The 70,297-nt window shown below is 53.5% G+C and overlaps 1 protein-coding gene across 2 annotated transcripts; it reads left to right on the plus strand.

Moving 5' to 3' along the window:
* Nucleotides 1-16,870: 16,870 nt before the first annotated feature.
* On the plus strand, nt 16,871-35,823 carry FGR (FGR proto-oncogene, Src family tyrosine kinase). 2 transcript variants are annotated; one of them, XM_068967201.1, is made up of 13 exons: nt 16,871-16,983; nt 24,655-24,724; nt 25,716-25,948; nt 26,414-26,516; nt 27,283-27,381; nt 31,038-31,141; nt 31,582-31,731; nt 32,413-32,568; nt 32,695-32,874; nt 33,640-33,716; nt 33,951-34,104; nt 34,879-35,010; nt 35,119-35,823. In XM_068967201.1, the coding sequence occupies exons 3-13, from the start codon at nt 25,729-25,731 to the stop codon at nt 35,325-35,327; spliced, it is 1,584 nt and encodes a 527-aa protein (XP_068823302.1). In that variant the 5' UTR covers nt 16,871-16,983; nt 24,655-24,724; nt 25,716-25,728; the 3' UTR covers nt 35,328-35,823. The 2 variants fall into 2 exon arrangements, with proteins under 2 accessions (XP_068823302.1, XP_068823303.1); XM_068967202.1 differs by lacking the exon at nt 16,871-16,983 and adding an exon at nt 23,960-24,046.
* The last annotated feature ends 34,474 nt before the right edge of the window (nt 35,824-70,297 follow it).

Here is a 70,297-nt window from a genome sequence, read left to right on the forward strand (position 1 = left end):
GAACCGCTCCCCGCAGAGGGCGGGGCAGAGAACTGGCGACCAGACCAGACCAGACCTCTACGCGCTCGCCGGAGCGCCACTATTTCGGGCCTCTGACCTCAGCCAGGAAAGTCCCAGAAACACAGCCCCACACACCACCACCACCACCACCCCAACTCTTCTGGACACTCTTCATCTCTTCCCGAAACCCCCACCCCAAACTCAGACCCCAAAGAGCTGGATGAGGAGTAGCACTGGATTCCTATTGCCTCCGCCAGACTCCATGCCCGCCTTGTAAGGCGGGAGATGCTGTCCCCATTTTACAGACGCGTGAGCTGGGGTTTCTGGTTGGATGCTGTTTATCTAAGGTCGCACAAATGAGATAGTGGCCAAGCCAGGGTAGACTTGAAAGCCCAGCCTCTTTCTTCTACCTCTCAGCTTGTTGCCTCTTACCTACTGACCCTGCTACCAGAGCATCATGAGGTCCTGAGGGTCCACGGCTCCTGGATCCAGCTGGATCCTACCCGGACTGGGGCCTCGGGCCCCAGCTAAGAGCTGACTGTATGCCAGGAGTCGCCCCTTCTGTACTTGATCACCACTCCCCCAAACCACGGAGGGACCTAGACTAAAATTAGGCAGTGGCCAAGCAGCATTCTGGTAACCATCAAGTCTCTGAAACTAGACTGGGCCAGTTATTTCCTGCGTGACCTTCAGTGGTTTCCTTTCTTGGAGCCTCTGTTTATCATTTGTAAAGGGGGAATATTATCCCTCCCCGGGGTCTCTGTGTGCTGGTCTTCAGGAAAACTGCTCTTCTCTCTCCCAGCTCTCCATACTACTATAGATAATAATGTTTAAATCCTCAATAATTAAAACACCCTTGAACCCTCTCAAAGAGCATGGCCTCCTCTTCAGGGTCCCTGTGATGGCAAAACGCCAGTATAAACTGCATATAACCTGGTCCTTGATGGAAGTCACAGATCCTGGGTGGGGCAGGCAGCAGGTGAGGGGAGGGGGCATAGCTTCCCCAGCTTCAGCCCCTCTTGGCCTCCATCTCTGCTGAGGAACTGGCTCTCTCATCGCTTCGGCTCACTCTCGGTTCTGTGGCCTTTGCAGAGCCGTTCCCCAGGGGAACCCTGCCTCTCCTGCCTCCTCCTGTTATCCTCTCTCCCTTCCCCCCGCCAATTGTTTATCCATGCCTACTCTGTGCATCCGTCACTTGATAAGCTCAGTGCCAGTCCTTGCAAAGGAGGAGACTGACAAGGAAACCGAGTTATAATTCATTCACCCATCCCCAATGTTGTTGCCCTCTCCAGTTCTGCCCTCAGCAGTGCAGTCTGCTCTCTACTCAGCAGCTTGAGCCACCCTGATAAAAGGGAGGTCAGAACATGTCACTCCTCTGCTCAACTCCCTCCCACGGCTCCCCAGCCCAGAGGAAAAGCCAGCGTCCTTGCTGTGACCTGGACGGCCTGCCTGAGCTACCTCATCGCCTCCCACTCTCCCCTCTGAGAGCTCCATTGCAGCTGCACGGGCTGCCTTGCTGTTTTTCAACATGCCAGGCATGCTCCCGCCTCAAGCCTTTGCATTTGCCCTTGGTGCCGCTGGAATCGCTTCCCCAGATATTCAGGTGACCTCCTCCCTTCACTCAGGTGTCACCAACTCATTCAAGGGCTTCCTTGAAATACTGAATACTACGTCCTACTTGCCTTCTGTCCTTTTATCTGCTTTATTGATGTTTTCTTGGCATTATCAAGTGACAGATAATTATTTGGTTATTGTATGTTCCCCTACTTGCAAGAGTGTAAGTCCCATGAAGTCTCCTACGGTTCCTTACCCCTCAGGAAAAAAAAAAGGGGGGGAGGGTGACGAAAGAGTATCAGGAAACTATAAAAAAAGAAAGGCAACATTCACCATACTACTATAGATAATAATGTTTAAATCCTCAGTAATTAAAACAACTTGCTTTTGGTGCAGGAAGAGACAAAGGAATGGGCTGGACTAGAATGTCCAGAAATAGACCCAACTGTACAGAAGAATTTAGTACTTGATGAAAGTGACATCTCAAAGTGAAGAATGAACTCTCTAATAAATAGTGTTGGGACAGCTAGGTAGCCAGTTGGGAGGGAAAATGAGATCTCTACCTCACATAAGAGCACTAGGATAAGCTCCAAAGGGGTCAAAGTTTTAAATGTTAAAAAATTAAAATAAAAGCACTAAAGGAAAACGAGGGAATCTGTAATCTCAAAGTGGGAAATGTCTAATTGACGACTCAAAAACCAAAATGTCATTAGAAAAGATTGATAAAGTCAATTATATAAAAATAAACTTTTGCATGGAAAAAAATCATGTAAATAAAAAAATCACATAAATCAAGTCATAAGATGAATGACAAAATAGAGGAAAAGATTCATATCTCAGATCATAGACAAAGGGTCATCTCTCTAATTTATAAAGAATTCCTGGAAGGCCACTAAAAGGATCAACAATCTAGTAGAAATAGGCAAAGATATGAATTGACAGTTTGCAGAAAAGTAAATACAAATGGCTTTTAAACATATGGAAAGAAGATCAAACACAATTGAAAAAAAATGAAAATCAGGAAAAACATGGTGGGATACCACGTCTTATCTGCCTGGTGAAAAATCCAAAAGTTTAATAATATACTCTGTGGGCCTTTCTGTAAGGAAACCATACTCTCACACCTGCAAATATAAATTGGTACAAGTCCCCAGAAGGGCATTTTGGCAAAATCTATCAAAATTACAAATGCATCCAGATATCCTACTTCTGGGAATTTATACTTCGGATATACTTGCAGAAGTGAGAAATGATGTATGGACATGATTATTCTCGGCAGCGCTGTTTGCAATAGCGACAGACTGAAAACAACTCAACTGTCTGTCAGTGAGTGCTGAGTTAGGCAGAGTACAATCCATCCATAAAATGAGATACTATTTAACTATGAAAGAGAATAAGGGAGATCCATGCATCCTGACAGGGAAAGGATATCTGTAAGGATAGTAAGTTTTAAAAGCAAGGTACAGGTACTTGCCTGGTGGTCAATGGCTAAGACTCCATGCTCCCAAGGCTGGTCAGGGAACTAGATCCCACATGTCACAACTAAGACCCAACACAGTCAAATAACAAATTTTTAAAATAAAATAAACAAATAAAATTTTAAAAAATATATGTTTAATTTTAAAAAGCATGGTGCAGAGCAGCATATATGATATTCCACCTTTTGTAGGAAAAAGGGGGAGAATTATATATACAGCTGACCCTCTAACAATTCAGGGTTACAAGCTCTGAATCCCTGCACAGTCGAAGATCTGTGTATTGCTATGTCCACCTCAAAAAAGAAGGAATTGATAAATGACTCACACAAAAGCAGGAAGTGGGGAATTCGGGCTAGTGGTCCAGTGGCTAAGACTCTGTGTTCCCAATACAGGGGTGCTGGGTTCGATCCCTGGTCAGGGAACTAGATCCCACGTGCCACAACTAAGAATCTATACCGCCAAATAAATAAAAAATAAATATTTGAAAGAAAAGAAAAAGCAGGAAGTGGGAACAGTTCAGATAGAATCAGGATTCAAACTTCAGTTCTTTTGATTCCAGGTACCGGGATCTCTAATCAAACACAAACTTTCCCCCACACAATTAATTTAAAGATCTGTAAAATGAAATCCCTTGAAATCTCCTACAGATCTTAATATACCCATTTTACAGCTGGGGTTTGTCCAGGTACCATATTTATTGGGAAAAAATCCATGTATAAGTGGACCCACACATCTCAAACCCATGCTATTCAAATGCCGACTGTATATTAATAATCTTACTGAAAGGCAGTATAACCAGTGATTAACAGCACAGGCTCAGAAGCCAGACTGCCTGAGTGTAAATGTACTTTTGGGTGCCAGGCTGGGTTCAAAAATTGATGTCCATCTGGAACCTGGGAATGAATGTGACCTTATTTGGAAATAAGGTCTCGTTTGCAGATGTCATCAAGGTAAGACAAGGTCATCCCTACATTCAGTATGACTGGTATTCTTATAAGACGAAGAAAATTTGGACACAGAGACAGGCACACAGATATGAAGACAGAGGCAGAGACCGGAGTGGTGCCTCTGCAAGCCACAGAATTCCGAGAATTGCTGGCAGCCACCTGAAACAAGGAGATGAGAGGCTTGGGACAGATTCTCCCCAGAGCCTCCAAGAAGGACTGAACCTTGCTGACCCCTCAGTTTTGGACTTTTAGCCTCCAGAATTGTGAGAGAATAGATTTCTATTGTTTTAAGCTACCCCGTTTTTGATAATTTCTTCTAGCAACCCTTGAAGCTGTAGTGGTAATACAGCTACTTAGAAGATGTGTCAACTTGGGCAATTTATTTAGCCAGCCTCTCTGTGCTCCAGTTTTCTCATTGGTTCTGGAACCAATCCCCCCAGATACCGAGGGACAACAGTCACCAAGTCTCTATATTCTTGGACAAGTAATTCAGCCTATCTGGGCCTCAGTTTCCCCATATGTAAAACAGGAACAATGAGATTGACCTTTCTGTACATTTACTGTGCACAGTAACCCAACAGGCACCTCACATGCATCATTTCACTTCATCACATAGCAGATTTTATTAATATACCCATTTTACAGATGAGGAGGTTTAAGGAGTTTAAGCAGCTTGTTCAAGGTCACATGGTCAGTAAATCAAGGAGTCAGGATTTGTCTAGAGGCCAGTGTCAGGGCTATGGAGAGAAGGCAAGTGTTAATCAGTTCAAGCAGACCCTGGGTCAGACCCCAGCTTGTTCACTCATTCACTAGTTTTGTGACCGTGGATAAGTCTCTGGAGCTTTTTGGCCTCCAACCTTATTAACTGGAAGAATGACTCTACTTTCCAGGGAGATAATCCAGGTAGAATGTCTAGAAGAGGGCCTGGCACACAGTAGGTGCTCAATAAAAGAGGGTCCCTGCCCGCTTCCTTCTTTGCCTTCTCCCTTCCTTCTTCCCCTCGTCTGGTAGGGATTTCAGGCCTGTGGGCTAACCTGGCTGAATTGAGACACTGTTGGTGTTCCCTCCTCCCATACTGATGAAGATCGGAGGACTTCTGGGTCATCCCCACTCCCAGGGTCTCTCCATTCCCAGGGAGCCTCAGCCTGCGGCCACCCGGGGGATGGTTTCCAGTCTGAGGTACACACAGCCCAAGCGGAAAGGGGCGATCCCAGCTCCAGGCCTGACACGGAAACCACAGCACTGTGCCACCTCATTGCACAGTGTGTGTGTGGCTGTGGTGTGCACACAAGAGATAGAAGCATTGGCACTCTAGCAGGGGGTGGGTGCGGGGAAGTGTCTGACCCTCTGCTCTATGTTGAGTGACCTGCTGGGGCCACAACCTGTTGGGAGGAGAGCGCGTTGTGTGGACGTCTGTTGGCACGGTCCAGCTGGTACTTGTCAAAGTGACAGCCCAGTAGGTTGCTAAAGCTATGCGTGGGGGAGCAAACAGGAATTGTACCCCGAGGGCCTGAGTCACCCATACTGGCCCACTCTCTTCCGCCCACCGCCCATTGACACTGCCTCAGTTAGCACCCTGGCCCCCAAGGGCCTCGGGTCTCACAGGCTACAGGAAATACCAGGGAGCACTGGGGCAGAGTAACCTCCCCAACCCCAGCAGGGCTCCTATACTAAGGAAATAAGCAAGCCCCCCATAAAACAGGAGGGGCTGCAGGTAGACTGCAGAAACATCCTTGGAAGCAAGGGTCTGTACTCAGCAACGCTCCCCACTTCAACCGGGAGTCCCACACTTGAGAAAGGGTTGCTGAGGAAAGGAAAGGAGTCCTGCCCAGAGGCAGAGGGATGGCCAAGTTAACCTGACCCTTATCTGGAAGCTCCAGGGTGCCAATGGGATGCCACATCAGGACTGGCTTCTTCTAGGTGCCACTGACTTGGAGGCAACATTGGATATTGGACCCCAAGGCCCTGGCCACCAGCATCACCTTGGAGGCCATACTGAATGACTGTGTGTGGCTGAACTGGAGTCCGATAACCAGCCCTGAGGGGCGGGAGAGAGCGTGAGACTGGACTTCCAGGGACTCCAGAATCGCTGGGCTGCAGATCAGAGATGAAGGGGTTCTCGGGCAGCCTCCAAGGCCATACCCCATTTCCACCACCACTCCCACTGAAATATCCCAGTCCACCCCATGAAGAGACTTCAGCTGCCTCTGAAGGACTCCTGATCCCTCTGAAATAATCCAGCCTCCCCCAGAAGACTTCAACCTTCTCTCTAACATTCCAGCTTCTCTCCGAAATACTGTAGATCCTCCTCACTCCCCATAATACTCTAGCACAGAGGTCCCCGACCTTTTTGGCACCAGGAACTGGTTTCATGGAAGACGATTTTTCCACAGACCAGGGGTGGGAGGATGGTTTCACAGTGATTCAAGCACATTACACTTACTGTGCACTTTATTTCTATGATTATTTCTATAATTAGTTCATATTATTTCTATGACATTAGCTCAACCCTCAGATCATCAGGCATTAGATCCTAGAGGTTGGGGACCCCTGATCTAGCATCTTCTGAAATAACCCGGCCCTTGATGAAGTCCTATAGCTCACCCACCCTGCATCAGACAATATTCCAGTCATCTCTGGAGTACTCCAGCCCTTGCTTTGATACTGCACTCCACTTTTAAACTGCAGCTCAACTTTAAATGTGTGCTCCAAGTTCAGCACTCTTGTTTTCTGTCTGCAACATGCCAACGTCCTTAATACTCCTCACCCAACTAGAGTACTCTAGTCCTCACTCTCATTATAATCTCCATCCCCAGTGAAGATCTTCCAGCCCCTTCAGTAACACTCCAAGCCCACGCTATAGCCCAAAACCTCTGGAATGTTCTGCCTGGCCCCAAAGATAGACTCCCAGGCCTGCCTAGGACACACTGCAAGGTAGTTCTTACCCTGGCACTCAGTCTGCTGGTTCCGATGCCCTCCTAGGCCTCATATGGCTGCTGGACGTCAGCATAGCGCACAGCGTCAGTATCCCTTCTGGGAGGAGGCCCCCACCAGCTTCCTCACAGTCCTCCAGCCAAACAGACTCTCCTTCTAGAAATCTTCCCCCAGCTCTGCCCAAGTTAAGAGCCCCACTGACCAAACATGATTGTAGTCCCCAAAGGTTAAAGGCACCCAGGGTCTGGGGGACAGTACACTGCTGACCTGCCTGGTTGACTGGTCAGGAGCTCCCTGCCTGGGTTAGCCACCCAGGGTAATCCTACAGGTTCATTCAGCCCCAGCACCTGGCCGGTTTCCCCCTTGCGCCGCTCTGAGACACCTGTCCTGTGGCTCTATAGGTCTAAGATAATAAGGCAGTTAGGCCCAGGCCAAGTTGCCTCTGTTCAAAGAACACAGTGACCCACTATGGCCCCTGAGTTACCAGGGAGCAGAACTGGGCCCATGAGGAAGGTCTGGGGGGCCACCGGCCCTTTTCTGTGCTTATTTAAGTGTCACCCGCTGGGTCACCCTTATGTGAATGTAGCGAGAATCTAGCAAGCCCCTGACCACAAGGTGGCTCCATGGAAGGGGTATTAATTATGGGTTAGCAGATGGAAGGAACTAGGTTCCAAGCCCAGCTCTGTTGTGTTACTTTAGGTAAATCACTTACCTTCTCTGAGCTTCAGTGGCTTAGTGGAACAGGCAATAATCCCTTTTAAAAAAATATTTAGTTATTTGGCTGCATTGGGTCTTAATTGTGGCACTAGGGCTCAGTAGCTCCACGGCATATGGGATATTAGTTCCCTGGCCAGGAATTAAACCGTATCCTCTGCACTGAAAGGTAGATCCTTTTTTATTTTTTTTAATATTTATTTATTTATTTGGTTGTGATGGCTCTTAGAGCATGTGGGATCTATTCCCATGGCCAGGGATCGAACTCGGGCCCCCTGCATTGAAAGCACAGTCTTAGCCACTGGACCACCACAGAAGTCCCTGGAAGGCAGATTCTTAACCACTGGACTGCCAGGAGAGTCTCCAGATGATAACCCTTATCTTGCCCTGTACCAGTTTGCTTCAAGGCTCAAGTGAACTAGTATAGAATGAATCTTTCATTTAATAAACATTTATTGAGTGCCTACTATGTACCAGATCTGAATCAGACATAGACATAATATATTTATTATTTCTCCCTGCACCAACCAGTTTATGAGCATGAAGAAGGTAGAGTAAAGAGTGGTAGAGGAGAGATTCCAAAACTCCAGTTCAGACATCCCTCCCTGGCTCCTAACAGCTTGTTGTACGCCTGCTATGTACAAGGTACTTTCAAAGGCATCATATCCTTTACTCCTCATCCTGGGAGATAAGGAGTTCTGGTTTTACTGATGTAGAACTAAAGCTTAGAGTTGTTAAGCCATGGTCTACGATAACATAGTAACTTATGGGGCCTAAACTTTGGGCCATCCTGCCTTTGACAAAGAAGAGGTCAGAGCAGCACCACACCCCGCTGCCCTCCATGAACCAGGTCTATTCCTGGAGCCATGACCACTTCTGTCCTCCGAGAGTCCCTGGTCCATACAAGACAAGGAGACTAGACTCCAAGCCAGACATCTGGAGGTTGAATAGCCCTCATAGGGCATCTTGTCCCACCCTGTCCTTGTACAGATCAGGAAACAGAGGCCCAGAGGTGGGTAGACACTTGTTCAAGGTCACACAGCCCATGAGCGGCCCTGCCTCTTACCCCAGTGAAGACTTGCTGCGTACTGGAGTGGGTTGCCATTGCCTTCTCCGCTGTAAAAGACAGAGCATGCCAATAGCCCTCCTTCCCAGGTGGTGCTCGTGGTAAAGAACCTGCCTGCCAATGTAGGAGACATAAGAGATATGGGTTCGATCCCTGGGTCGGGAAGATCCCCTGGAGGAGGGATGGCAACCCACTCCAGTATTCTTGCCTGGAGAATCCCATGAACAGAAGAGCCTGGCAGGCTTGGCAACCCACTCCAGGATCCTTGCCTGAGAAATCCCATGGACAGAGGAGCCTGGCTACAGTCCATAGGGTTGCAAAGAGTTGGATAGGACTGAAGCGACTTAGCACAGTACAGACCAGAAGTGATCAACAGCCAGAGAAAGGGGGAAAAAAAAAATGCTGCCTGCCTAGAAGACTGAGCCTGGACAAGAAAAGAGGAGAGAGAGGCTGCCGGTCAGGGGGACCGCTGGGCCAAGGGTTGGCAATCGGACTCATGTGCATCACCAGGGGGTCCATCCCCTGCCCATACACGAGGCCAGTCCACCAGGATGCCCTCTGTGGTCACCCTGGTGCCTCCTGAGACCAACCATTCTGCTGCTGAGCTATTCTGAGAACGTGGTTCTTCCTGTTCCTGAACTGAAACTCGGCCGCCCGAGGCTGCGCCCGCTGGTCAGAATTCTGTTGTCTGGGTCTCCAGAAGGAGCATCAACCCAGAGCCACTGGGGTAGGGGAGCGGCTCTATCAAAGTTCTCGCCAGTGAGCCATCTCCTACTTCTCCTTGAGAACCCATCAGACACTCCCTCCTCTGGGGAGTCATCCTTCTCCCTCAAGCAAGGCTCATTCCTTCCTTTATTCAACTTATTTTTATTTTTGGCTGTGCTGGGTCTTTGTTGCTTTGCCTAGATGCAGTAAGTGGGGTCTACTCTTCGTTGCAGTGTGCAGTGGCTTCTCCTGTTGCAGAGTATGGTCTTTAGGGCACGTGGGCTTCAACAGTTGCAGCTACTAGCTCAGCAGTAGTTATGGTCCATGGGCTCTAGACCGAGAGTTCAACAGTTGTGGCACAGAGGCTTAGTACTCCAAGGCATGTGGGATCTTCCCAGACCAGGGATCAAACCTGTGTCTCCTGCATTAGCAGGCAGATTCCTATCCATTGCACCACCAGGGACATTCCTTTCATTCTTATTTTCAACCAGCGTCTATCTACTGATGTGCTGGGAACTATTGATATGCTGGGAAGATCTAGGGACAAAACCCCTGCCCTAGTGGAGCCAAAAGCCTGAGAGGGAGAGAGGAAAACACATTGACCAATACACACCATGATAGCTGTGTTTTTCCCAAGAACTCTCTAGCCAACTTTTATATGTTACATTTGGCAATGATGTTGTCTCTTTGGTCTCTTTTCATATAGCACAGTGACCCCCATCTTGCCTTTAAAAAAAAAAGACAAGTTTTTCAAATGACCAAGTCAGTGGTCTTCTAGAATGTTCCACATTATAGGTGAGTGTGAAGGTTCCCTCTAGTGTTGTTTATCTTCTTCCTCTAAATTCGGTATCGCTTGTAAGTGGAAGTTAGGTGGAGAGCACAGATTGGCAAACATTTTCTGTAAAGGAGCAGAAAGTAAATATTTGGGGCTTTGGAGCACATACAGTCTCTATTGCAAGCATTCAGCACCGCCATTGTAGCATGTACACAGCACACAAATGGAGCATGGCTACGTTCCAGTACGACTTTATTTAAGGATGTTGAAACTGAGATTCAATGTAATTTTCATATGTCACGCAATATTATTATTTGATTTGGGGGGAACCATTTAAAAATGTAAAAACTGGGACTTCCCTGGTAGTCCAGTGGTTAAGAATCTGCTTGCAATGCAGGGGACACCAGTTTGATCCCTGGTCCGGGAAGATCCCACAAGCTACAGGACAACTAAGCCCACGTACCACAACTACTGAAGCCCCCACGCCTAAGAGCCTGTGCTCCTCAACAAGGGGCACCGCTGTAGAGTGCCTCTGAGAAGTCAGAGCACAGCAATAAAAAGGAGCCCCGCTCGCCGCAACTAGAAAAAAGCTGGATGTAGCAACGAAGACCCAGCACAACCAAAAAAAAATTTTTTTTAATGTAAAAACCATTCACAGTTCATGGGCTGCACAAAAACAGGCAGAGACCATCTTTGACCCATGGTTTGCTAAGCCCTAATTGGATTTAGGTTAAGCATCTGTAACAAGAATTCTTCACAGTGCTGGTGATTATCTAACAGTTATCGAAAGAGGAGGCACAAGGGCCAACTTACACCAGTTATGGGTGAGTTACGGGATGTCCACTAAATCTCTCCATTGAAAAGAGAGAGCCTCTTTGCAAAAGCCCGGTCAGCTGTGCAGGACTCCTGCACCCTGTGAACACTGTATTCTTTACAACCTTTCACCTACGGACTTCCCCGTGGTCAAGTGGTTAGAAATCTGCCTGGCAATGCAAGGGACACGGGTTCAATCCCTGGGTGGGGACGCTCCCACATGCTGCAGAGCAACTAAGCCCCGTGCACCACAACTCCTGAAGCCCACATACCTTAGAGCCCGTGCTCCAAGACAAGAGAAGCCACCACAACCAGATGCCCGAATACCGCCAGCTAGAGAGCAGACCTTACTCTCTCCAACTGGAGAAAGCCCACATGCAGCTATGAAGACCCAGCACAGCCAAAAAAAAAAAATTGTTTTTAATTCATAAGAAATCCCTTTACCTAGTGTCTTTGGCACCTTCAATGCACTGAACTGTGGCCTCCGTTTAAATTCATAAGTCAAAGCCAGAACCCCAATATAGCTAACTTTGAAGATAGGGCCCTTATGGAAATAATTAAGCTTAAATAAGCCATAAGGGGCTTCCCAGGTGGAAATCCACTTGCCAATGTAAGAGACACAGGAGACATGGGTTCGACCCCTGGGTTGGGAAGATCCCCTGGAGGAGGAAATGGCAACCCACTCCAGTATTCTTGCCTGGAGAATCCCATGGACAGAGAAACCTGGTGGGCTACAGTCCATGGGGTCGCAAAGAGTCATACACTGAGCATGCATTCATATACCCAAAGCTGTAAGGATGGGGCTGTAATCCAATGTGTATCCTTATAAGAAGAGACAGTGGAGAGTACCTTCTCTCTCTGCCAGGTGAGGACACAGAGACGGTGGCCATCTGCAAGCCAGGAAGAGAGTTCTTACCTTGATCTGGAACTGCTAGCTTCCAGAACCGTGACAAATAAATGCTTGCTGTTGGAGCCACACAATCTATGGCTTTGGTATGGCAGACCGAGGTGACTAATGCAACATCATTGAGAGTTCTTGCCTAAATCGATTATCAGTTGAGGCTACAAGATGGAGTTTTTCTAGTTCTCACATTCCTTCTAGTATATTAGGTGACATTTTTCTACAAAGAAAAGCTTTCCTTCAAGTAGCAATGAACAGCAGCCTCTCCAAAGAAAGGCAGGATAAATGCTACATTTTCTAAGGGAAAGTTTTGAGGTTTTTGTGTTTTCTGAGGGAGTGGGAACTTCTAGAACCTGTTTGTATGCTGAGAGGTTAATTCTTTGGAGAGGGAGAGACATGGTGCAAGAGAGGAGGTCACAGAAGGTGTGAAGTCCTAAAAAGGTGGGAGGATGTGGAGTGCAAGTGGAGGAAGGAAGGGGAGGGCAGAAGAAACTATGTGAACTGGCCTTTTGGGTGGACGTACAGGGCCAGCTTACTAAGAAATGTGCCGGAGGATTGCTGGGCTTGGTTGCATGCATGCTAAGTCGCTTCAGTCATGTCTGACTCTATGCGATCCTGTGGACTGTAGCCCGCCAGGCCCCTCTGTCCAGAATTCAGAATTCCTCTGAATTCTCCAGGCCAGAATACTGGGGTGGGTTGCTATGCCCTCCTCCAGGAGATCTGCCTGACTCAAGGACTGACCCCACATCTTTTATGTCAGCAGCATGGGCCTGCAGGTTCTTTACCACGAGCACCACCCGGGAAGCCCACTGGGCCTTGTTAGTGTTCTTGGAATCTGGGAGCTGTCACCCTGTCTGGCAGGTGCTTTTCTCTTCCACACCCAGAGAAGGTAGACAGTTAGATTGCTGCAGGTCTGGGGCTTTCCAGGCAAGCACCCTGGAGGGTGAAGGGTGTGGCACAGGGGCACCAGCACAACTGAGCACGGAATCCAATATGGCTGAAAACAGAAGTGAGAGCAAGAGCGATGGCTGGATGGGAAATGGATAGGAGTGCTCAGCTGCTTGCTGGCCCTTGGTGTTTAGTTTTGATTTCAGTTTTCAGAATTTATTTAAAGGAACATGCAAACATGGGAACTGCAAGCACTGATGACAGTGGGAGAAGGTGTTCAACAGGCCCTTCCTATGGCCTCCTTGTCCTGTGCCCATCGTGGGGAGCAAGGGCCACATGGAGGGCAAGGACTGGACCTGACTCCTGTTCGAGCCTCCACCACCCAGCCTGGCACAGGCTAGTGACAGGGAAAGTTGAGTTTGATTGACTGAATGAAAGAATGACAGCAAACACTTGATATAGCGCTTACTATGTACAGGTCACTAGTACATATGTACAAGTCACTTACTGTGTATGAGCACACTGATTTCTCCCAAGCCTCCTGTAAGGTAGACTCCCCCATTTTACAGATGAAGACACAGAAGCACAGAAAGCTACAATAATTTGTCCAAAGTCATGGAGCTAGAAAGAGGCAGAGCTGATCTACAGACCAGGCAGTCTGGGCCCAGACAGTCCATATTCCTCATCACCAGGATATTCTGAATGGATGAATGAGAGTCCTAGAATCGGCTTATCTCTGTCCTGGGTGAAGCCAGGTATCTCTTGAGGTCAGAGCCCAGATCTGGTCAAGAGAGAGCCAAGTCAACCAACAATGAACTGAGAACTACTCTGTTCTAGATTGGGACACCTGCCATGAAGGAGACAAACTCAGCGCTAAGGGCAAGAATAAAGGGACCTCCTTAGCTGACGTGGTCAGGGAAGGCTTCTCTGAAGAGGCGGCACTTAAGGTAAAGGACAGAAAGGAGCCAGTGCTGTGAAAAACAAGGGAAAGAGTGTTCTAGGAAGAGGAAACTGCATATGAGAAGATCTTGAGGCAAAAAGTTAATGTATTCTAGGAACTGAAAAAGATTGCAATGTGGCTGAAGAGGAAGATGGCCCAAAAGGAACTTAAGAGGTGGGTAGGGGCCACGACTCTTCCGAAGCCACGAAAAGGGTTTGGATTTAGTTATTTTTCACTATTATTGAATTGTATTTTTGTTATTCCAAGCAGAATGGGAAGTAAGCCATTAGAGTTGGGTTTTTTAGGGTTTGTTTTTTTTTTTTGTCATTAGCGTTTTAAGCAAGGAACTTATGTGGTCTGATCTGTATTTTATTTTTATTTTTATTTTTTTTATTTTTATTTTTTTTAATTTTATTTTTTATTTTTTTTTTAATTTTAAAATCTTTAATTCTTACATGTGTTCCCAAACATGAAACCCCCTCCCACCTCCCTCCCCATAACATCTCTGTGGGTGATCCCCATGCACCAGCCCCAAGCATGCTGTATCCTGCGTCAGACATAGACTGGCGGTTCAATTCTTACATGATAGTATACATGATAGAATGCCATTCTCCCAAATCATCCCGCCCTCTCCCTCTCTCTCTGAGTCCAAAAGTCTGTTATACACAGCTGTGTCTTTTTTCCTGTCTTGCATACAGGGTCGTCATTGCCATCTTTCTAAATTCCATATATATGTGTTAGTATACTGTATTGGTGTTTTTCTTTCTGGCTTACTTCACTCTGTATAATCGGCTCCAGTTTCATCCATCTCATCAGAACTGATTCAAATGAATTCTTTTTAACGGCTGAGTAATACTCCATTGTGTACATGTACCACAGCTTTCTTATCCATTCATCTGTTGATGGACATCTAGGTTGTTTCCATGTCCTGGCTATTATAAACAGTGCTGCGATGAACATTGGGGTACATGTGTCTCTTTCAATTCTGGTTTCCTCGGTGTGTATACCCAGCAGTGGGATTGCTGGGTCATAAGGTAGTTCTATTTGCAATTTTTTAAGGAATCTCCACACTGTTCTCCATAGTGGCTGTACTAGTTTGCATTCCCACCAACAGTGTAGGAGGGTTCCCTTTTCTCCACACCCTCTCCAGCATTTATTGCTTGCAGATTTTTGGATCGCAGCCATTCTGACTGGTGTGAAGTGGTACCTCATTGTGGTTTTGATTTGCATTTCTCTGATAATGAGTGATGTAGAGCATCTTTTCATGTGTTTGTTAGCCATCCGTATGTCTTCTTTGGAGAAATGTCTATTTAGTTCTTTGGCCCATTTTTTGATTGGGTCGTTTATTTTTCTGGAATTGAGCTGCATAAGTTGCTTGTGTATTTTTGAGATTAGTTGTTTGTCAGTTGCTTCATTTGCTATTATTTTCTCCCATTCAGAAGGCTGTCTTTTCACCTTGCGTATATTTTAAAAGCAGAAACAGTTCTGTTCTTCCATTCATTTGGATAGTCAGTCATTGATTCTTTGATATTTTCGTTCTTTAATTCTTACATCCATTTATTTTTTCACTGGACTTTCATCTGTTTGCCCGCTAGTTCCTTTGCTTCTTGATTGACTCATGCACTCCTGTACTCAGAGAACCTGCCTCTCTGTGCCAAACCTTGCCCAGACTCCAGGGGCCTTGCCAACAGCCAGACACAGTCCTTGCCCTTGAGGAAAACATATTCCACACCCCACACCCCAGGAACCAGTGGTCACCAAGCAAATGATGCCGAGTGCTCTGCGGGAAATCAGAAGCCAGCCCTTGAAGGATGACAGAGCCTGATATATTGGGGTGGGGGGTCCCCAGGGGCAGGGACCAGTGTCCTTCACGTCTGTGGTCCCTAAGCCTGACACCTGACCGGCAATGATAAATATCTGTTTGTTAATTGAACAGGTGGAACAATGGTCAGGCAGGAAGTACTTGATGGTGGGAGGTGATAGGGTCCAGCCAAGGTGAAGCCACCCTCCCCAAGTCCCTGCACCTCCAGCTCCTCCCCTGTGCCTTCCTCCCCACTCTTCCTCCAATATGAAAGGCATTCTTACCTGTACCCGACTGTTCTCTGCTGCCCCGCAATCATATTGAGACAATTCACAGGCATCCCTGCTCACACACAGAAACACACATGCCTACATAATGCGTCCCTGTTGTTGATTCCAAAATTGCAGTCATCGTGTTCATTGCCTACAACCACACACTCACACATCTGTGCTTACGCCCCCTCCTGACCTCCCCACCATATCCCAACACATATACTTCTCCACCAAACAGCCCTCCCACACACATCTCATCCTCCCCTGACAAGAGAGATTCTGGTGGTCCTGGCTGAAGGCTGAAGAAGTAACAGTGGAGGAAACTGAACCCCAGGTTGAGGGGAGGGGCATCGAACCCTACTAGTTGGAAAGGCTAGAACTGTTGTGATAGAAATCGCTATACTTAGTTTTTCTAAAAGTTGGGGGTGGGGTGGGGGAGGCTGACGCCTTCCTGCTTGCTCAGTGTAGCGGAATGACTGATTCCTCTGAAAAGCAGAGAAGGGTCTTCTGCTGCTCCTTGCTGTCCCAGAACCTTTCCAGTGCCCAGTCTCCAAGGATGGCAGAGCATGGTGACTGGAGACCAAGTGGCTCTGATAACAGCAGCCTTGGGTCAACTGGCTGTGAGAACTCGGGTTAAGGCCTGTCCCGGTATGGTCCTCGAGTTTTCTCAGTTGCAAAGGCCAGAGAGCAGAGCAGTGGTGGAGAAATGCCCCCTTTTAACCTCAAATGCAATAATTCTAAATGAGCAGGTGCTTCTGGGTGTGAGGAATCTGCCCCTTTGAAGGGGGTCTCGGGAAGTCTGTGCTAAGGGTTCAGATCTGGGGAGAGGAGCCGGGGTGGGGTCGGGGTTGCGGGGGGAGGCCTGGGAAAACCGAGCAGCGGTAACTCGGGGGAGGTGGGAAGCGGGGGCGGGAGGGCCTGGGATGTGAGGGCCCCTCCCCGCTGCCGCCGGGCAGCTGGCTTGGGGCTGGGGCGTGACTGCAAATTCTCCCCGTCGCCACCGCCACCGCGCGCCGCCGCGGCTGCAATAAGAGAAGTCCGAGGCGGCTTCCTCCTCCCTGACCAGAGGGGCCCGCGGTCAGAGGCGGGCAGCACCCCCGTTTGCTCGCCCCCACCCCTGTCGGCACTCGTGGCTGCTGGGAGCCCCGGCCGGCTAGCCCCGGGGTCAGTCAGAAGCGGTCTCGCCTGGGACCAGGTAGGAGCCGTCGGGGGAGCTGGAAGGGCCGGCGGTGCCCCGCCCCCAGTCCCTTCGTGGCTGGGAAGAAAGGGGGACGTGGGGTGCGGAGAGGAAGCCCTAAACCTGGGGAGGGGAGCTGAGGGCGTTGAAGGCCAAAGGGTCCTCACCCCGCAAAGGACATAAGAAGGAAAACGGAGGAACTCTGGAAAGTGAAAAACTGATACAGTCTGGGGAGAGGGCTGAGGGAAGGCCGGGAAAGTAGACTTAAAAGACGCCCCCAAAAAAGATCTGGCGGGAACCTGCAAAGACGAAGCTGGGAAGGGGCTGAGTCGGAAGAGGAAAACTGAGGGGATCCTCAAAAGGGTCTGGGTTGAGAAACTAAAAGAGACCTTGAAAGTGAGAATCTGGGGAGAAGCTGAGGGGTCTGGAAGAGAGGGACGACTTTTTAGGTGGGCGGGGAGGGGGTCTGCCAAAAAGGAGTCAAGGAAAACCGTTTCTGGAGGACGCGGAATGTGGGTCGCAATCCCGAGGGTCCAGGAAGCCCCTCTATCCGGAATCGGCAGAAGTCGGAGGTGGGGTGAGGCCAGCGGCCGGGAGGGGAGGGGAGGCTGTCGCAAGCGCCCCCCTAGACGCTCCAGCCCCGCACAGGTGGGCGGGTCCGGGCTGGCGAGGGGACTCCTGCAACGCGCCGGAGGCGTGGGTCCTGGTTTCCTGGGGAAGTCCCCGCCCTCGGCAGGGATGGGCCTCTCTGGGTGCCCCCTCCCCTCCCGCAGCGGTGATCTCGGTCCACGTTCCTCTCGGGATCCGGGAATTGCTGGCCGCCCCGACGGAAATCCTGCCTTTGACCGCGATTGCCGGGAGGGGCTGTCTCCATGGTAACAAGAGGGCGGAGGGACCTAGCCCAGCGCTGGGCTGCCTCGGGGCTCAACGCCCGCGCTGCCCTCTGTGGTCTCCTCCCCGACCCCCATTTTGAGTCCTTAGTTCCGGGCGAGCTGCGGGGCCGAGGAGTAAAGCGAGGATGTGCAAGTGTTCAGGGATCGGGGCGGTGGGGGATCTGCAGTCTCGGGGTCTTAGCCAGACTGGAACCTGGATTGCTGTGTGACTTTAGGCAAATTATGGGGCCTCTCTGGGCCTTAATTTCCTCATTTGCATTGTGTAGGAAATTATCCCTACCCAGCTTCCATCCCCCAGCTTATCCCCAGTCGTGGGATTCGGGTGGACTAAGCTGTTTCCCCCACCCCCTACCCCCCCACCCCACCCGGTGTCCTGGGGGTAGCCTCTTCAGTTTCTCATAAGCATAGAGCTGGACCAGAAAGCCTGACAGGGCCTCCAGGGACCAAAACACAGGTGACTTCTGATAAAATAAATATTTGTGGGTCTGTTGAGGCCCCCATACTGGGAAAGTCAGCCAGTTGGAGACTGTCCTTGACCCTTCCCCGTATTTATTTTTATTTTTTTGGTGATTCGTGTGTGTGTGTGTGTGTGTGTGTGTGTGTGTGTTTATGATATAAACACTGGTTTGTCAGCAAGTTTTGCTCTTCTCAGTTCCAAACAATGCAAAGTTCAAGAATATGCATTTTATGGAAACTTCATTTTCTTTTTTAAAATTGTTTTATTAAAAAAAAAAAATGTTTGGTCATGCTGCGTGGCACATGGGATCTTAGTTCCCCAACCAAGGATCGAACCCATGCCTCCTGCATTGGAAGCGTGGAGTCTTAACCTCCAGACTGCCAGGGAAGTCCTGAAACTTCATTTTATTGAAACCAGTGATCCCTGAGTCTTTTGATATCCTCCCATCTGTGAGTGTGGTGGTGGGAGAGCGAGGCTCTGTTCCCACTTCTCAGATGGGAAGATGGAGGTTCGGGAGTGAATAACTGACAGGTCAGCAGTAGGGACCCAGAAGCCGGGCATCCTGTCCCTGATGTGGTGAAGGATGTAGACAGAACTGAAGCCTACATTCTCTCCTCATCCCTACCAAATTCCGTTGCCCTCTGGAGAGGAGAGGGAAGCCGGGTTGGTGGCGGCGGCGGGGGGGGGGGGGGGGGGGGGGGCGGTCAGTGGTGAAAGAACATATGGGTTTTCTAGGCTGTGTGGCTGGTTCTTGCTTTCCAGTGGGTGTGAAGCTGTGAGTGAGGGTGGAGAGTGTTTGTGAGTATGGTTTGGGCTTTGAGTGAATGAGCTTGAGCATGTGAGCATGTGTGTGGGTGTTTGGGTGTTCTCTGCAGCCACCTGGGGCTGATGTGGCAAAGGAAGTGGCCAGACCTTGGGAGGATGGGTAGGGGGACCCCAGGGCTGGGGAAAGAGGACCCAGAGCCCTTCCTGCACAGAGTCAACCAGGATGGCTTCTGACTGGACCTGGGGAAGGGGACTTCCTGTCTGGGCGCGCTGTGAAATTCAGACTCCTACTCCTTCAGTTCCCCTTGGACCAGCTCATGGCTTTCCATCCCCCAAGAATCTCAAGTCTCTCAAGATCTCTGTTTTAGAGGCTAGCGGGTAGGTTTTCAGCAACCGATGAGAAAACACTTACACCCACAAGAAGTGGAGAAAATTCAGCTGACACGGTGAGGACCCTGTGGAGGGGAAAGCTAGTGTGGCCCCTCCCTCACCCCCACACACTGGCTTTACCAAAGTGATAGAATCAGAGCCGGCTATGTCTTCTTAGCCCCTGGGTGTTAGGGGTGGGGGTGATAGGCCTGAGTGATGTGAGATGGTTGGAGGTTCTATGAGAGGTGAAGGCCTCAGTGAGGGAGATGGAGGCTCAGGAAGGGCCACCCCAGGGAGGGGTGGAAGGTCTCAGTGAGGAATGGAAGCCTTCATCAGAGGGTCAGGCCTTGGTGAGGGATGGGGTGCGGCGAGCCTGAGACTCGGGCCTGCCCACCAGGCCAGCCTGAAGCCCTGAGGAGAAGCCGGAACTCTTGCTGGATGGTGGTTTCCTGCCCCTGTTCAGTCCCAGTTCCCTTTTGGTGAAATCCCCCAGGCGGCTGGGCTGGCTCAGCCCTCCCACCTCACCCTGAGCACTTCTCTTTCTTCTCTGCCTCGTCACTTCTCCTCCCTCGGCCTCGGAGGGGGGTTCCTCAAGGGAACGGGCCAGAAGTGAAAGTTCACCTAGCAACTACAGTGCCCCGGGTGCTCTCAGGGGCTTGACCACAATTGAGGCTCAGGAGCAACCCCAGGAGGCGGGGATTGAGATTCCTATTTTCTAGGCGAAGAAACTGCAGCTCAGCGAGAAGTGAAGTGACCTGCCCAATGTCTCAAGTCAGGTAGAATTTGAGCCGAAATCAGTCTCCAGATCCCACAGATACTTGGCAGAAATCAGGGGGGAACAGGACATCCTGTGTCTACATCAAAGCCCTGATGTGGTGTTGGCAAGTATAGACCGAAGAAAGGATGGGTGCATCTGGGGCTCCTGTGTCCAGGAGGAGGGGTGGGAGGCGGGCAGTTTCTCCGCTTTATGGCCAGCTGCCATATATATGGCAGGGGTGGTATGAGCAGTTGTCCGGGGACTGGGTAGGAAATATGACATTCACCAATCAGGGAGAACATGACCCCCCTGCTCAGGCTTTGGAGAGCACAGCTGGGAACAGAACTCTGTACTTGAATTAATAGTCCTGGCTTTGAATCCCAGGTCTGGCTGTTTGACCTCCAGCCACTCACTTCCCCTCTCCACACAAGAGAGAGGTAGACTGATAAATCATCCCTGGGGGCCCTTCTAGCTTTGCTGCTTGTGATTCTCAGCCTCCCTTAACCACAGTGGCCAAGAGCCTTCCTAACAACTGCACGGAAGATACAGATGCAAAAACAGATGCTCAGAAGGCTGATGTCATTCAATCAAGGCCCCAAAACTTGGGAGGGCCACACAGAGGGAGAGATGCTGAAGGTGGGAACACCATGGTCCAGGATTGGACCTCAGTTCTGACATCCACAACCTGATCTTGACCCAGATCAGACTTTGGAAGCCAACTCCCGTCAACCAGATGTCCAAGAGGCCTGTTTATTAACAGACTCAAGTCCCTGCAGTGACCAGAACACTTGTGGCGGGTCTCTGAGTCACTCCCTTTGTAAGCAGGCAACCTATATCAGCCCTGAGAAAAACGAGAGACTTGGATTCAGATTCTAAGGGCTATTGAAAATCGGTGGTTGCTGAGAGAGCCTGGGCAGGTCACTTCCCCCTCATGGGCTGTAAGGAGGATTCAGGGCGTGTAGCACAGGGCTTGGCACTCTGTGGGGGCTCGTCAAGGTACATAACTGTATTGCTTTCACGAGGACTTCAAAATAAGCAGTGCTTAAGATGGACTTTGGAGCCAAATTGCTTGGGGTTGTGTTTTAGCTTCCCCTTATTCACTGTGTAGATAATCTTTGGGAAGTTATTTAACACTTTTGTGACTCAGTTTCCTTATCTGTAAAATAGGGGTAATAATAAAACCTACCTCATAGGGTCACTAAATGAGATCAATCATGGGACTTGCTTGGCACTGTGCCAGGCACAGAGTGACGTGAAGTGAAGAGAAGTGAAAGTTGCTCAGTCGTGTCCGACTCTTTACAGTCCCATGGACTGTATCCTGCCAGGCTCCTCTGTCCATGGAATTGTCCAGGCCAGAATACTGTAGTGGGTGGCCATTCCCTTCTCCAGAGGAATCTTCCCAACCCAGGGATGGAACCCAGGTCTCTCGAGTTGCTGGTCTTTACTGTCTGAGCCACCAGGGAAGCCCCAGGCACAGAGTAGGTGTTTAATACTTTAACGTTTTAAAACTAATAGTTATTTGCCTTCCCACCCGCTTCCCCAGACTTCTGGAAGTCAAATTATGCTCCCAGGCATTGGTGGCTTGTAGCTGAGTTGAGAGCTAGTGGAAGACAAAGATTCCTGGGGGCTGTTTCCATGCAGATGCTGAGCAGAGAGGCCCCTCCGTGTTCCCTTTCTCTTTTGTCTGTCTTTGCCTCTTTTAGTTCTCTCTGTCTCGACCCCTCTCTTTCTCAGTCTCTGTCTGTCTCTGTCTCACTGCCTCTCATTTCAGTCTCTGTTTGTCTCTTTGTTTCTTTCCGGCAGCGGTATGCTGGAGCCAGCTACCTAGTACTGGCCCTGGGGAGCTGATTCTGCAAATCTTTTTCCAGCCCAGCGTTCAGCAAGTCACTTCAGTAACTTGAAATCGGCCATGGTGGGAATATTTACACCATGGAAATCAGCAAATGCTACAAATCTGGGCCTTTTTATTCCCCCGTTTCTTTTAAGAGTCAGTGTACCAGCACACCCTCACCCCTGCCCCCCCCCGCCCACACCATCAACCTTGCCAGGGCTCTCCCTCTGCCTCCTTCTTGGAGGGTCTCTGAACCCCCTCCCCATTCCAGGCTTGCAGAATTAGGGGATCCCCTTAGGCTGACTTTTAAAGATGGGGGTAACAGGTACCTGCGTATTGTTGGAAGTGGCAGCATCATGTCTAAGTGGGAACTCAAGAGATCGTATAAGTTTGAAACTTATCGAGAGGAGCTCTGTGTGGATCTGTGACTGGGGGAGGGGAGGACTTCGTATATCTCTGGGTTTCCCGGTGGAGGCTCAGTATACCAGTGTGTGCTTGAAGGAATGGCTGGAAGCCTCTGTGTCTGTGACCAGGCAGTGGAGAGAAGTGGTTCAGATTCTGGAACCAAGTGCCAGGATACCTCATCTGTGTGGCCTTGGGCAAGTTTCTAAACCACTCTGTGCCTTGGGTGCCTTAGCATTAATCATAATCCTTAACCTTGTAGAGTTGTCGTGAGGATAAAATGAGGTAATATGTGTAAAGTGTTTAATGCAGTGGCTGACACAGAGGAAGGCTATAATGGGAGAGGCTCTGTGTGTGTGTGTAGATGGGTGAAGGCTGAAGGTGTGTGTCTATTCATAGATGTCCATGTCTGTGAATCTGTACAGAGGAGCTCAGAGAGAGAGTCCATGTGAGGCACTGTTGTGTAGCTGAGGGGACGGGGTGTCAGTGTGCTGGGAGGGCTGTGTGCCATCTGAGATGTGTGTGTGTCTTCCTGTGAGAAGACCTCCATTCTCATTCTGTAGGTTGTGTTTTCCTCTTACCCCCATCTGTCCCCTGGGTGCCTGAAATCCCCTCCCTTGGCTCAAGATGCCCCTCCTCCACCTCTGCGTCTGTTCTCTCCCTGAGCCTAACCAGCCCTGTAGCCCTTGTAGCCCTTCAGACAGTGGCTTCACCCCAGGGGAGGGGTCCTAAGGTCCTGAGGTGAAGATCTCGGCAATGGCTTGGTGAACAGGGGCTATTTTGGAGCTCAAACCACAGCCCGCCTCATAATTCACCACATGGGTGTCACCCCCTACACATACACGGGAGAATGGTTGCAGCGGAGCATGAGACAGGCTGGTGGGTCTAAAGCGGGGATCACAAGGCACTGGTGTGACAGAGCCATCAGCCAAGCAGCTAGATCCAGTGATCCGGGAAGGTTTCCCGGAAGAGGTGAGTGGTGCAGGCTGGACAGGTGGGCAGGACCCATAGAGAGGAGAAGGGAACCAGACTCAGGAGTCGAGAAAGGCGAGGCGGGACACCTGTCCTGAGGGTCCTCTGGGAGAAATGAAGGCACACCGGGTTGGCCCCACCCTAGAGCTCACATCCGGAGAAGGCAATGGCACCCCACTCCAGTACCCTTGCCTGGAAAATCCCATGGACGGAGGAGCCTGGTAGGCTGCAGTCCATGGTGTCGCTACGAGTCGGACACGACTGAGCGACTTCACTTTCACTTTTCACTTTCATGCATTGGAGAAGGAAATGGCAACCCACTCCAGTGTTCTTGCCTGGAGAATCCCAGCCTGGTGGGCTGCCGAGTCAGACACAACCGAAGTGACTTAGCAGCAGCAGCAGCAGAGCTCACATCTGAGGAAGTCGAGCCCTTTCCCCAGCAGTTCCTCTCTGAGTGTTGCAATGGCAGAGTTTCTGGCAGGGTGTGGAGAGCCCTTGCTCAATGACCTGCCTGCCTTGTCACTCAGAAGACACAGCTACCGGGAAAGGCTTGGCTCCCTTGGGGGCTTCCCAAGGGACCTGGTGGTCCTGACTTCTGACCTGGGCCTTTCTGTGGTGTGGAACAAGCTCTGGAGGTAGGTGTCCATCTTCCCTCGACTATTCAATGTAGTCCTGGGGCTGCTGGGGTTTACCCAGACCAGGGAGGGGTGCCAAGGCAGAGCTCAGAGGGAGGGCTTGGGTTTAGGAGACAATGACCAGAGGCCTAGAGGGAACTGAACAGGGCTGATAGAAATCCTGTTAGAGACCTGGGTCTAGCCCAGAGATGTGTGCTTACATGAGTGTACGAGTCTGTGAGCCTGAGTGGGCAACCGTGTGCACGTGCGTGTACGCACATTGCCGTGCCTCGAGCTTGGGCTCGTGTGAGTTGGTTGTGTCGCTGTGTGCTGGTGCTGCTGAGCCCGCTCGGGAGGGGTGTGCTGTGAGTGTCGAGGGTGACTGTGCCGCTGTGTGTGCTGCTCGTGTGCTGATGTGTCAGGTGGAGATGAGTGTGAGAGGGCTGGTGTGGGTGGTGGGTCTTGTGTGAGGGTGGATGATTAAGTGAGCCATGGAGGCCAGGAGGAAAAGGAAGGAGGAGTCCTGTCGGAGCAGAGCCCAGGCCCCTGGCTTCCCTGGAGAGGACACGTGTGGGCATCTGGCCGCCAGAAGCCTGGCAGGGACTTCATCTTCTGTGTCCTCTGTCCAGCCCTCAGGTCTCCGGCCCCTCCCGAGGACCATGCCGCAGCCCTACTGACGCAGGAGTAGGGGCCTGAGGGGTGAGTGGGGGCTGAGGGCTCCCTGGGTCAGGAAATGGGGTGGCGGTGGCCTTTCTGGGCCCCACAATTCCTCACAGCCCCTTCCTCCTACAAGGGCCCTGTTGCTAGGTAACAGATGGGGGAGCGAGAGTGAGGCAGCTTGAAAGGCCAGAGGCTGGACCCACGACAGGAAATGGCCTTGATCCCCCTCTGCAGGGACTCTCCAGGTGCAGGCACACAGGCCTCACACACACTCACACACAAACACGCATCGGCACACAGACATGCGCACATGCACAGACATGCACATACCCACACGGACTGACGCAGACCTGCACACACAGATACATGCAGGCAGGCAGGCACAAATACTCCTACACAGGGCTACATGCACGGTCATGACACACAGACACACTCACTCACACACACCTGCAAACACAGAGACACACACATACATGCTGACACAGAAACGCATACATATGGACACATTCCAACAGATGAGCACACAGAGACGTTTCATACAAGAACACACTCACATACACACAGACATAGACATTCACAAAGAGCTGCCTAGATACACACAAAGACACGCACCCACGAGCAAAGTCACAAATACTAAGAGACACATGAAAGACACACACACACACGCAAGCACTCTGAGGGGGGTCATCACACACACACACATGCAAGCACTCTGAGGGGGATCATAGAAACCCAACACACTGAAGCAATAGGAGGCAAAAACATGTGCATAAACACAGAAACATCTTGAAACAGAAAACCAGTCCTGTGGAGGAGATATATACTCTCCAGAAACACTAATGCAGCTGTTGGGGAGGACAGAATGGAGACCCTGCCCCCCTTTATCCCTCACTTAGGGAGAACTGCCCCCACCAGGCCTGAGTGAGGCAGCTGCACGCCTCTGCACACTATATGTCAGTGTGCATGCAGGTGTACCTAGGGTGGCATGTCTCACGTGGACCCCTGAGTGAACCATGCCCCCCTTCTGTAGCAGGGCACCTGGCATGGGCTGTGTGTTCTGCAAGAAGTTGGAGCCGGGGGCCAAAGAGGATGATGGTCTGGAAGGGGACTTCAAGAACTATGGGGCTGCAGACCGCTACGGCCCTGACCCTACTCAGAGCCGGCCTGCATCTTCCTTTTCCCACATCCCCAACTACAACAGCTTCTCCCCTCAGCCCGCCAGCCCCGCCTTCCTCGATGCGGGCACCATCCGGGGCATCTCAGGTGAGGCCAGGGGGCTGGAGGCAGGCACTGACTGGACCCTCACAGGACCTCAGGGGAGAAGAGACTTGGCCTTGTCCTTCAGAACCTCCAGGATGACTTGGGAGACACAGCCCTGCTTTTAGCGCAGAGAGCCCGTCCAGCCCTACCCTCAGAAACTCCCATCTGAGGGGCAGACAGAGCTCTGTTCCCCGTCTGATGAAAGGACTCTGAAGACAGTTACCAGTGGGATGTCTGCATGGTGGGGGAGAGCAGAAGCGACTCACAGGGAGCCCCCAGGGGAGGAGGGATGAGCTCGATGGTGTCTGTCCTCAATCCATAGGGTCCAAATCAGAAATCCACTGGATTCCAAAGACCTTTGAGCTCCAGGGCACTGCCGCAGTGGAAAGGCAGAGAGCCTGTCTGAGGAACAGGACTCTGGGGGTGCAGCCTCCGGGAGCCCTCTGATGAGTAACCCTGACTCTGCAGGGATTGGGGTGACCATGTTCATCGCCCTTTATGACTATGAGGCCCGAACGGAGGATGATCTCACCTTCACCAAGGGCGAGAAGTTCCACATCCTGAACAACACGTAAGTGATCAGGCCCCCCCGGCTCAGGACCCAGAGAAGAATCTTACTGGTCCTTGTCCTCGGGAAATGCCAGTCTAACTGGAGAAAGAGACAGGACAATAACAATCTCTGGGTAACTGCTACTATGTAGGGGAAGCCTGAGGAACTATGCGCACGGAAAGAACACCAATCACGGCCTCTAGGGTAGTAGTGATCAGGGTAGGCTTTCTGGAGATGATTTCTAAGCTGAGACCAGAAAAACGAAGAGACATTGAAAGAAGAGGTGACAAAAAAGGAAGAGAGTTAGAATGAAACTAAATGATGACTTCTGGAAACCACCAAGTGGTTCAGATTAGGAGGGTCATAAAGTCTGAAGTGCGGAACAGATCCTGGAGGACTGGGTGGGAACAGTGTCCGCAGGGCTTTTTAAGCCATCTTGAGGAGTCTGGATTTTATCAAGAAGGAAATGTAGCCATTGGAGGGTTTTTTAATGGGGAAGTGACCTAGTTAGCTGTTCACTGCCTGCCCAAACCTCAGCCCAGCTGAGGTGCCAGAAAAGAATGCCAGGAGGCCCAGATGTCCCCACACACACTCCTTCTGCAGGGAAAAGCTCCCAGGGCAGCTGCAGTGGCTGGGGGCAAAACAGGCAAAAGCCCTGGGGGTGGTATGTGCCGGGTGAGGGGTTGGCAGGGCCAGTGTTTGCCTGATCTTTGAATGTGACCCTGCCTGGCCCCATGGTGCCCCAGGGGCTAGGTTGCCAACGAAACCCTCTGTTCTGTGTCTCCAGCGAGGGTGACTGGTGGGAGGCTCGGTCCCTCAGCTCCGGACACACTGGCTACATTCCCAGCAACTACGTGGCCCCTGTGGACTCCATCCAGGCTGAAGAGTGAGTAAAGTAGGGGGACGCCTTAAGGGCAGGGCTCTGGAATCCAGATTCAAGCCACTCTTGAGCAAGTCGCAGCTACACTTTGAGCCGGTCTCCTTATCTATAATCCAGTAAGGTCATCGTGAGGATACGAGAAGATAAGAGAGATGATACTAATAGGAGGTAATATTATTCAGCACGCACCATATTCTGAGCACTATTCAGAGTGCTTTCTGTGTACTAACAAAGTCGACTCTTTGTAGCCCACCAGGCTTATCCATCCATGGGATTCTCCAGGCAAGAATACTGGAGTGGGTTGCCATTTCCTTCTCCAGAGGATCTTTCCGACCCAGGGATTGAACCCAGGTCTCCTGCATTGCAGGCAGACACTTTAGCCTCTGAGCCACCAGAGAAGCCCAACTAATACTATACTGGTTTACAAATGAGGAAACTGAGGCAGAGAGAAATTAAATATCCTGCCCAAGTTCACATGGCTAGTAAGTACGTGGAGCTGGTATTTGAACCCAGCTAGTCTGGCTACATTTGCTAAGTGTTATATATTTATGAAAGTGAAAGTTAGTCACATAGTCATGTCCAACTCTTGGGCAATCCTGCGGACTGTAGCCTGCCCAGCTCCTCTGTCCATGGAATTCTCCAGGCAAGAGTACTGGAGTGGGTTGCCATTTCCTTCAACCCAGGGACTGAACTCGGGTCTCCTGCATTGCAGGCAGATTCTTTCCCAACTGAACCACTAAGGAAGCCATATATAGACATATATTCTCTCAGCGATAACAACTGTGTAAGAGTTTTTAAAACACTGTGAAGTGCTAAACACATAGAAGGAGACATTACTTAGAATTAATTCTGTTAAGCAATCAGAGAAATATCATTTTTTAATACCCTGATGAAATTGAGATACTGTGACAGGTACTTTACATACTTTGATTCATTTAATTCTCTATGGATACTATTATTATCCCATTTTAAGGACGAGGAAACTGAGGCTCACAAACACTTTTTAATCTAGCTTCACATATACATCCATATATAGGAAAAGTAGAGATTGGAGAGACTGCAGAGTGGGAGTCACCAGGACTTGGTGACTGATTTGCTGCTGGGCTGTGGGAAGTGAGAAGGATCCAAAGTGACCCACAGGCTTCTTGTAGAGCCGAGTAGGTGCTGTTTGCTAAAATGGGGAACCCAGGAACAGGTACAGATACATGAGAAGGGGCTTGTGAGGTTGAATTCATGGAGAGGAACACCCACAATTAAGTCAGCAGTTAGATTAGGTGTGCTTTGCATGAGAGCTGCCCAGCCCATGCTAAGCCATGCGCCTGCATTAGCCCAGATGAAGGGGCATCCTTTTCTAACTAGTACTGAGATTCCTTAGTTTGTTGGCTGTGGCTCTTGCAGAGGTCACGCCTGGGCTGGGGTGGAAATTCAGGACTCTTCAGAGTAGAAAGAATCATCAGAGCTGCATAGAGGTGTGAAGGAAGAAAATGAAAGAGACTGGTCCTAGGACCCAACTCTGGAAAAAGCCGGGTGTGAGGGAGCAGGAGCTGTTGGCAGACCAGGCCAGGCCAAGTCAGAACAACCAAGAAGGCAGAGGGAGGTTTCAGGAAACAAGAGAGGGAATGTCAGAAGCTGCCACAGGATTTGGCAACAGGGTTGACCTTGGTGAGACATCCCTCCACGTGAAGTGAGGGTGGAGGCCAGACAGCAGAGCCTGGGAGGGAGTGGGAGGTGAGGAAGCAGAGACCCAAGTGTGAAGGGCTTTTTCAAGTGAAGGAAGGTGAGAGATAGAGCAGAACGTTGGTGGTAAGATAGAACTTAGAATGGTTTCCTTTGGGGAAAGAAGAAGTGTGGCCCCATGTAGGGGCTGGTGGGATGGAGAGGAGGCAGATGCAGGCTGGTTGGTGGGGGAGAGGTGTCCCTGAGCAGAGGCCAGTGGACAGGCTCCAGAGCTCGAATGGCAGGAGGCCTTCATCTGGAGAGGGTGATAGGAGGCTTCTTGGAAGAGAGGAGGTGATGAGGCAGGTGAGAGATCTGGGGGTCCACATCTCAGAGGCAGTGCTGTGAAGCTCTGAGAGGTGCTCCGTGCAGCGTCGTGGTTAAGAGCGCTGTCGTGGTTAAGAGTGCAGGCCCGAGACCAGACAGCTTGGGTTCCTATTCTGGCAGCACAGCTTAACAGCCGTGTAGCTGGGTAAGTTGCTTAACCACTAGGTATTTCAATTTCCTCATCTGTCTAATGGGGGTTAATAACAGTACTTATTTCACAATATTGTTATAAGAATGAAATGAATACACACATGTAAGACAGCAGAGCCTGACACAGAATAGGTGCTGTTATTGTTAAGTCAATAATTAAGGAAGTAGCTAATGTCAAGGTGTGAGGAGGGGGCAGAGCATTGAAAAAACTTGAGAATGTGATCTGTCTACACAGCTTCTCCTTTCCCCACCCTGCCTGCCCTCCTGGACACAACTCGCCAATGCCTTTCCTTGTTCCCCAGACTATGCCTGGTAACCAGGTGTGGCTTGACGTCCCAGAGTTCACTGAGACTGCCACCTCCCTTAATTTGAAAACCGTGCTCCTTTTAATTCAGCCCAAGGTGATCACAAGCCAATTTAGTGACCTGAGTCTTCTGTGGCACCTCTGGTCACTTTGGCTCTCCTCCCGCTGTAATCTCACCATTGGTTCAAGGCTACAGCTCAGTCCCAGGAAGTATATCCGAGAGACAGCAGGAATGCTTGAGGTCTGAGTTGAAGCTGAGACTTAGAACAACATCCAGGCTTTAGAGAGTGGAGGGAAAGAGGGAAAAGGGGACTTCCTGGTGGTCCAGTACTTAGGACTCAGCACTTTCCCTGCCTTGGCCTGGGTTCAATCCCTGGGGCAGGGAACTAAGATCCTGCAAGTCATGCTCAATGGCCAAGGGGGTTAAAAAAAAGAAAGAAGAGTAGCAGAAAAGGGTGTTGTTCTGGATGCCAAATGAGGAAAGGGTTTGAGGAGTATGTGGAGAGAGGAATCTGAGTGACTGCATGGGTTGGTGAGTAAAGAAGTAGGGTGGGAGGCAAAGGTTTTAGATAGAGCTCATCAGCTAGCCTTGTGGGCAGGTCAGTTCCCCTCTCTGAACCTCAATTTCCTCATCTGTAAATTAGCCTATGGAAGGAGCTGTAGTGACTCCCTGATGAAGTCTAGCAATTTTAATTCAAGAGAAACTCAGAGAGGAGATTTCCCCAGTGGCCCAGCGATTAAGAATCCACTTTCCAATGCCGGGGACTGGAGTTCAACCCCTGGTCCAGGAGCTGAGATCCCAAGTGCCACGGGGGCAACTAAGCCCATGCACGCAACTCTTGAGCCTGCCCTCTAGATTCTGTGAGCCCCAGCTAGGGAGAAGCCCTCTCAGCGAAAGGAAGATCCCTTGCCACCAAATAAATGAATAAGAGAGAAACCTGGAGAGTGAAGAGGAGAAAGCTAAGCTTCACTGGGCACCTCCTGTGTGCCAGGCATGCTCTGTGTCCCTGCTCTGTGATCCTCCTTGTCAGGCTGCAAAGCAGGTGTGTGATCCCCATTTCCTGGGTGAGGAAATCGAATCTTGGCTAGTGAGGTGACTTTTCCCGGGAGGCTGAGTTGGGGGTTGAGCCAGGTGTATCTGATTCTTGCTGGCCTTTCCCAACAGGTGGTACTTCGGAAAGATCGGGAGGAAGGACGCTGAGAGGCAGCTGCTCTCCCCAGGGAACTCCCGCGGGGCCTTCCTCATTAGAGAGAGCGAGACCACCAAAGGTGAGGGCTCTGCCACCGCCCACCCAGTGGGGGCAGCCTAGCCATTTGGGTGGGGCTAGGAGCAGTGGTCTTCCCTTGTGGCTCAACTCGTGAAGAATCTGCCTGCAATTCGGGAGACCTGGGTTCGATCCCTGGGTTGGGAAGATCCCCCGGAGAAGGGAAAGGCTACCCACACCTGTGTTCTAGCCTGGAGAATTCCTGTATAGTCCATGGAGTCGCAAAGAGTCGGACACGACTGAGCAACTTTCACTTTCCCTTCACTTTCAGGAGCAGTGGGGTGGGGCTTGGGACAGGGTTGGAGGGACTGAGCTAAGATGGGGACTGGGTTCAAGGGGTGTGGCCATCCAACTTCAGAATCCCCAGCCTTTTGGGCTTCCCCAGGCTTCCAGACTGGGGCTGGTGAGGAGGAAAGCAGACCCAAAGGTGACCCTTGCCCACAGGCGCCTACTCCCTGTCCATCCGGGATTGGGACCAGACCAGAGGCGATCATGTGAAGCATTACAAGATCCGCAAACTGGACACCGGTGGCTACTACATCACAACGAGGGCCCAGTTTGACTCCGTGCAGGAGCTGGTGCAGCACTACCTTGGTGAGGGCCGCCCTTCAGGCTGGCATGCGTTTGAGATTCCTGAACCAATTGGCTGAGACTGAGGTGCCCAGGGAAGGGAAAGGGCTCCCAAAGCAATCGTGCCTGGACCGGAACTAGAACCCAAGTGTCTGGACGCCTGGCCCAGGATCCTGCTCTGTAAGTTTCCAGAGGAAACTGAGGCGTGAAGCTCTGCATGGCTGGAGAGCGCCCCCCTAATGTCTGAGCTGAGTAGGCGACTGAATGGACTTGACTCGGAGGATGGGCTCTAGGGTGGAGGAGAAGGTTAGCATCCAACCCTGGTTTTTGCTTTGGTTGGTTATGCCGAGCATAGCTGTGTGGAAGGGCGAAGGCTTCCTGTCCACACCTTTGTCTGGAATTCCCAAGTCCATTTCCACCTGTCAGAATCCCATCTTATCCTTGGAGGCCCAGCTGGAGGCCACCTCTTATGGGAAGGCCATCAGTCCTTACAGGAATCATCTCTCCCTCTGGTGCCACCTCCTTCCCTGGGCACCAACATGTTCACCTACTCAGTGGGCTGGGTTGCCTTCTACCCTGGCCTGTGACCCTCAGCTGTGCCCTAGTGCCTTTTAACTGGTCTTGGAGGCTGGGGTGGGGATGAGGAATATATGGAACATCCTGGCCTGCCTTTGACCTTCAACTTCCCAATGCCCCACTGCCCAGAGGTGAACGATGGGCTGTGCCATCTGCTCACGGCAGCCTGCACCACCATGAAGCCGCAGACGCTGGGCCTGGCCAAGGACGCCTGGGAAATCAGCCGCAGCTCCATCACGCTGGAGCGGCGACTGGGCACCGGCTGCTTTGGGGATGTGTGGCTGGGTACGGAGGTCCCGAGGGCGGGGGAGGGGCTGTGGGTGGGGTGGCGGTGTGGGGGATCGGGCCGAGGCCAGGGCGAGGGCTGGGGGCGGCGGGGAGCTGGTCCAGACAAGCCTTTCCACGCGACAGGCACGTGGAACGGCAGCACCAAGGTGGCGGTGAAGACGCTAAAGCCGGGCACCATGTCCCCGAAGGCCTTCCTGGCAGAGGCGCAGATCATGAAGCTGCTGCGCCACGACAAGCTGGTGCAGCTGTACGCGGTGGTGTCCGAGGAGCCCATCTACATCGTGACCGAGTTCATGTGCCACGGTGAGGAGCGGGGTCAAGGAGGCGGGGTCTGGGAAGGCGGGGTTTTCAGGGGGAGTCCCAGTTTAAGGTGGGTGCATCTGGGGGAGGAACCAGGGTGGCGATTTGTGAAGGGACGAGGAACGCTGGGCAGAGTCCGAGTGAGGGGCCCCGGAATGAGAACAAAAACACTGGAAGTTTGGGCAGGGGCCAAGTTAGACAGGGCGGGGTCTGTGCCCGGGACGGAGCCTTGTGGGGCGGTCCAAGACATCTGGGCAGAATAGGGTTGTCGGTGGGAATACGCTCTGGGCGAAATCCGTGAGGAATTGAGGCACCTGGCGGGATCCCGAGTGGGTGTGTGTGTGGGGTTGAGGGGACGCGGATCTAGGGTGAGAGGACCGGGAGCAGGGGGTGGGGCCAAGCGAGAGAAGGCGCGCCCAAGGCTGGGAGTAGGGTCTTAACTGCTGCTTTTCTTTTTTTTTTTAATTAACTTATTTTATTTGGAGGATAATTACTTTACAATACTGTGATGGTTTTTGCCATGCATCAGTATGAATCGACCATAGGGATACATGTGTCCCCTCCACTCTGAAGGTCCCTCCAGCCTCCCTCCCCACCTGTATCCCTTCAGGTCGTTGCAGAGCACCAGCTTTGGGTGCCCTGCTTCCTGCATCAAACTCGCACTGGTTATCTCTTTTGCATATGGTAATACATATGTTTGGTTACTATTCTCTCAAATCATCCCACCCTCTGCTTCTTGCTGCTGATTTTCTGACTTCGTCTCCCCAGGTAGCCTGCTGGAGTTCCTCAAGGACCGGGAGGGCCATGTTTTGAAGCTGCCCCACTTGGTGGACATGGCAGCACAGGTAAGCTGAGACAGCCACCTTTATCTCTCAGAGCCCCTCCTATCGTCTTCCACAAACCCCTGGGTCCTCCAGCACCTAGCCTGCTCCTGGAAGTGCAGCCCCAACGCCTGGACCATCTGTGCGACCTGAGGCAGGACCCTGCCCCTCTCTTTGGGCCTCAGTCTGAAAAATAGGATTTTTCAAATGATCACTTACACAAATATGGTGTCCTCATCTCTGTACCTTCGCCCCCAGGTTGCTGAGGGCATGGCCTACATGGAGCGCATGAACTATATTCACCGTGACCTCAGGGCAGCCAACATCCTCGTCGGGGAGCGGCTGGTGTGCAAGATCGCTGACTTTGGGCTGGCCCGACTCATCAAGGATGACGAGTACAACCCCCAGCAAGGTGCCCTGCCTCACCCCTCCTTCCAAGAGCTCCCCAGTGCGCACCAAGGGGCTACCATGGGGCCCCGCCTCCTCCCAGACCATCCAGGACACTCCTACTCCGATATAATATAAAAGGCAACTCTGGGTTCAAACCCAGCTCCTCCACTTACCAGTCATGTGGCTTGGGCAAGTCACTTAACCTCTCTGGGAGCTGTCTTTTCTCACAATGGGATTCTCAGTGAACAATCCCAATGAAAATACTCAAACAATAGATATTTATCAAGCACCTCCTATGTGCCAGGCACCTCTATAAATCTCAAGTGAAAGGCCATAGAGTATAAAAGCAAAAACGCTGTAGCCAGAATGCCTGGGTCTGAATCTTAGCCACGTGGAAGTTGGTATGATTTGGGCAAGTTATTAACTACTTAGTGCCACCTTTTTTTCTTCTACACACCAAGGATAATTTAAAAAAAAATAGTAATAAAACTCACAGGGTTTTTTTTCCTGAAGGTTAAAATGAGTTATTGCATGTAAATTGCTTAAAACAGTGCCTGGCACATGGTAGAGGCTATACAGGTGTTAGCTATGATTATGATGAGAATTATTACAATGTTTGCAAAGTGCCCAGCAGTATACTACACTCTTAGCAAGTTCTGGCTAGATAGCAGGTCTTTCCTGTTATGCCCAGAGACCTCTGTGCTTAGGGTTACCGTTCCCAAAGATGCCATTCTCTTAATCTAGCTATTCCCAGGGATTTCCTCACTAACTTTCTCTTCTCCCTTAATCTCTCTAGGGACCAAGTTCCCCATCAAGTGGACAGCCCCTGAGGCTGCCCTCTTTTGCAGATTCACTATCAAGTCAGATGTGTGGTCCTTTGGGATTCTACTCACTGAACTCATCACCAAGGGCCGAGTCCCCTACCCAGGTTTGCTGGGGGATGGGGAGGTGGAATGGTGGTCATGGGAAGAGCTTCTTCCTAGTTGCTTCTTCAGGAGGGGCTAGGCCCTCTGACTGACGGAGCCCTACCTTCCAGGCATGAATAACCGCGAAGTGTTGGAACAAGTGGAGCATGGCTACCACATGCCATGCCCCCCAGGCTGCCCAGCATCCCTGTACGAGGTCATGGAACAAACCTGGCGTCTGGACCCGGAGGAGAGACCCACCTTCGAGTACCTGCAGTCCTTCCTTGAGGACTATTTCACCTCCACAGAACCCCAGTACCAGCCTGGGGATGAGGCATAGCCTGATTGGGCATCAACCACCTCTCTGGGGGTGCCCGCCAACCCCTTCCTATTCCTAGGGCTCTGGTCCCAAAACCCCCAGGCCTAGAACCCTATAGAGTCCTAGCATGTCAGAGCAAGCAAGTTGCTTTGGGTTCATCTAGGGCAACCTGTTCATTTTAGAGATGGGACAAATCGAGGCTCAGAGATCATCCCTCACCCACTCTGGCCCCAAGCTCTGTCTCTCCTCTTCCCACTTAAGCCCCTACATGCCTCTAGCTTTCCTGCCTGTGCTCCTTCCCCCCAAAAAAGAAATGCTGAGATTTTTTTCTAGTTATTTATAAAATTGTATATCCTCTCCCTCACTTATCACCTGTCCCTTCTTTCCTACCTGTCAACCCACCCTGGTCCAGACCCCCAGAATTCACCTACTCAATTCTCTCATGTCTGTAAGTTACAAACACAGAGAAAGTCTCTGGCGGATCCCTTTCCCACTGGGTGGATGCTGTAGTACACGACCCAGGGCAAAGGAGAGGGTTGCTGAGGGCTCATCACCTCTCTGAATCATGTGTGTGTTTACTGATTTTGTAAATAAGAAGAGTGACCATATGAATCCTTGAGCCATGAAAATCTTTTCCTGTGGGAGGAACGGTGGTCAGTGGGAGGTGAATGGGCCCGTTTTAGCTGCTGGGAGGAGGAGGAGGTTAGAAAGAGCCCTAATGGCTGCTAATCACAGGGTACCCAAGGTGTGTTCTAGGACACCCCAAAGTCCTGAATCTCATCCTCATATGAGCTCAGGATGAACTGAGAGATGGATATAGAATCAAGTAACTGGAGATCAAAATATCCCCTTTATTACTGATGCGGCTTTCAGTCCGCATGCAGTGGTTTCACTAAGTCTTTACTTGATTTCAGCAGATTTACTGTTCATCACAGGCACCTCAGCAGAACCTCAGGCCTCCTCCACTGAGGCGGGGGGAGGACCACAGTGGATCATCTGAAGCTCCCCAGAAGGGACAAGGGTAGGGCTGGGTGGGCAGAGGCCTGAGAGTCTAGCTCCTTGAATTTCACTTGGGACAACTCTGCCTCCAAGGGGCTTTTGGAGAGGTTTGGAGGCAGTTCTGTTAGTCACAGTGATGGGCCGGGAGTGGGGGGGTTGGGGGGGGAGGGGGGAGCAATGGACAGGAAGTGGGGTACTTAACATCCTGACATGTACCTGTGCAGTGAAGACTTGTCCTACCCCCTGGGTCCCCCTTTGAGAAACTCCTGCAGCTGATGTGACTCTGGGTGGAAACAAGAACAGGGAATAAGGATTCCCCCCTCTCCCATTAAGAAGTGTTGACCCTTAACTTACTAAAAGAATAGCCAGGGGAGAGTCTGGGAGCTGGGAATTACAGCTATGCTTGGCAAACAATGACTAAGTATTGGCTCTGTGAAGGGCCCTTTGCTAGGCAGGAGCCTGGGAACACAGACCTGAACAAGATCTGTCCCTGTCCTGAAGGAGTTCACAGTCAGGCTGGGGAGAAATAGTAGTAATAATAATAACTCATTTATTAAATGTCAGCTGAATGCCTGGTGTGTTTACAGTCATCTTTTCATTTAATAGAGTCCTGAATCTGGTTCTATGATTAGCACCCCCATTTACAGGTGAGGAAACTAAGGCCCAGGGATTACCTGATGTACCAAGTTCACATATATATGAGACAGAGCTGGGATCTGAACCAAGGCCCCCTTGCTACCTCTGGGTTTTGGGAAAGGATCCTGTCTGCCCCAGGGGATGCTTAGGGGATGGTACTGTCTCTAAATATTGGTAGAAGGATTCCCTGGAAACTCCCCAAATTGAGTGACTCCCCAAAGGAACAGGATGAGGTGGCCAGTGCAGATGGAGCTTTCCCTGCGCTCAGCCCTCTGCTAGGGATGGCTGAACCGGAGCAATAAGATGCAGAGAAGCCAAATGACTGCCTAGAGAAGTGGTCACAGCGCTGGGAGCCTTCGCTTTGCATACTCCAAGTCTCAGGGGCCAAAGCTTCCAGAAGGCCATGGTCTCTGGCCAACGAAATTCACAAGAACCTGATGTTTAAATCAGAGGCCCAGTGTTTCCACTTGCCGTGGAGTAAGCAAATAAGAGCACAGCTCTGGAACTGTCGTGTCATGTGAATCCGGCCTCTACCACTTGCTGATTGTGCCATGTTGTGCAAGCTATTAATTGCTCCAAGCCTCAATTTTTTCTTCTGGGAAATGGCAATAAAATGCACAATACATGTTAGTTGTCTTTGTTGCTACCATTTACAGATCATTCACTCTGTGTGAGGCATCCTATACATGCATGCTGCCATTTAGTCCTCGGAAAGTCTTATGAGGAAATAGCTATTATATCTTGATTTTACCAATAAGAAGACTGAGGCAGAGTGAAGTAGTCTATAGGACATAAATGGCAGAGCAGGGGTCTGAACCAAGTTCTCTGACTCCAAAATCAGTGATCTTAGTCTCTAGAGTCTTTTCTTGGGACCAGAATATTCCTGTCTGCCCCCAAGGGGCTCTGCCTGGTACCTGGATATCCATTTAGTTTAGATGATGGCCCAGCAGGGCAGTGAGCCACCTGGAGTCCCCCAGGTCCCTGTGACTCCTCAACGGAGACCAGAGCTGCCTGAGCCTGGAATCCCTCTGCCTACTGGTTCCCCGTCCCTCCCTCTGATGCAGCCGAATGAATTCTCCCTTGCACCCCCTTTTCTGTGCATCCTTCTGTTCCCGTCAGATAGAGCACAATGCAATTGATTAGGCCTCTGTTTTCTCAATTTCAATCACATCCTCACCCTGCCTCCCTGAGATTACAGGCGGGTCACCTTGATTGCGGTTTCCACCGTTCACAAAACTCTTCAGTCATTTACAAAACCATCTCTCGCCTCATTCACTCCCCCACCTGGCTCTTCTCCTCTGCGATGCATGATTTTACTGGCTTAAGACTCAGAGGGCAATTTTATTTCCAAGTTCATGGTGGGGGAGGAGGACACCTAATTGACTAATGCTGGGTGTTTCACATGCACCATCTAATTCCAGCCTCACCATGAGGCAGCGCAGAAGTAGGACTATTCTCGTTTTACCAAAGTGGAAACAAAGACTCTGAAAGGCCACAACGCTTGCTCAAGGTCACTCAGCTGGATGATAGAGTCAGGATTTGAAGCCAGATTTTTGTGACTTCAGAGTCTCGGGCATCCCTCTGTGTCTCATTCCCTTATTTGATGGAACAGCGTGAGAAAGTGTGATACTAACCCAGAGTCAGGCCCAGGGAGGACATACTGCAGATTAGGGGTGGGGGTAGCCCCACATGTGCTGGACTGTTTTCATAAAAGAGCCGACTCATTTATTAATTTCACACACATCTACTGATGTCTCCTGTAGGCTGGTCCTGACCAGGAGGCAGAACAGTAAACAATTACAACACTTAGGGGCAAGGTCAGTCTGGAGGCCAAGGGAGACTTCTTGGAGGAAGTGACAGAAAAGTCTGCCTGGTGAAGCAGCCAGAGGGTGAGATCATCTCCCACTGAGGGAATAGCTTGTGCAAAGGTCCAGAGGTAATGTAGAGCAAGGTCAAGTCAGGCAAGTGCAAATAATTATATATGGGAGGGTTGAGGCAAAGGATGAGGTATGGAAGAAGGAGGCTGGAAGGCCGGAGACAAAAGATACTGGAGGGTCAGGAAACCAAAGGTTATGGTCCCTGAGTTGAGAAACGTCAGAGAGAAAAAGTCTGGGTGGCTTAGGACATATTGGGATGAGTCTATTCTGGATTCCACTGCTCCGGTACTGAGCTGGGAGGACCCACTATCCACTCCAGGAGTTCTCTCCCAGGTACCATATCAAAGTCTCCCTCCCACTCCCAGAGATACACACCCCCACCCACCCACCCACCCACCCACCCCTGGATGGTCTTGCAGTGATGTCTGTACTCTCTCTAGTGGCCATTCTGGGCACTACATCCAACACTGCAGGAAACTTTCTGGGATAGAAGAAACCATCAGAACCATCCTGAGGATGGGAGAGACAGTCATTCAGTACAGTTCATGCTCTCAGAAAGCTCACAATTTACTGGTGGTGAGCGTGAAGGGCACAGGCAAAGCAGATGTTGGAGATCAGGAGAGGGTCCTAACACAACTGGGAGGGGGACATCTTCTCACAGGAGGTGTTACCGGAGACTTGAAAAAGGAATAAGTTTGCTTGATAAAAGCAAGAGAGGGCCATCCAGACTTGATAGAATTAAGTAGCTCAGAGGCAGGAAATGGGACTGTGAAGAGAGTTAAAATTAAGTAGCTGTGATTGGAGTGATAATTTTGAGGGGGATCTGTGGCTAAAAATGAAGATGGCGAGGTCGGCAGGGGTTGTCTGCTGCGTACTCAAGCTAGGATTCCAAACCTTGGGTCACAGGAAGTCACTGAAGAGTTCTGAGCAGGGGAGTAAGAGAGTCAGATTCACTTTCCTAAAGGAACCCACTGGTGACCCACACGGAGGAAGGCCAGGCGGGGAAGAGGCGGGAGAAGAACACCCTTCTTGGACACAAAGAATCACACCAGGTCACACTCATAGGACACAGAGCTCTGGGCAAGCCTGTGAACCAGACGTATCAGCACAGATGACGACACCTACAGACTCGTCAGTGGGACCCCAGGCTGAGCACCCGGACAAACACACACGTAATGAGATACACGCAAACCCAGAACTCAGGACCTCGAACCAGAAGGAAGCCAAGGACACAGCTGACACTGAGAACTGAGCACACTGATGGACACAGGAATTTACCCGCATGTTCTGTGTGGCTGTCAAGGGCTCTACCCTGCCCCACCCCACCCCCACCCCCGGTCCCTCACCACCTCTGGCAGGAACAAAGCTGACCTTTGCCCCCTGCCCTCTGGCCTCTCCTCCCACACCCCCTGCCCAGAGGGAGGAGCTGTTTGAAGTCTGGGCTGCAGCTGGGGTTTCCTGTTGCCCGGAGGAATGTGGGAGGACTCTCAGGGAGGGGCGAGTGCGGGGAGGCCAGCACAGGAGCAGGGATAATGGGGACCTGGGGGCCTTGATTCCCACTGTACCACAGTGAAGGAGAGCTTCTTGCCTCCATGGTCTCTGGGGCCCCAGCTCTGAGCTGTTCCCATCCAGAGGAGGGGAACACCAAGGCTGTAATGGCTGCAGTCCAGCAGGCCTCTTGTTCCCAGATCTGTAGCTCAGTGGTTCAGGACAGGCCCTCCACCTCTTTGGGCCTCAGTTTCTCCTTCTGGGGACTAGGTTGAACTCCTCTGAAACAATCCAGACCTTTCCTGGGGGTAGCTCCAAGAATGAGGCCAGCCCCAGAACTTCTGTAATCAGGGAGGGCAGTGCCCATTCCTACCCAAGGCTCACTTCACTCTGCCCTTTCCAGGAGCTCCAGGGACGTGGCTCCAGGCTGCTGTGACCTCTCAGTTACTGTTATTTTTATTATTATATGGCTCAATAATCCCTCAGCATGCCTGTGCCAGTTTTTCAAACTGCTTTCATATCCATGTGTTCAGTAAATCTTCTCAACAGCCTTGCCTGTAATACAGAGAAGGGGTTACTCTTAGTTTTACACATGTGGAAATGGAGACTCGGAGAGTTAAGGACACGCAAGCAAAAGCAGAATCAGAACCAGGTCTGGAGAATTCCCTGGCTGTCCAGTGGTTAGAACTCCACGCTTCCAAGGCAGAGGGTCCAGGTTCAATCTTTGGGAAGGGAACCAAGATCCTTCAAAATGCTCAGCACAGCTGAAAAATAAAAAGAACCAGGTCTGCCTGCTTCCTATTCCACATGCCCTCCAAACCCTTAGGCCCCACAAATTTTAGCCCCTCTGGACTCTCACTTCTATTTCCTAGGTCTAGCTACATAACACCTTCTGCTTACATTGAGACAAAAGCGGTTGCAGTGAGCTGAACCTAGAAAGGGAAGATTTAGGTTCTTCCTCTCCTTCAAGTCTGCTCTCTCTGGGAGTTTACAGCTACCCTCCCCAGCCTGTGGCTACTCCAGATGCTGTTTTTAAAGAGAGGGTAGCCCCCAGTCCATCCTAAAGGAAATCAGCCCTGGATATTCATTGAAAGGACTTATGCTGAGGCTGAAACTCCAATACTTTGGCCACCTGATGCAAAGAACTGACTCATTTGAAAAGACCCTGATGTTGGGAAAGATTGAAGGCAGGAGAAGGGGACGACAGAGGATGAGATGGTTGGATGGCATCACCGACTCAATAGACATGAGTTTGAGTAAACTCTGGGAGTAGGTGATGGACAGGGAGGCCTGGCGTGCTGCAGTCCTTGGGGTTGCATAGAGTCGGACACCGCTGAGCGACTGAACTGAGACCCCTTCAGACTAGGCTGGTAAACAGATATAGCAGTTGGACACTAGGTGGCAGCAGCCACCCACAAGAAGACTTTGCTTGAGTTTGGGGAGGACTTCCCCCCAACCCTCTCCAAAATACAATTTGAAGAGGCTCCAAGAGAAAGACCAGTCCCCAGATGACTGCGAAACCCTGTAGTGCTTGCTTTCCAGCAATGCCCAACACCTTGGGGGCTAAGAGCACTCAACCTCCCTGGGAAGGGGGCTGCTCAAGCAGCCTGAGGTGGGAGGGATGTGCATGGACAATCCTACCTAACTTCTATTCCCCTCTCACTTACAAAGCCATGGGCCCTACTAATCTTGGCCCCTGTACCTCATCACCTAATCTCTCCTCTCCCGCATCCCACTCCACCTTGGGCTCCCTATCTCCCAGAAGCCATCCTGAATTGCCCCCCAGTTCCTGCCTCAAACTTGATTCAGCTTAGATGGGGTCTTTATGCCCTGGGGAAGAGCCTAATAGGTAAGGATGTTGTGAGGGTGTGAAAGAAAGGGGAACTTGGGCCTTTCCTAGCCTCCCCAATGCTAAAGTCTCACCGGTGGGGGACCAGCTGGGGCAAGATGCCAAAGCCTCATCTATTTGTGTAACTTTAGGTCAGGCTGGGGAGCTGCAAAGGGCCCCTAACAACTTTAACCATTGCTTTCTTTCGTTAATATCTGATCTTACAATGGTTCCCATTCAATTGATAAATCTTTGAACCCAGGGCTTGTCTGCAAGGAGAAGCTACTCCCAAATGGGTGCCTCTGCGGCTGGTCAGCAGCCCGATGATGCCAGATCAATAGATGGAACTATTTAGAGTCCTAGACCTCTTCCATGGCTGTGGTGCCCCCACTCCCTGCAAAGGGCCAACAGAGTGTCCCCCAGATCCCCCCCCCACTTTTTTGTCTTAGAGGAGGGGCTTGCAGGTGGTGACAGGGAGCTGCTGTTGGCAAAACGACACCACCTGCCTTTTGTCACACGCTGGCCATCACCTCGTATCACCCTGCAGGGCCAAAGGAAGAGTCCGAAACGGGTGGGCCAAGGACAAAGGCACTGCTGAAGGGACTTCAGACACAGGGCAAGACAGAAAAAGCCAGCAGACATTGGACAAAGGAATGTCAGACACATAGATGAAGTGGGACTAGCACAGGACCAGTCGGGGCTGGTGCTGGTAGACGCCGGGGACAGGACAGCCACCATGCATTATTCATCTCCGTGTCCCCTGTGAGCCCTGCACACCTCAGTTAACATTTGTCGAATTTAAGTGCCAAGGGAGGACACACAGACGCCGGGAGAGAAGGTCAGATGGAGAGCTTGGAAGTTGCAGCTCCCTGCTTGACCCAGAGGTTAAGCAGTGAGCTTTGGAATGGAACAGACCCTGGTCCAGCCGGGCTCTACCAACTTCTTCAGTAGGGGTCATGAGCCTCAGTGCCCTCATCTCTAAAATGGAAATGATAACAAAATCATTCTACCAGGTCTTTGCAGGACTCAAGAGCCCTGCGGTGTTCAGAAAGTGGCAGCAGCAGCAGTTCTCCTTCTTGCACTGTCCAAAGACCTCTCCTTGGTAACCAGGCCTTGGCAGTGTACATTCCCATCTGTGGGGATAGGCCAGGCAGGGGGCCGGAGCTAGGGGCTGGATAACAGATGTGACCTGCAGAGGAGGTAGGTGAAAGTGCTGAGTCCAGCCCCCTGGGCCCAGCAGGAGCTCTGAACTGTTGAATCTGAATGCTGCTTCCTGACACCAGGAAGAAGCTCAGTCGAATTCTGGAAGGCAAGGTTGTGTGTGTGTGTGTATGTGTGTCTGACAGAGAGAGAGATCTGTGGAGAATCCAGGACTTCATGCTCTTGTCTTCCTCGGACTTCTAGAAAAACTAGTCTTTGGTGGAGGTGGCTAAACCCAGAGCTCAGAACTTAAGATTGGGGGTCCCTGAGAGGAGGAGGAGGTGCGGGCGGGCTTTGAGTTTTCTGGAGCAGCCCTCTCTCCATCAACCCTTGCGCTTTACTCAATAGGTAACTTTCTCATGAAGGGAGAACGCCTCCAGATTCAGGGAGCCGGCCGTCTCCTCTTACCGCTTCCTCTCTCATTTAATTGGGACGCCCTCAGAAAGTCTCAAGCCCTTTTAGCTAGTCCCTCGATTCCCCCATTCTACTCTTTCCATTCTCAGACCCCGCCCCTTCACTCCCACCCGCAACCTCTGCTCCGGCCAGAGACCCCCGCAGCGGGACGAGGAACGTGGGGAACGTTGGTGATCCTTAGGGAAGAACGCAATCCCCCTTTGGTAAAAGAGGACGCGCGCGAGGGCTCGGGCGCTGGGTGCCCCCCGCGGGCTCCCGGCCGCGCCGTCGGAGCTGCCGGCGCCGCCCCGCCCGCGCCGCGCGCGGAGCGGCCGAGGCGGGGACTACAAGTCCCGGCGAGCCGCGCGCGCGCTCCCCCCTGGGGTTCCGGATGGTGAGCGGCGAAGGTAAGGCGAGCTCGCAGAGGCAGCGGCGGCGGCGGCGGAGACGGAGAGAGGCAGGCAGGCAGGCAGGCAGGGCGAGGGCGAGAGACGGCGAGGGGAGGGAGCGAGCGAGGCAGACCAGACAGACAGACAGGCGGGCGGGCGGGCAACGCGAGCCACCCGCCAGGCTGCGCTCAGCCCCGCTCGCCGCGGAGAGAGCAGAAGGCAGGAGGAGGGAGGGGAGGAGGGGGAGGGAGGGAGAGAGGGAATCCAGCTACCACCACCCAAAGCCAGCGTCTGCTTTCTGTCCTCATTTCCTTTTCCCACCCAGCTCTGAGAGCAGAGAAAGGCAGAGGGAGCGAGAGATTGAGACAGTCAGAGGGACAGACAGACAGCCAGAAGAGAGCGGGAGGGAGGAGGGCGGAGGAGGAGGAGCAGGAGGAGGACTACGCGGGGCGCGTTCCCTCCCAGGTTTGCAATTGGGGGGGGTGGGGGCGGGGGTGTCCAGGGCTGTGAGAGTGTGTGCGCGGTGGTGGTGGTGGGGGGAGCAAGGGGGCGCAGAGAGAGAACGAAGGAGTGATCGAGGTGGGGGGCGCCGCGGGAGCTGGGGGGCCGGGTCCAGCGGAGTTAGCGGCGGAGAATGTGAGCCGAGGCGCGAGCCATGCTGTCAGCAACGGCGGGCGGCTCAGGGCTCCTCCACGACTCCTCTCCCCAGCTGCCGGGCGCCCGCGTCGCTGCCGCCGCCGGAAAACAGACGCCCCCCGAAGCCCCTCGCCTGGCTCGGACCCACGGAGCCGGCAGCCCAGCACTCCGGTGAGTGGCGCCTCCTCCCCAGCCCTAGACCCCCGCTGGGGACCGGCCGGCCGGGCTCTTTTGTGCAGCGCACCGGGGGGGCCCCGCGCCCCCTCCGCGCGCCCCGGTCCGGTCCGCCGGACCCCGTGGCTGCGGTGCCCGCGGTGCGATCGGTCTTTGTTTCCACCGGGGCCCGCGGCTCGGCTGGGCTCGGCTCGAAGCCTGGCAGGCAGCGCCGGGAAGGGGGAGGGGGAGGTGGACGAGAAGGGGGGGCGGGGAGGGGGGGTTCTCGGGTTTCCTGGCCGCCCCGCGGCTCCCCCGGCTCGGGGGCGAGGTGCGCGCCCAGCGCTGCCGCGCGCCCCCTCCTCCTTCCCCCTCCCTCCGTCTTTGGATTTAAAACTGCAATTTGCTCTCCAGCTTGCTGAGAATGTGGGGGGGGGTGGGTGAAGGGGGGGACCGTGGGAGCGGAGAACAAGGCTGGATTTTAGGAACGGCGCTGGGAAAGGGGGAGACTGCGGAGGGGAGGAGCCCCTCCCCTCCAACCCCCAAATCCCAAGGTTCCGCTTGTGCTCTGGGAGTTGAGGGGCGGGGACCTAATGACCCGGAGGGGGTGTGGGGCGGAGGAGGGATTTGGGGGCGGCCGGGGCCGGAGGGGTTGGGCCGCGTGCCCGGTTACCTGGCGAACAAAGTCGGCTCACTTTTGCATAAATAAATAAATAATCGCCCATCAATGCGTTTCCTCTGAGGCTCTGATTGAATCGGGGGCCCCCTCTTCCCCAGAGCTTGGGGTGCTGAGTGACAGCTGTCAGCCCCCTGGGCCAGTCGCTGGGGGGTGAATCGCTGAATCCCTCCGCTTTCTGGCTCCGGGCGCATTCCCCTGCTGGGTCTTGGTCCCCGGGCAGAGCCAGAGGGGCAGGGGGCTGGCTCCGAGTCTAGGAAATAACCTTGTTTCCTGTTCTACAGGAAAAGGGACGGCGACCCAGAGAGTTTGGGGGCTGGGGATGAAGACTGATGGGAGCCGGAGGGGTTCCCCAGCAGCCTGACCCCCCAGCCTCCTGCCAGGCGCAGGGGCCGGCCGAGGGAGGAAGGATGTGGGCCTTGCTGGCCCGAGGCGGGAGCTGGGGCTGTCCCCGAGGCGGGCAGCGGGCACCGAGCGGGAGGAGGGAGACGGAGAGCAGCGGGGGCGGGAATTCTCTACCGCAGACCCTGGGGGCCGGGGCCAGATGTGGAGGGGTGGGGAGTCCCCCCTCCCTGCTAGCTTGGGGGCCCCGGGGGCTGGGCTGGGAGGGGCTGAGCCTAGTGCCCTGGGTTCTGCACCAAGTGCCTGACTGGCAGGGCCAGCTGAATTTGGGCCCAGGCGTCACCCTGGGAGGCAGGGCCAGCCTGCACCAGCCTGGTCCCTGAGCACAAGGAGGGACCCTTGGGGGGCCTATGCCTGTCTGGCTGGGCAGGCGTTTCCCGCCGGACCAGTTGGTGTCAGGCGGGACTTGGCCCCAGCTCCCTGGGCAGAGCTCAGGGTGTGAGGACAAGCTTTGCCTCTGGGTCAGGGTGGCCACATTTTGTCCGCCGCTGCTGCTGCTGCTGCCGCCGCCGCCGCCGCCGCCGCCGCCGCCGGCGGGGCGGGGGCATGTGCCCGGGCCTGGGCAGAGTCCTGCCAGGAGCATTTGGGGTGTTTCTATTGTTGGCTTGTTCCTGTTCCGTGTGGCCCGGTGTGTGTAGCTGTGTGAGCTGGGGCTGTAAGTGAAAGATTACCAGTCAGTCCACACCCCCAACCCCCACCCCCACCCCCACCCCACCCCCTGCCTGTTGGGGGCAGGCTGGGTTGTGGTGGTGAGCTGTGGAGGACCCCCCTAGGTGGCATGTGCCTGCAGCTTGCCATCTCTCTCCTTTGAACAGATGTATATTTATTTTTATAGTAATGGAAAATCAAACTGGATAGTAAGTTGAATTCTTTTTTTTTTTCTCTTCTGCTGTGTCAATAGTTGGAATAACCCCCAGAGACGAATGAACTTCTTGCCCCAAAGCTCCTACCCTCCAGAGGTTGCAGAGATCAGTGAGGGCATGAGTTTTGGGGGGCCAGTGGGTACCAGTTCAAATTGGTGATTCTTGTCCCTCTCTGTCTGGGATTGGGGCAGGTGCCCAGGTGGGCAGGCATTGCCCCCTCCCCAGGCATCCCCTCCCACCCCACTCCCCCTAATCTGTCCTTTCGGCCACCTCCTTGGTCAGCGCCTAAGCTGTGCCCAAGCCCTCAGGGGATGTTCTCCTGGTGGGCTCTCTCCCCCTTCCTGGGCTCCTGGCCCACGTGCTGATATTTATTTTCTGTAGTAAAATCCATTTTTAATGCCGTTACTTTTGAAATAATATAGAGAGAAACAAATGTGATGTGTTTAAGTTGCCCTCTGTGAGTTTTTAATGTGATCTATGGCTGAGGTAGTGATGGAAGGAGCTGTTGGGCTTGGAGGAATTTGGTGTCATAAAGAAAAAGAGCTTGCTGTTTATTATGTTTGCTGGGCTGGGGGGTCTGGAACAGGGTTGTGGGGGCCCGGAGCCCCAGCACCCCCAGGTGCCGTGATGGACAGCAGTGCTTCTCAGTTTGGAGGTGTGTGGTTTCCAAGACTGTTCCCTTGCTCTCCAGCCTTCGATGGGGCCTTTGGTGAGGGGGCTTGGGAGCTGGGGGATTTGTTCCCCCCTCCACATTCCACCTGGTTAGATTTTGGCTGGGAGGCTTCTGGAACCCCCTGCTGAGCTAAGTGGAGGTGTGTTGTAGAGAGGATGGATTTGGACTCTCAAGGAGATTAAGAGATGGGATCTTGACCTGCTTGGTGTGCCTGTGCTGGAGGCTTGAGGGGCAGGACCCTTTTTCAAGGGGGGGGGGGGATTTGCTGCTTCGGACCCTGACAGAGCCCCCAAGGGACATTGCTGGTTTTCAGGTCAGCCTGGAGCATTGGCTGGAGCCACTGCCTCCTGTCGCTTCTGTTCCTCATTGGACAGGGGCTTCTTCCAGGCAAACCTGATCCCCTCCACTTCCCCTCTTCTCCACTCTGCCCCACCCCAGGTCAACTTCTTTTTTTTTTTTGGTTTGTGGAATACAGAGCTCTGTGTCTCATGCCAGCCACCCAAGACCACAGGGTGCCCTGCCTTCTTCGTACCAGATGCCCAGGCGCTTCTGGTCTGATTCGTGAGGTCAAGCGGACTTGGTATTATGGGATGGAGCCCAGCTCAGTTGCTGGGTCCCCTGGGTCTCTTGGGACAGAGCCGGAGAGGGGGAAGCCAGAATGGGGTGGAGCTGGGAACTGAAGGAGGCGGGAAAGCAAGGGCAACATTGTTGCTAATGTCAGCAGATGGGCCCCCCAGGGAGAGAGCTGGGGTAGGGGGAGGTGGGGAGGAAAGAGACCCAGACAGTCACGCGAGGTGGAGAGAGGGAAAGATGGTGATGGGGGGAGCGCAGAGAGGGGGAGCAGAGAAAACAGTCAGGAAGAGCCAGGATCAAACCCCAGGAGACGGGGCGTCCAGGGTACCTAGAAGGCCTAGGCGTGTGCCACTCCCCACCTCAAAGCCCGAAATGAGCGGGCACTTGAGAGCCTCTCGCCCAAGATCAAATGCTGCTAGGATTGTGTTTGGAGGCGAGACAAGCAAATGTCTCAGGGAAGAGGGAGGAGGACAGACAGGTGGGAGGGGGAGAAGGGAGGACTCCCACAGGAGGAGGGAGAAGGGGGAGACCGGGGGATTCCAAGGGTCACTAGACTGAGGCTGCTGCCCCACAGGGCAGGATCTCCCCCACTGCTTTGCCCAGATGTCTGCGGCTGGAGCCTGGCTCTTTTTTGGACCTGGGGGCGGGGCCGGAGGCAGGTACAGCGCCCCACAGATTGTGGGTGCTCTGCACCTGGAGGCATTAGGATTTTAAAAGCGGGGAACATCAGGAGCATTAGAGGCACCAGGGTCCCATGCAACTGCATCCCCCACCCCTTGTTTGACGGGAGGAAACCCAGTCTGGAGAGCATCCCCCAGCCCCTGCTTGCCAGGGGTCAGAGGCGGCAGAGCCAAATCTGGGACCTAGGCTCTTTCCCTCCACCTCTCTCTAGTTAGAGAGTTGGAACAGCTGCAGGGGGGCCTCCTGGGTGCGCGGGGGTGGGGGCCAGAGCCTGGGGAGAGGAGCAGGCGGGCACCCTTGTGGCCAGAGCCCCCCCAGGGGAGGGGGAGGCGCCGCTGCCTGCCGGGAGAGAGAGAGAGAGAGAGAGGGAGGGGAGAGAGGAGGGAAACAGTGAGTCAGGCTTCCAAGAGCTGAGGATGAGAGAGCCAGAGCTGGGAGGGAGAGGGCAGGGAGGGCCGCTCCGAAGCGAGGAGAGGGAGGGGGCCCAGCCAGGGGCAAGGAGAGCTCTGGAGGGAGGGAGCCAGCCCCTGGCCCCGGCCCAGCGGCAGGGCTGCGCAGGGCTGTGCGCCCTGCGGAGGGGGCAGCCAACATGGACTCTGCCCACGGCGGGTCAGGAAGGAGCCAGGTCCTGCCCCTGCAGGTCCCTCTCGGCATCTGTGGCCCCACCCCAGGGTCTCAGAAGCTCCTGACTGTGTCGTCCCCTTCCCTTCCTCAGTTTGCCCATCTAGCATGAGATCGGGAGCGAGCTCTTCTCAGAGAGGGAGTAGGGGGAACAGAGCCTCCTGAGAGGGGTCTGAGGGCTACCTCCTGCAGCTGCTGGCTCCCTGCCTGGAGACCCTGTTGGAGGCCGCTGCCAGTCGGGGTAGGGGGCAAGTCTCTGGGGTTGGGTTCCTATTCAGGTCTCTTGAGTCGCTGGGCCACAGAGTGGGGGCATTGGGGTGTGAGTGCTGGGGGGGGCAGTGTGTGTATATGTGGGTGTGAGGTGCTGGGCTGGCCGTGGTAGGTGGACTGCCTGTGGTCTCTCAGGATGGCCAGTGCCTCGACAGGGCAATGATCTCTACGTGTCCAGAACCAACCTCCATTTGGGGAAGGGGGGAGACATTCAAGTGATTTCCACCCACCCACCCCCAACTCTGCCTGCCATATCCCTGTGGGTCAGAGGCTCTAGGGCAGCAGGGAGGTGGGAATGGCCCCTGTGGAGCTGATGAGAACTGCTTGTGCAGCCCCTCGTGTCGTGTCTGGAGCTGGGACCAGGACTGGAGGGGTCCCCAGGGACTACCTGGAAGGGAGGCAAGGCGGGGAGGAGCCCCCCTCCCACCCAGCTGATAGGAAGCTGCGGCTCCAGCCCCTCCTTTAGCCAAGGCCTGGCATTCCCCCAATCCCTCCTGTATCCCCTAGTGTCTCTTGCATGGGTGAGGGCATGAGGAAGGTGGGCATAGAAGCTTCCTCTTCTCCAGGGCCTGGCTTTGGGGGGGAAATGGTGAAATGAGGGCCAAGTGAGGCCCCCTGCCTCCTGTACACACACACACACACACACACACACAGACACAGACACACACAGACACACACACACACACTCTCTCTCTCTCTCTCTCTCTCTCAGCTGCAAGAGGCCCTGCTTTCTCTCCTCTCTGCTCTGGGGTCCTTGGCTTGGGAGCCCAGGGGAGGGACCGCTTCTGCAGCTGGCTGGCCCCGAACTCCCAGCTCAGCCCAGCTGCTCCTGAAGCTTCCAGAAGCTGCAGCTCTGCAACCCCCTCCTCACCCTCTGAGCCAGGAGAGGCCTTTGCTGACCTGGGGGAGGGTGCCTTGGTGAGCGAGCGGGTACCCTCCGAAGGACTTGCACAGACAACCAGACAGATGGGTGGCGGAGCAGATGGACACAGACACCCACGCACAGGCAGGCAGAGAGAGACGGACAGATGGACCAGGACAGGGAGACGGACAGACAGAGGTGTTGGCAGAGAGAGGAGTCAGAAGCATGGAAGGGTCTGGGGAGAGAGAAACAGACAAGAGACTTGGAGACCGAGATCCAAGGAACGAGACAAGGTGACTGAGATGGGAGAAGGAGAGATACGGGGAGAGAGTGAGAGGCAGGAAGAGATAAAGAGAGACGGGGAAACCCAGACTGAGAGAAAGAGAGGCTGGAGGCTGCAAACCACAAACAAGGATTTGATGAGAATCTGGAAGGTGTTTTCTCCTGCTTCCCTCCCCAAACCCCCAGGCCAGCCAAGTCTCCATTCCTTCCACCCCCAGCTCAGTTTCCAGCTGCTAAAGAGGTCAGGAAGGGAGAGAGAGGAAGAGAGAAAGAAACACACACACACACACACACACACACACACACACACACTCGCCAGATCCCAGAGACCCTCCCTGTTGATCTCTTTGTGGGGGCAGGGAGTCTCAGAGGGCACCTCTCCTGGCCCTGACCCCTATTCACAGATGTACATACCTCTTGTCTCAGGAAATATTCCAGAATCCTCCCCACTCACTGGGTGTGTGTCTTTTCATATGGTGCACCCCCCGCCCCATACTCATACCTGTCCACACAGGCCTGGCCTCATACACACTCACAAACACACGTTTTGTGGCTCTCGCACTCCTCTTGAATCTCACAGACAGAACCCGGTGGACTTGTCCCTGGGCTTTTTACCCACATGGGCAGTGACACCCAGGACTCATCATGGGTTCTCAGGACCTGTTCCTACCCCCATACACAGTCACACTCACACAACAGCAGCAGTCACCCCACAGCAGAGAGAGGAGACTTTCTGGAGGGGAAGATCAGGGTTCCCAGGGAGCCATGGTGTTGTGGGCGCAGGGGAGGGGGTTTACCCCCTACTCTGACTTGGCTGAGTAGAGTGGAACCCCTCTGAGCTGGTGGGAGCCCTCCTGGGAAGTGACAAGGCCTGTCCTGAACACTGATCAGCTGGCTGGTGTGAAAGAGCTGAGAGTTGGTGAGAGTGTGTGTGCATGCGTGTGTGCACATGTGTAAACCTGGGCACATACATGCAGGTGTAAGGGATGGCGAGTGTCTGTTACGGTGTGTATGAGAGACTGAATGCATGTGAAATGGGCTATGGGTGTGACAGGGAGATCTGAGGTGTGTGGCGTGTGGGTGTGGGTGTGATCGCTACTTGTCAGGTATATATGTGTGTAGGCATGTACATGTGACAGGTGTGTGTGGTCGTACCTGGCTTTGCAGCGTGGGGTGGGGTGTGATGGGCACGCGTATGCAAGGACTGGGACCCTGGGGTGCAGGTACACGTGTGCCAGGGTGCACTGTTCTGCAGATGTGAAGGTGTGGGGGCCGTGTGTGCGGGAGTGTAGGCAGGGTGTATGTGTGAGGGGTAGCTGCCTGTGTGAACCTGTGAGTATGGAGCCTGGCTTGGAGGGAGGGCTGTTTTCCAAGGCAAGGCTGCCGCCATGAACACATGCGAAGAAGGGGCTCCAAGGCGCAGTCAGGCGCTGACCCACACAGACGCCCAAGGACAGACAGACCCTCCCCTGCTCTCCCTCCTGGCGTCGGTGGTTTTCAGAGGAGCCTCCATGAAGGCTGTTTTTTCTGCAGAACCCCAGCCCCCAGCCTGTGTCTCTTCAAACACAGTGATGCCCTCCAGGCAGCTTTGTGGAGGCTCCTGCCTCGATCATCTGAAGGCAGATGGGTGGGCTGGGATCTGCTGCTGCCCGCCCCCCACCCCGGGGAGCGAGGAGGCGGCTCTGCTCCTCCGGCCTGGCCGGGCACAGGCTGAGACAGATGGACAGCTGGTCTCAACACCCCCACACGGGGGTCTGAGGGCGGGCAGGCACCCCCCTGCCCCAGCAGAGGAGTTCCAGCAGCAGGCAGCCCCCAGGTGGGTCCCTGAGCAAAGGCCAGGACTCTGCCCTTCACCTCCTCAGAGGGATATCCCACTTCACCCTGTAGCCCCCCCCACCTGTCGGGGCAGCCGGATGGGACCCAACTGCAGCCCCCTCACATCTCCTGAGTATACAGCTACTTCCCCACTCACAGCGGCAACACCCCCAAACACACAGCCCCAGCTTCTCCACAAACACACAACCTCTCCACATTCCAACACCTTCCTCATATCTGCTGCTCTGTGCATTCTCAGCCTCAACACACCACCACCACACGCCTACCCCCCACACACACATAGTCACAGCTCGTACTGAAAACCCAGATTTTTATGAACCCCAATATATCCCCAAACACCCCAACACACACACACATGGCTTCTACCACATCCTGAAACATATCAACTCCCCTCTCTAACCCCAGCACCTCCCCAGATAAACCCAGGGCCCTACTCCAGCCCTAATACCTCCCACACACCCAGACTCTCAGAGCCCCAATACCTAACAAGATAACCACAGACTCTCCCTACAGCCCTGATGTTTCTCCCAGCTGGAGCCCAGCATGTCCATAGACACCCCAGTACGCCTCCCTACACCTTTCTGAACTCACAGCTCCCACTCCTCACACAGACACAGACACGCACACTGCCTCATGCAGGCTGCCGCAACAACCACTCAAACGGCAACGCCTCCTGTGGCCACACCATTCACCCCAGACACACAAATATGGCTTCAGTTCTACTGTATCTTTAAACAGGCAATGTCCCCCCAGCTTCTCATACCTTCCTGGGCATGCATGTGCAACACGCACACCCCAGGTCCACAACATCTCAAACAAGCGGGCCTCTGTAAATCCCCAACAAGCTCCAGCTCCAGCACCTTGCTCTGCCATCCAAGGGTCCAGGGACAGCCTCCAGCTCTCTCCAAAGACCAGTCCTGCACTCGTACACACACACACACACACACACACACACACACACACACACACACGGGTCCAGGGATAGCCTCCAGCTCTCTCCAAAGACCAGTCCTGCACTCGTACACACACACACACACACACACACACACACACACACACGGGTCCAGGGATAGCCTCCAGCTCTCTCCAAAGACCAGTCCTGCACTCGTACACACACACAGACACACAGACACACACACACACTCACACACACACACACACACGGGTCCAGGGATAGCCTCCAGCTCTCTCCAAAGACCAGTCCTGCACTCGTACACACACACAGACACACACACACAGACACACACACACACACACGGGTCCACATACACAGACACACACAGACACACACCCAGACACACACCCAGCTCCGTCACAGCCCTGCACTCATTCACCCCTCAGAGCAGCTCTGCCCTGCACCGCCACCTCAGCCTGCAGGCCTTACTCCCACTGGTGCACATTCCAGCACAGCTTCCCTTGTTCTTCCCAACTCCCCCCTCCCCCCCAGCCCCCCCACCCCCTGCCCACCAAACCCCCTCTGGATAGCCTCAGCCTTGCGCACACACACGCACACACACACACTGGCCCACTCTTCTGTGCTGTCGCGCTTTCTCTGCTGCCCGGTCCTCCCCCACTTCCCAGTGCCTCCTCTGCCTGGGGAGGCATCTCCACCCCGCCTCATTGCCCCAGGCCTTTCATTCCTGGACAGTGAGGCTCTACATCTGGTTCAAACCTGCCCCACCCAAGACCCTGTGCTCTGGGCACCCTGGCCTGGGCTTTGGGGGTTTGAGGCCTCTTTGGGGGCTCTTGGCACCTGGTCATCCTGGTCTCTCAGCCAAGAACTCTGAGTACCCAGCCCTGCCCTGACTCTGGCATGTATGATGGAAGGGGGGGGTGGGGCGCGGGGCTGGGCAGGGGGATTTATGCCCCAGCCTGCACTTTGTCAGGTGCTTGCCAAATCCCCCTCCTCCCTGGCTCACCTGAAGGGGGACATCAGGCCTGGGACTTCAGGGAAAAAGATGGGGAAGGTGCTGGCTTAACCTGATACCCCCTCCCCAAACACCGCCCCCCCCAACCAGATCCGGGCTTGGGGCTCGGTCTCCCTGGGAGTCAGTTCCGACAGTGAAGGTTACTTTACTAGATGCATGATTTTAAACGGAATCTCCACCATCTGTTCCACCCCCTAATTACAGATGCACAGAATCCGCCTCAGAGGGCAGCGTGAGGGAAGTGATTTAGAGGCTGAGCTGCTTCTGCCTGCATTAGGGCTGAGGAGATTGGGGTGGGGGGGTTCTGGGTATTGCTCACAGCCCCCCAACCCCACCTCTTCCCCAGGGGCCCCTCGTGCCTCCTCTCTTGCTGGGGGAAGGCTCCTGGCAAGGTGCTCTGACCCTGTAGACCTAAAAGAGGAAGCAACTGCAGTGCCGAGGGAGGGGTCCCTGAGACATCGCCCGCGTCCCAGGCCCCAAGTCTTGGGATGCAGGCTCCATTAGAGCCTTAAAAAATTCAGTGGATCGATCTCCTGCCTGCCTCTTAAGCCCTGGGGAGACACAGGCACTGGCCTGGCCCAGCTGTCTGCCCACCCCAGGGGTAGCAAGGAATTGGTGAGGTAGGGAGGGGGCGGTTAGAACAGAGGTGGGGACATTGGGGTTTTTGGCAGCAGAGGACGAGAGCAGGCACGTCAAAACCCACCAGGTGTGTTTGCGCATATGTTCCTGCCCTGGCGCCACTGGCAGGCCCGACCCCAGCTTGAGCCGCGCCCTATGGGGCTGGAGGGGCACCAGGGGCCAGAGGGGATGGGCCAGGGCCTGGGTCTCAGAGGCTCCTAGGGGACACAGGGCTACACCCCAAGGATGGGTCCAGGGACCTGGGCCTCCAGCAGGCTCGGCGGTGGTGGCCGCGGGCACACTGCAGTAGGAGCTGGAGCCTTCACCGTGGGGAGAAAGGGAGCAAGGCCAGGCTGGAGGAATTTTAAAGATTGCTGCAGGCAGGAGGGTCTCAGGAACCCTGTGGAGCAGGCAGTCATGCAGAAGTAATCCTATCGCCGCCTGCCTGGAGGAGAGGAGGGGGGCAGGGAGGGAAAGAACGGGCTGATGCCCCCTTCCCACCTCAGCCCCTGCCCCGGCCAGTGGTGGAGGGAGCCTGGGATCCCAGGGCGCCCCTCTCCTGGGGGAGGCACCACCCTTCCCTTCCGCTGCGGCCTGTGCCCCTTGGAGGGGCAGCACTGCAGCTGTTGCTGGGCCTGGAGCGCTGGGTTTTATAAATAAAGCAGCTTGGAGGTGGGGGCCAACTCAGCACCCCCCCCCATCACCTTGGGTCACCCCCTGGGGGCATCGGCTTCAGCTGGCGGTCCTCTCCCTTGCAGCTTGCTCCTCTTCTTTGGCTGTGTGAGCTTGGGCCAGAGGTCTAGCCTCTCTGGACTGGACCAGGGGCAAAGGCATGTGGAAGAACCTAGAATCCCCTGTCCTCTTGTACCCCGCCCACCTCCCCCCCAGGCTTCACAGGTTGACTGGCCACTGGCTCAGCACATCCAGGCTGGGAAGGAGTGACTGGCCATACAGGAACCTCCCCCGTCCCCAGTCCCTCCATTTTGCAGATGGAGTAACCGAGTCCAGGGAGGGCAGGATGGCCAAGGCCAGCCAGCTGATGAGCGCCTCCTTCCTACCCCGTTCTGCTGTCACTCAAGACTCTTCTCAGCCTCAGCTCATCTAAGAGCAGGGCCTGGGGGGGGGGGTGGTGTGTGGGGTGGGAGATGTTTGGGAAAGTGGTTGCGGCTGAGAGGTTGCCATGGCGATGCTGCAGGATGCCGAGCTGAAGTGGGGGTCCTACAGGGTCTCTGGGGCCCCCAGCTCCACACCCCTGTGGTCTTCTCCTCCCCATCTCCTGTCCCCCCACCCAGATGCCTGTCAGGCAGCTCCAGTGACAGGCGGGGCGGGTGACAGGTGGTGCAGGTGATGGGCTGGGTGGGTGACGAGCTGGGTGGGTGACAGGTGGTGCGGGTGCGAGGCAGGCAGGTGACAAGCTGGGTGGTGACGGGCCCTGCTGATGACAGGCAGGGGGTGTGGTTGGCGGGGATGCTGCCTCCTGGCTGGTGGCCTGTTGCTGCCCCCCACCCGCACGCGTGTGCACATGCAGACTCTGGGCTCAGAGCTTGGGGCTAAGATACTAATGAGGCTTATTACGTGTGGAGGGGCAGGTGCCCAGGCTCACTAATGAGAGGCCTTTAACGAATAGGGGAGACAGCTGGGGGGCTTCGAGGAATTTGGCTGGCCCTCCTGGGCCGGAGGATGAGCCAGGTTGGGACCCCTCCTTCTCTTCCCCACTGGCCACTTGGCTTTGCGTTAATACTACCCACAGTCAGGATAGCTACCATTGTCGAAGCATTTGCCTCACTGGCTGAGCCCATTACGTGCATCTTTTCTCATTTCAACTCAACAGCCCATAGGAGGGAGGCACTATTGCCCATTTTACAGATGAGGGATCTGAGGCTGAGAAGGCAAGGGACTTCACACAGCAAGTGTTTGCTGCAGCTGGCATTTTAATCTAGGTCTTTCTGATCCCGGAGCACATGCTCTTAACCATCCCACCAGTAAAGCTCAGGTCTTGGTGCAGACCCCAAGCCTCTCTCAGGGCCTCAGTTTCACTTTTCTGGAAAACAGACGCATGGTTGAGTGTGGGGAATCACCAGGCTCTTCAGCTCTGAGTTGGGTGCCTTCAGGGACTCCAGGTAACCACGAGGCCTCACCCCATCTGGCCCAGATTCTTGGTGACAGTCCTGGACTAGAGAGAGGTCAAGTCTTAGCACTGAGGAGCGGAGCTAAAGGGGGGACACCTGGGATCTGAACCACTTCCTGCGTCATGTGGTGGGGAGGCTGAGGTCTGGAGAGGACCAGCAACGGCCCAAGGTCACACACCCTGTGAACTATAGGGCCCCCCCGCTGGATCCCAGGTCTCCTGGCCTGTTGGAAGGGCGGGGCTGGGTGTGGTGCCAGGGCTGGGAGGTCACCTCCTCCTGGGCCCCACCCTCCAGCCTAACTTCTTCCCTAGAAGTTGTGAGCCCTTACCTCTTGGAAGGGTGCAGGGGGCTGTTGGCTGCTTCTTTAGGGCCTTGCCCCATCCCCATCAATCTGGGCCCTGCATGTCAGTTGAGCCCCCTCCTTTTGGGACCTGTTGGGGTGGAAACTCCCTGGCAACAGCTGATGGATGGTTTAGGGCCTTGACATTGGCCTGGGGCCATAGCATGACCCTGGAGGGACCAGGCTAGGGCTGGGGGGCTTGGAGGGGAATTTAAGGGAGACGAATTAGGCTCATAAATCTTGGAGCGTCTCGGTTCTCTTCTCCTCGACCTTAATCTCTTACCAAACCTGCTCTCCGGCTGCTCGTCCAAGGCTGGGGGTTGAGGGAGTCCACCTGGCTCATTCATTCCCTTCTGCCTCCAACAGATGCTTCCCCCATCCTGCAAATGCATCCCCTATGGGGAAGAATGAGCTGCCACCACTGTTGTTGGGCAGAATTAAGAACTTGTGTGTCTTAGACTCCTGGATGTGGCCTCTGCTTCATGATGACAAGCAGGGCAGAAGGCTCCACTGCCTCAGTTTCCTAAGCCTTGGGTCTGAAACCTTCGCCTAGTGCTTGACTGCTCAGTGAGGAAGGGATGCTAAGATCAAGCAGGACGTCACAGCTGCAGGACACATAGCCCTGTCCTTAGGAGCCCCAATGAGGTCAGCAGCATAGTCCTGGCCTTGGGAGCCCTCAGACCCCAGAGGTGAGGTCTTCAACCCAGGCTGGCCGTGTGCAGAGGCTCAGGCAGGGAGTGGATGGTGCTGGGTGGCTGGTCCGCAAAGGCCCTCTGAAGCAAAGGCTACAGCTGGGGAGACGCCAGGAGAAGGGTGGCGCTGTGCCTCGGGGGCCGGGGAGCCGTCGCTGATGGTTGGGGTTGGAGCCCGGAAGGGTCTGGCTTTCCCATAGGTCTGGACAGCTGTAGCCTCAAGTTCTGGGGCCCTCCTAGCTCCCCAGGGAACCCGCTGCTGCCTGGCCCTAGGGACCCAGGCGTCCTGGCGGGTGAGGGCGGGTCTCCAGCAGGCGCCCTGCCAAGCCCCGCAGCCTGCTCACCAGGAATCTTGTTGCTGAGAGATGGAAAATCCCGGCCAGGCCTGCAGCTCATCCCTCCCCTCCGGGAGGAGGAGGGGCCCAGAGATTCCTTCCTGCACCCCCCCTTCCATCTGGGGCAGGGCCCTCCTCAGCAGTGGGTGGGGCTGGGGGGGCCCAGGACAGGCCTCTAAGGCTCCATCACATGTCCTGGAGCCTAGCCCAGCCCGCAGTGGGCACCAGGGCACTCTGGAGGCAGAATGGGCCTGGCGTGGCAGAGGAGAGTTGGGGGTGGGGTTCTGAGGCCACAAGGGGGTCTGGACGGGGGCCTAAGCCTGGCCCTGGCCCCACGGGCTCCCCCAGGGCGGAGGGTGAAGAGTTGGTTCTCTCCTTGGACAGGAAGACGAATGATCCCATTATGGGAGCGTGATTTTATTCCACGTGTCACGGAGTCTGAGATTAACTTGCTCACCAGTCTGTGACAAACCCCTCACACCCTCACATCCACCACACACATCCACACACAGAGGCGCACACACAGATCCTTGGTCTCACAAACACACATCCCACAGGCACACAGGAGCATTTCCACACTACCACGCGTGGCGAGAGTCTCACAAACGGAAACACAAGCACACACTCACACTGCGGTACCCCGCGGTCTAGACCCACAGCCTCAAAAGCACAACAGTTCTCTCATTCACACCAAGGCCACCCATCAGAGACGCAAACAGGCGGTCCAGGGCATGCTGGCAGCCCTCCTGAGACATGCACAGCTCAAGGGCACACAGCGCTCCACGGACACAGATACACCTAGACGCACACACCACCCCAGAGACAGTCCTGTGGGCAGGCCTAGACCAACAGCCACATACACCGAGACAAAGGCCCAGATACAGACAGAGACAAAGACAGACAGCGACACACAGCCAGCAGCACGCGCACAAGCACAGGCGTGCACACCCAGACACAGACAAAGACAAATACATGCCCAGAGGTTTAGCTGTGGACACATGTGAGGCGCACACACATGGCTGGGCCTCCTGCTCGACCTGCCTGCCTGGGGACGTGGTCAGCTGGCGCCTGTGGCTCGGGGGAGAACTCTGAGGAATCTTCTGCTCAGTCAGAGCCCCCCCGCCCACCCTGGGCCCAGGGCCAGCCCCCACCTCTGGCGCCAGGCCCGTGGCCGAGGCCGTGGCAGCCACACCCTCAGCAGAGCCTGACGTCCCTTACCTCATTGTGCACGCTCTCAGGCACACCGTCTCCTCTGCACACGCTCACACGCCCTCCACGCCCACATGCTGACAGTTCCTCACTCACACCCCCTCAGGTGTCCCCCATCCTGGTTGTCTTCCCCAGTCACTGCCCCCTGCCCCCGCAGGCACGCACAGCCCCCAGCACCACAGCCTTCATGGCCCACACCCTCGCCCCTCACACAGACCCCCATCACAAGGATAACGCACGGGCTCTCCTTCCCAGACCCACGAGCCACGTCCATGCGCCCCTGCACAACCTTCCTCGCCGCTGCTCACAGGCTGATTCACAAATGCAGCGCGCGCGCACACACACACTCCCCCGCACACATCCCCACCACTTTCTCACATGCATGCGTGCACACACACACATACTTTCAGAGCCTCCCTCACACCATCACTTTCCTTCCTCTGTCTCTCACAAACACTCCCTCTGCCAAGAGGGTGGCTCTGCCGCAGAGCAGCCCCTGAAGTGTTTGTCACTGCTCTCTGTCACGTCCTCCCTGGCCTCAGGCTCTTCCCTTCCACCTCCAGACCCGCATACTGGGGCCTTGCGCTCTTCGGTCATTTCTCTGTTTAGTCAACAGTAATACACGGAGTGTCCATTTAATTCATTCAGTATAATGAGCACTGATCGGGGGTTCAGCTTTGGGGCTACTGTGGAGATGGGCTTCCCTGGTGGCTCAGCGATCAAGAATCTGCTGGCAGTGCAGCAGACGCGGGTTTGATCCCTGGGTCGGGAAGATCCTCTTGGAGGAGGGCAGGGCAACCCACTCCAGTATTCTTGCCTGGAGAATCCCATGGACTGAGGAGCCTAGCGGGCTGCAGTCCATAGGGTCACAAAGAGTCAGACACAACTGAGCGGCTTGAGCACACACACGCACACACTGTGGGGACAGAGGTCCTTCCCTCGTCGAGCTCTCGGTTTTGTGGCCAATTTGTTGACTGCTTGTCTCATCTGACTCGATTGTTAAGGTAACCCTTGATCTTCGATGTTGAGACATGAGTAGGGATTCACAGGAGGAGAAACAGGGCGGGTGTTCTAGGCAGAAGGAACAGCATATGCCAGACCTACCAGTGAATCAGGGTATGGTAGGCTGGAAACCAAGGTGATGTTCAGAGACTGGAGGAACCGCTGCCAAGAGGGCAGGAGCCAGATGTCACAGAGCTCAGAGCCCATGCTCAAGGGTTTGGATTTTGTCCAGTGGCCCCACGGAGTCACGGGAAGTCTTCAGTGACAGGACACGGTGTGGAGATGACGGTGGTCTGACCTAGAGGAGGTGAGTGGGAAGGAAAGGTGACTCATCTAGGAGCAAGGCCCCGTGGTAGGGGTCCAGCTTCAGAGCTGTGATCTCGGGGAAGTCACACAGCCTCTGTGCCCTGGGTCCATCATGGGAGGATGGGACAGGACAGGGGCTGGGCTTGTAGTAGATGCTCAATAAACGATAGTTAGCAGTAGGACATGGCAGGGCGTCAGATGAAGAGGAGACTGCACATGTACTGAGTGCTGAGTACCGTGCCAAGTGCTGGGGCCCAGAGGCGAAGTGGCCTGCGGCTTCAAGAAGCTCACACGCCACAACCATAGCTCACGTGGACAGAAGAGAGTGGGGAGTGGGGTAGGGGTGGAGCACCTTGGAAGCTTAAGGGAGAAGGAGGGCTCTGGGGGCTCCCGGAGGAGCTGGCACTGAGCCAGACCCTAAAGAGGCTGGGTTGAACTTGGGCAGGCAGAGGTGGGAGAAGGAGCTTCAGCGAGGAGGAGCCATGTGAACCACAGCCCAAGGGCAAGGAGTCTAACCCAGCTGTTGTGTGGGACACAGGAAAGAGGGGTCGTGGGATGGGATTATGGAGGCGAGACCGTGGTGGCCAGGCTAAGAGGGAGGTCAGCACAGGACTGAGCTGCACTCTAGAAATGCCATGTTTTGGCGGTGACGTGAAATGTGTCCATTAGAGACTCAGCTCCAGGCTCTGCCAGGAAGCCATGGGGTGATAGAGAACAGATGCCTTGCCCTCTCTGACCTCGGTTTCCCCATCTGTGTGATGAAGTGTTTAGTCTTGTTTAGGAGGGAGTTCCAGTATCATGTCCTGGGATTGGTCCAGCCGGCTTTGCTGGACATGGCATTCTGGGCCTCAGCAGTGCTTCCTTCCTGAGCATTCTCTGCCAAAGAAAGGAGCAAAATGAGGGGTTCCCCGGAGGAGGTTCTGGGCACTCCAAATGAGGGGCCAGGAGCCCCGCACAGGAGGGAGAAGTCTCTACCAGGACCCACCTCCAGTCCCAGAGGGAGCCTGGAAGAGAAAGCCAAGGTCCCTCTTCCCTCCTGCCCTGACCCGTATGGCGGCAGATGTGGGCCATGTGCCCAGGAGGGCACAGTGCCCAGTCCCTGGCCCAGAGGGCATCAGGACCCTTTTTGCCCACTGACAGAGGAGCAGGGCTTGGGTTCAGGAATGTGGCCCAGGGCTTAGAGTCCCTTGAGATTCAAGAGCCAGGAGGCCAATCTCAGGGTGGCGGAGCCAGTAAACGCCCACGGTGGCTGGGTTCATGGATACTTGGTGTTGCCTGGAGTTGTGGTCTAAGGCAAGTCCTGGTGACCCCCCCAGCCGCCCGGATCCTGGCTGCAAGGGGCTCTTTAAGAATCTCACCTGTGAGGTGGGGCTGGCTGAGAATTAATTTCCTGTGCTATTTTAATTTTGCTGTATTTAATTTGCTGTTTATTTTAATTAATTAACGGCGGGTAATGGTCTATCGTAACTTGCTGCCTGCCGCCGGCTCCTCTTCCTTTTCGGAAGGGTGGAAGGCCAGGCCAGGCAACTGCCAAGTTGGCAGTGGGGGCGCTGGACGGCCTTGGGGGCCTGCCCCTCTGCCCCTCTATCCCTCACTCCAGGGGTCTTATCCGTTCTCCCCAGTTCTCCAAAGGAGTGGCCTCGCCTTCCCCCTCACTGGTAGCCCCTCCTACTTCTTCCTCCTCTCCCCTCAGACCTGCCTCAGGGCCTCAGATGCCCTAACTTCATGAAGAGAGGCCAACATGAAGCCCCTGCCTGTCCCCCCAAAACTGTGTTTTTATGTCATAGGTCCTGGACTAAAGGACAGGGCACTTGGCTTGCAAGCTAAGTGGTGCTTACGGGCCGTTGGGGAAACTTGTATAAAGTGTTGGTCAGTTTTAAATGGCAGCTCCCTTCCCCACCCTGGTGCCAAACAGCTCGCCCATCCCGTGTGGTCAGGCCTGTGAGACACTCACATGTTCTGATACCTGTGAACACATCCATGGGTGTGATGTCAGTTATCAGTTAATCTCTAGGACAGACTTCCAGGGGAGGATTCTTATCCCCTGTAGAGAGGAGGAAGTGAGTTGTCCAAGGCTAAGTGACTTGTCCAAGGTCACACAGCAAAGGGAAAGCAGGGCCTGGACTCTATCTATAATCAATCTGGCTGCACAGAAAGAGTTGATAGGTAGAGGGAAGGGAGGGGAAGTGGCTTGGGGCTTAAGGTAGAGGGTGTTAGGTCCTGAAGACTGAAGCGGCCAGGAAATGGGGTCCTCTGGCTCTTGAGGATGTGGGGAGAGGAGGAGAGTGGGTCCCTGCCGTAAGGGGCTTCCCAAGGCGTGAGGTCTGCCACCTGTTTCCATTTCCCTCAGTGTCTTCGGTTATCTGTTTGGAACTGGGGCTTGCTTTGTCACTTGCACTGTACTTTACCAGGGTGACCCTTCCGTGGCTAGATGGAAGTCTACTTTTATTTCTTTAACAAACACATAGCACTTAACTGTGTCCCAGATACTCTTTATAAATAGATATTCATTTAGTCATCATGGTAGCTGCATTATCATCTTTATTTCACGTATCAGAGAAGTAAGGCTCAGAAAGGTAAAGTAACTTGTCCAAGGTCACACAGCCAGTACCTGGTGGAGCAGCCTTAGAACTTGCAACACTGGGATCCATTAGTCCTTGTTCTGAGCCACCCTAACCATCCCACCCCCTTGATGCTCTACATGGGAGCCCTGAATTCCCAGGAGATGTGGCATCGTCGGGGAGCCTCTAGTCTCAGTTTAAGGGAGATCCAGCCCTGTGCTCACCAAGCCCAAATCTCATAGGGCAGAGAGAGCCCACAGATCAACAGCTGCTTTGTGGGGGAAGCTGGCAGAGTGTCCAAGTGGGCCTGGCTGGGAGGCGCAGGTCAGCAGTCAGGAAGCCTCTGTAGAGCGTGGGCCTGCAGCCACAGTGCTGGCCTCGGTAGCGGGTGGGGGACACGGAGACATTGAAGAAAGCGTTGGCTTCAAACTGAGCCCTCAGAGAGCTTGCCGTCTGACTGACTGGAAAAACAAGGCAGGCATGTGTGACCAGTTAGCAACAGTTGTGTAAGAAAGTGGGAGAAAAACAGCATAAAATCCAAGGCAGTTGAAACAGTTTGGGCTTGGAATCCTGTGTGGCCTTAGCTATTTGACCTCCGCTCTCAGTCTCCTCACCTGTCATGGGGAAATAATGATGGCACTGACTCCATAGCGTTTTGTGAGGCTCAAATGAGACGAAATGTGAAGGGTTTTAGCTCTGCATCTGGAGCCCAGTGAGCACCCATCTAGATGTGAAGGCTCACCACCTAGAGAAAGAAAGGGACCTGCCCTTGGGGCTGGCCTTGGAGCAGATCAAGATGGGAATAGTGAAGATGAGGAGGCCAGGGAGGGTCTTGGCTCTGGAGTCAGGCTGCTTAGGTGTAAATCCCAACCATGATGAGTCACTTACCCTCTCTGGGCCTTGATTTCCTTGTCTGTAAAATGGGTATAATAATAGTGCCCTCCCCAAAGGGTATTCTGAGGATTAAACTAGTTAACTCATTTATTCAATAAGCAATATTGAGGGGACTTCCCTGGTGATCCAGTGGCTAAGACTCCGCACTCCCAATGCGGGGGCCCTGGGTTTGATACCTTATCCGCGAACTAGATCGCACATGTGGCAACTAGAGGTCCCGCATGCCGCAACAAAGATCGAAGATCCGGTGTGCCCGCAACTAAGACCCGGTGCAGCCAGATAAACAAATAAACAAATAATAAGCAATACTGAGCACCTGCTGGGTGCCAGACATATCTCTATTCATTGCAAATAATAAACAGTCAATACACGTTAGTGATCTTATTATCTTCATCAGTCATTTTCAGAGGGTGGGGGACTGTTCAGGGAGGAGAAAAAGAGGAGGCTGAGGGTTTTCGGGGTCTTTGCCTAAATAGGGAGGCAGGACATCCTGATCACAGGTTGATAGGTGATGAGTACTTACTATGTGCTGGGCAGGTCAGCTCACGAGACAGGGGATCACGTCATCCCCCTTTTGCAGGTAGCAAACAGGTCCAGAGAGGTGCAGTGACCTGCCCAAAGAAACATAGCTAGTGGAGGTGGAGCTGGGATTTGAGAGACTCAAAGGCCAGGCTCTTGATTTACAAAGCTTTAAACTTGATTGAGAGATGGCATGGGGTGGGGGCCATGATCCAGGAGAGGAAGGAGGGAGAGACCTGGCCAGGAGAGGGACAGACATGGGCACAGCCTCTAGGTTGGGCAGATAGTGAGGAATGGACCAAGTCAGCATCTGCCTCTCTGGTGGGTTTTCCCAGCAGTAAACAACTGAGGGAAGAGAGTGAGGGAAGATTAGCTGCCAGGCTTCTCAGAAGAGGTGGGTCTTAAGAAACAGGCCAAGTTGAAAGAGATGGCAAGCCAGTGCCTTCCTGGCAGAGCGCACAACATCAGCAAAGGCCCTGAGGTCAGCACGCATCATCTCCTGGAGATGCAGGAGATGGCTGAGGGAGGTCAGAAAGAAGATTGGGAGGGCTGGAGGCCTCAGGGGCACAGGAAGAGTGACAGCCCCAGGGAGATAGGGAGGGTGACAGATTCAAGAGGCCTCGCTAATGGAGAAATAGAAATAACCTCCCATCTGGACAGGAAATAGAGCACAGTGATCAAGAGGGCAGGTCCTGGACATTCTAGTCAGGCTACTTCCTACCGGGTAGTCAGAGCAAGCTGCTTGATGTCTCCTTCTCAAAATAAGGTACCTCTCCCCTAAGACAAGACCGTCTGTGAGGGGAGCTTCGTGCAGTGCCGGGCACTTAGAAAGCGCTTGATTCATTCATTTATTCCCCAGCTACCAAGTGCACCCTTAGGCACACAGCAGAAAACAAAGTAGATAAAAATCGCTGGCCTCAAAGAGCTTATATTCAGAGGGTAACAACACGAAAACCAGTGAAATACATGGCTTGCTGGATGGTGATATGTGCCGAGGAGAAAAATAAAACATGGAAAGGGCTTGGGGACTGCCCGGGTTATGGCGTGGTTGCAGTTTTAAGTAAACTTACAAATGGAGGCTATTGTGTAGAATTATTGTATGGCTATATTATAACATTATTTACAAAACAGGTTGTAGCAGAAAAAAGTGCCTTCCAGTTTATGAGGTGTTTATCCTTCATTAGAATCACTCGAGGTGTAGGTATTGCAGTTCCCATTTTATAGATGAGGACGTTGAGGCTCAGAGAAAAGAATCTGACCTTGGAATCATGACTCTGAGGACAGGCTGCAGCGCCTGACTCCTAATGACTCCCTGTGACAAGAACAGTGTTGTTCCTAAAAGTCTAGAGGAGAGAGAGGTTAATCAGGGCGGCGGTGGGGCAGGGCGGGGTGGGGGGAAGACGGGGGGTGGATATAGACAGGGGCCAAGGTGGGTCAGCATCTCGGGGTGGGGCTGAGCTGGAGAGAGGGGGCAGAGGCCTCCTTCCAGGGCTGGAGCTGTGGTCAGCATACCTCAGCGTGGCCTGATCAGAGTGAGTGCGAAGTGGCCGGACCCAGGGGCAACCCTGAGGGCAGAGCGGGGGCAGCAGCAGGCTGGCCCTGAGACACTGCGTGATTGAACAGAGGGGCAGAAGCTGTCCAGAACTGAGTGAGTGTGGGGGTGGTATGGAGAGTATGGGGGAGGGGGAAGGGCTGACCAGACAAGAGAACAGTGAGGAGGTTGCAGGGCCAGAGCTGGCCATCCAGCTCTTGAATAGCAGGATAGAGACCTCGGCCTTGATGTTGTCCTCAGCGGTGGGGAGCTCTTAAAAGTTTTTGGAGCAGGGACACGGATGTTATGAGAATGAGATTTGAGGAAGAAGAATCTAGCACTTAGGTGGAGCAGATTCAGGGGAGGCATTTGGAAGTGAGGAGCCCTCTGGGGGACTGCCGTAGCTGACTGGGCAAGAAGTGATGAGGAAGTCAGACCAGAAAGACCGCTTGGACTAATGGACAGAGTGGGGCCTGGGAGACCCTGCTTCTAGGTGCTAGCCTTGGGTCTGCCTCGCATTTCTTTTTTTTTTTCCCTTGGACTTGCCGCGTGCTGCTTGAGGGATCTTAGTTTCCCTACCGGGGATCAAACCCAGACCCTCAGCAGTGAAAACACTGAGTCCACCAGGGTACTCCTTGCTTCTCATTTTCTGAGGGACCCAGGGCTGGTCCTTTTCCCTGTTTCCTTATTTGGATTGAACTAAAGCCACCCACCCCCCTTTTTTTTTTAACCCTGTGGGCTAAGAATCCATTTTGAGAAGATGATGGACCTCTTCAGAAAAAATACTAAAGCACATTTTGGTTAAAATTTGCTTGAGGTTCACAAACTTGTTAAGCACCATTCATAGAAACAAACTAGATCAATAATAAAAAAAACAGCAGCTAGCATTACATGCTCTTTTTTGGGGTGGGGGCATGCCACGGCATGTGAGATCTTAGTTCCCCGACCAGGAATCGAACCTGTGCTCCCTGCAGTGAGCACATGAAGGCATGAAATCCTAACCACTGGACTGCCAGGGAAGTCCCTAGCATTACATGCTTATTATGGGCCAGGTGCTGGGCAAAGTGCTATATACATCATAATCCTGTTAAGTTTGCTCAGCAACCCTATGAGGCAGGTACCATTGTTTTATCGTTAACAGATGAGGAAGCTGAGGAGGCCTAGAGAGGAGGAGTGACTTGCCCAAAATCAGAGCTGGAATCGAAGCTTGGCTGTGTCAGCTCTAGAGCTTGAGATCTTAGCTCCTTTGGTTAAAGGCTAGGATTTTTGCATGGAGGAAGGAGAAATGGCAAGAGGAGAGTAGATGTGGGAGGATTTTCAAAGAAAGCCGTGGAGAAGCAGTGCAAGAGTAAAACCATGGAGTCCTGGGATGATGGGCACAGGTGGTTGTAGGGGAAGAGTCCATTTGGAGGTGCCTTGCCTAGCTTCCAGGGGGTTGGTAGCTGTCCCACATGACCCCCAGCTCTGGAGCCTGCTGGGAAGGGGAGGGGCTATTCTGTGTTCTTGGCTTGATTATGTCCTGCCCCCTTGGCAGGAAGAGCTTACCCCTGACTCTTTGACTCAGCCTCCAGTGCTGTCTCTGGAATCTACCCTCCTTCCCCCTTCCCAAGGCCACTGACAAGGGCCAATGAGCCTTGATCTCTCTAGGAAAGTTCGGAAGTGGGAACACCCTTTCCAGCCCAGAAAAGAGTACTGAGGCCCATCTCCTGAGATCGGAGTGGAATCTGGAACCCAAACAGCATGGGTGCGTGTTAGGTTCTGGTTTAGATCCAAAATCAGCAGTACCATCTAGGGGGAGGTTTTCTGGATTAGACCAGGCCATCATCTCAGGCTGGAAGCTAGATTTATGGTGGGTGGGACTTGTTGGTCATCTAGAATAGGGATTGGAAACGTTCTGTAAATAGTTTGATAGTAAAAGTTTTAGGCTTTATAGACCACTGGGTCTCTGTCATGACTACTCAGGTCTGCCACTGTACCTTGAAAGCATTCATAGTGCATAAAATGAATGAGCATGGCTCTGAACCAATCAAATTTGAATCCTAAAAACAAACAGCAAGCTAGATTTGGCCCTTGGGCCATAGTTGCCAACGCCTGGTCTAGAACCTTATTCTTCCTGTAGATGGCTAGATCTCAAATATGACTAGACAGTAATCTAAGCAAACAAGACTGGGTGATCTAGAGCCACTCTCTTGCTGGATCTAGATATTGAGAACTCGTGATCAAGAAATGTACTAGACCATGCTTTCAAGCAGACGAAGGCATAATCTCTGGCTGAGCCAGATTCACAGAAAGCTGGGAAGGGCTGGTGTGGGGTGGTAAGATTTAGACCCACACATAAGGCTGTGGTCTGAACATGGGGAAGTGGATGAGCTAAAGCCACACAGATATTGATCTAGAGCAAGCAAAGTCTTGGTCCAAAGCCAGAACACCATATGATCTAGGACAGGACTGTCCAATAGAAATGTAATAGGGGACACATATGAATCTAAATTTTCTAGTAGCCACATTAAATAAGGTAAAAAGAAAGAAGTGAATTAATGTTAATCATATATCTTATGTAACCCAATATATCAAAAATATAATCATTCAACATAAAACCATTGTAAAAATCATTGCGCTATTTTATATTCTTTTTTCCATATTTAGACTTCAAAAGCTAGTGTATATTTTATACTTACAGTACATCCCAGTTCCAACTAGCCACATTCCCAGTGCCCAGTAGTTAGTTTCTACCACATTGGGTGCATATTCTTCCAGCGTTGGGCAGTTAGGAAGCAGGCCTTTCTTTGGGACCAGGGTCCAGAGGAGTGATGAGCCAGAATGACCTGGAGTAAATAGAGCTGATCACACCGGAGGTTATATTCTTAGCAGACCTGAACTGGGTATAGACTGGCTTATCCTGGGAGAGCATCTAGGCTCTGGATTGGGAGGAGGAGGTGGTGGTGCTGGTGGTGGTGGTGGTGTCCCTCCCTTGGTCCAGCTCCTCTCTCCTTCCACCCAGCGTCACCTCTGACTCTGGAGTCCGGTCTGGTCTGGCAGGTGGGGGTGGGGCAGGGTAGCAGCTGGACCCTTGAGGGAGCAGGAGCTCCACCCCTCCAAGCCAGCTGCTGCCAGCCTTCCTGGACTGACTCTGTGGAAACAGGGGGCCCAGAGACAGAAATAAACTGCCAGGTTTCCGGGGCGGAGTAGGGGGCCTGCCAACCTTTGTGCTTCCTTGCTAAGGGGTAGTGGAGGGGGACAGGAAGCAACTCCAGGCCCTCTCCCAGGCTGTTACCCCTGCATGTCATCTCTCCTCACCCCCACGTGTCCTCACCCTCATGGGAAGGCTGGGCTAAGTCTAGGATTTGGTGGATTAGTAAATCCTGGGGGCCTGGGAGTCTGGGCCTGACCCTTGGGAGCAGAGCGTGATCCCTCAGGGCCCTGGACACAGATCTGTGCCCATTGCTAGATCCCATCTTAGGGCCCCACTCACTACCCCAGGGCAGGAACTGAACAGCTTCAGAATGCTGAACAGCTTCAGAGTGCTGCACAGGGCATTAGACTAGGAGTTGGAAATCTGTGTTAGATGCTCAGCTCTGCCACTAACTGG

The sequence above is a fragment of the Capricornis sumatraensis genome, chromosome 3 (assembly GCF_032405125.1).
Source record: "Capricornis sumatraensis isolate serow.1 chromosome 3, serow.2, whole genome shotgun sequence".
In the NCBI taxonomy this organism is placed as follows: Eukaryota; Metazoa; Chordata; class Mammalia; order Artiodactyla; family Bovidae; genus Capricornis; species Capricornis sumatraensis.

Bases quoted from the DNA above. Each gene is read 5' to 3' on its own strand.
- FGR (XM_068967201.1), top strand. From the start codon at position 25,729: ATGGGCTGTGTGTTCTGCAAGAAGTTGGAGCCGGGGGCCAAAGAGGAT. The intron at 26,517-27,282 runs GTAAGTGATCAG...CTGTGTCTCCAG, and splicing joins TTCCACATCCTGAACAACAC to CGAGGGTGACTGGTGGGAGG. The intron at 35,011-35,118 runs GTTTGCTGGGGG...CCTACCTTCCAG, and splicing joins GGGCCGAGTCCCCTACCCAG to GCATGAATAACCGCGAAGTG.